This window comes from Myxine glutinosa, chromosome 9 (assembly GCF_964187855.1).
Source record: "Myxine glutinosa chromosome 9, kmMyxGlut1.1, whole genome shotgun sequence".
Lineage (NCBI taxonomy): Eukaryota > Metazoa > Chordata > Myxini > Myxiniformes > Myxinidae > Myxine > Myxine glutinosa.
Window position 1 is genome coordinate 68478334 of NC_136269.1, and position 72089 is coordinate 68550422.

At 45.5% G+C, this 72089-nt stretch overlaps 2 protein-coding genes and 1 long non-coding RNA gene across 4 annotated transcripts in view; 1 reads left to right on the plus strand and 2 right to left on the minus strand.

Moving 5' to 3' along the window:
• The first annotated feature begins 5046 nt into the window (after window positions 1-5046).
• On the plus strand, window positions 5047-25693 carry LOC137435339 (transcription factor Dp-1). Its single transcript, XM_078784421.1, has 7 exons — window positions 5047-5229; window positions 9945-10088; window positions 11831-11899; window positions 12671-12822; window positions 21299-21465; window positions 21984-22053; window positions 22347-25693. The coding sequence occupies exons 1-7, from the start codon at window positions 5116-5118 to the stop codon at window positions 22498-22500; spliced, it is 870 nt and encodes a 289-aa protein (XP_078640547.1). The 5' UTR covers window positions 5047-5115; the 3' UTR covers window positions 22501-25693.
• A 25293-nt stretch (window positions 25694-50986) lies between these two features.
• Window positions 50987-51313, minus strand: LOC144893558 (uncharacterized). The gene is made up of 2 exons (XR_013624464.1): window positions 51139-51313; window positions 50987-51031 (listed from the first exon to the last, which is right to left on the minus strand). It is a non-coding gene; the product is annotated as an uncharacterized LOC144893558 (long non-coding RNA).
• A 7752-nt stretch (window positions 51314-59065) lies between these two features.
• LOC137434781 (sodium/potassium-transporting ATPase subunit beta-3-like) overlaps window positions 59066-72089 on the minus strand; it is an 84753-nt gene continuing 71729 nt past the window's right edge. For both annotated transcript variants that reach the window (XM_078784425.1, XM_078784426.1), the window contains 2 exons: window positions 65050-65921; window positions 59066-59914 (listed from right to left, as the gene is read on the minus strand). In XM_078784425.1, the coding sequence (XP_078640551.1) occupies window positions 65757-65921 (165 nt within the window). In that variant the 3' untranslated portion in view covers window positions 59066-59914; window positions 65050-65756. The remainder of the gene's footprint in view (window positions 59915-65049; window positions 65922-72089) is intronic.

The following is a 72089-nucleotide window of genomic DNA, read 5'->3' on the forward strand; positions in this document are numbered from 1 at the left end:
TCTCTCCAGATCAAGGGTGTGTATTTCGCACCTCTGACCGCATTTCACACCATGACATAATTTCACACCAGCAAACTGTAATCTTTCTCATTACACGACCCATTGACTCCCAAGGTCACATCGGCCTCAGGGATATACTCATACAATCCACAAGTCATCAATACACAATATAATCGTTAATCGCATAATTCCTGCAGGCAATTCAAGAAACCCTTTGCCAACCATTCACGGACCTCCCACCGTGCGGGGCACATCCTTTTTGAGTAGGCAGGTTATCACCTGCACTCTGAGCAAACTCCGTATTCTAAATTCAACTTCTGAATTCAGTTGAATTGACTGAATTCTTCAATCTGCCATTGAATGAACTCTTCAATTCAAGTCAAACACACATTTCGATTCAAATTCTGAATTTAATTCAACAAATTCCAAATTTCTGCCCGACTGCCGCTCGAAAGACAAAGGCAGCCCATCTTGTAACCATCTCCAAGAAACCACTTCATATCAACGTTCCTCCGAGTGCTCTCCTGACCCGATTTATATCAAATCGCTCCCAAACACTCCCAAACAAATGAAAATCCGGACTCAGTTAAGGACCTCACCTGGTCCCTCGGATAGACGCTAAAATCGACATTCCCGGCCTGGATTTCCCGCACGTCAAGCAGACCACTTACAAAGCTTCACACCGAAACCCTCTGCTTTGCATATGTCATACAGACAAATACATTGGCCAGATACACACGTCAATTAATATCCCAATATACATTCATTCCTCATTCGTATACCAGTGAGTCTCCCAGACGTCGCGCGAACACCAGATCGACTCAAATCATGCCCCTCCTCCAGCCACTCCCATGTACAATCTTTGTTCATTCATATTACGTCTCTCATTCAAGGAAAAAGGATTTTTGGGACGGGTTGGACGGGGTGGGTTGAGGTGGAAAGGGTATGGCAGGGCGGGGGTGTTGGGGTGTTGCCTAGAGCCCCGGGACTGAGCTCAGGTCTTGGGGGGGGGGGGGGGGGGTGGTTTGCACGGCCCAATTCTGCGGCTGTGGAGGGGGCCCCTGCATGTTCCAGTTTTGGGGAGGGGGCCCTTGTGGGTTCCAATTTTGGGGAGGGGGCCCTTTTTTCCTGGACAAGCATTTGCAACATGTCGTCCTTTACATCGGCCTTCTTATCGTCGCCGTCGCCACATTGCTCGGCCGCTTCAACTAGTTGGTCGGTTGGGGGTGTTCCTCCATCCTATCATAGCCGTTTGAACGTGCTTCCTAACTGCCGGTCTCATCCCTTCTACCATAAAATTGTTCACTACAGCGCGAGGGAGATCTTGTGCCCGCACCTGGCCCAGTCCTCCCCACTTTAACACTGCTCTTTCTACCCTCTCTCTCCAATCGATTGCTGCTTCGCCATGTTTCTGTTTTAGGCCGTATATTTTATTCCAATCTGGCCCCGCGGCTGGCATCAGTGCGGTGTATACCCCGGTCAACAATAGGTCGACAAGGGCATTCCAATCGACGAGGGTCTGGGCCGCGGTTTGGGCCGGGGTTGGTGCTACATTTGGCCAGCGTGCGTGTATTTTGGCCTGGTCCCACACCCGCGCGGGCAATACAGCCTTCCCCATATGGCAGACGTCCCGCCAATCTGCGCCTGTATCGTGTATCCACAAACGCATAAATTCCGGTATCTGACCGGGCTCTTCAGCCAGCAAGGTTCTCACCCGCTCCTGCATAGACGCCAAATCTGATTCTCTCCAGGGTACCCTGATGTTAATGGGTCCCGCCGCTCTCAGTCCTATGGTTTTTAAGGGACACATCCCGATTGTAGGCTGTGGGTTCTCCGATTCCGTGAACCCTTCCAATGAGGGGTACAGTTCTCCTAGCCCTACTGGAGGAGGCGCGAACCCGCTGTCCGCCCCACTAACCTCTTGTCCTCTAAATGGATTACCCGGGCTAAGGTGAACCTGAGGGGCGGCTGGTCTAGTTCTCTGGGGGTCTAACCCCTGGGGAAACAGGGGTGGGAGAGGTGGCGCCTGTGGCCCGGGGACAGGGCTCAGGGCTTGGGGGGGTAGAGGCATGGTAGCTACCTCCCCTACCGCGGGGTCTTGGTCCGGATTTTGGACGAGCGGCATTAGCCGCTGATTTGCTTGCTTAACTACCTCCCTAATTGTTTTGTCCTGAACCTTGTCTGCTTGTTTCTTTTGGCCCTGAAGCTTCAGTACTTCCCCTGCCAAGCTAGCCTGTCTTGAGGCCGCCAGTCGCTTCATCCCTTCCCTTTCCCACCACCCATACACCTTCCAATAATCGGGTGGGAAGTGTTTCCTTTCTTTCTCTAGCTTATCCAAAGCTCCGTACAGCACTTCCAATTTGTCAAGTGCAAACGATCCCTCCTCTGGCCAGGGATTACTCAAATCTTTAGTTAAAACAGCCCAGTCCTTTCCTGGTCTTACCGCGGCAAAATGATGCCTCTTAAACATGAAAGATGCCGGGGTTCCCTTGAGGGGCTCCCCCTCTTTCGTTAGCTTGTTTCCCATCTTATTGCTCTGGGCTGATCCTTCCTGGAAAGTTCTTGGCCACCGGCGCAGCCTTATGGCTGTCCGACCTCACATTTCCCCCTCCTCCTTGCTAACTGTAACGTTATCCTTACTGTTATCCTGCGCAAATTCTACCTTAACGTTATTCTTGGTGAATTTAACAAAGGCTTGTCATTCTGAGGCTTGAAAATAGCCTTTACTTACAATTTTCGTTCGGAGAGCAGGCAGTGGCAGATGGCAAGGGAGCGGACTGAGCCCGCTCGAGGGAGGGAGGTTCGAATTTGGAAAAGTAGCCCTTTAATACAAGACAATGCTCACCTTAAAACAAATCAGCGTGCCGGCGCCGGCCTCAGGCAGCCTCCCTCCGGTCGTTCTGGGTCCGCTCCTCTTGTCCTCTTGCTGCTGCAATCCGAGTCACGGCACCATAAAATGTCGGGAGGGACTCCTTGATCGTAACAGAATTCCACCAACAGATTGAGAATGATGAACTTTTATTAAATACCAATTACACAGCTGGGAGGAAAACGAAGACGTCTACAGCACGAAGGACCATCATGCCATGTCAACCTTCCTAAAAGCACATCGATTCACAGTTCATTTATATAGGGACACGCTTTATCAGAGAATCTCCGCTAGAGTCCGGGAGGACAAAGGAACTGGCAAAGGGTCCTCCCACCGTCATCCCCAGTGGGCCATGTTCCCCACCGTCATCCGTCCTTTCGTCTTGGAGGAGTGAAGCACGCACCGTTAGGATCCGGACCAGATGTGTTTTCAAGGCTCCGAGGTGACAGAAAATATAACTCACTGAAGGGGGATTGCATTCCTGGTTCTGATAAGGCCATAAAATGTATGAGGGCGTTCTGATGAGTTCCAGGTGTTGAATGTACCTTTCAGCTCACTTTCTCATTTAAACTTAAAGCCAGAGCATATTTATCGTAACTCAAGCGTCACTTTGATTATACGAAGTATTAGTTAATGTTTTAACAGTCTATCAAAGAAGGTCTATGTCTACAATTCAAGCATCCTACGTAAGGTTCACATTTCACACATATATAATCCGCCTTCCTGCCCGCGGCTCGAGGCGCCGTCTGCGGATCAAGGAGAGAGTTTACGACTAGGCTATCTAGCCTGTAAAGAACGCACGTATACAACGAAGCCATCTGTTCTGCACAGATGAAGCGAGTATTTTCTCATTTTAAACTATGGCAAAGCGAAAACCTTTTTATTAACTATGAAATAACATTTTCAAACAGCATTTATAACAGAGCTTATGCAGTAACAAATCAGCTACCTGACATATATATATATATACATACATACATACATACATACATACATACATACATACATACATACATACATACATACATACATACACTGAAGGAGTACAGCAACGATAACAATAATTATTGTTATCAAAAATTTTCACATGTTTTACCACCTCATCAAGAATCACAGATAGACCTGTAATCGTTATGAAGTACGACATGCTGTCTTTTGATTAAACCTGTTGGGCAAAGCGACGGGTAGGCACACCAAGTGTATAATAAACAATACATTGTTTGTCAACTTTTAGGCATACAAGCATTAACCTCGCATTATATCAATACACCACGGAACAGGCATTAACCTCAAATTGTATTGATACAATGTGAGGTTAATGTCTGAAGTTGAATCCTCGAGGTTTCTCATTTACTTATGCCACCGAAGATTGACTGACATTTTTTTCACTCCTGTTGTCTGTTTGTCTGCCTGTCTGTCTCTGAACAGGATATCTCAAAAAGTTGTGGGAGGATTTTGATGAAATTTGGTGGACATTTAGAGCGACAAGGAAGAATGTGTTCCATTTTGGTGAAGATCTGAATCCGGATTCGATAATTTTTAAAGTTATTCTTCACCATTGAGTGATATGGCCAAAAACGATATGTAGCATAGCGTCTCAAAAAGTTGTGGACGTTTTCGGATGAAACTTGGTGGATATGTTCGGTAGGTGATAAGAACAAGCCGATACAATTTTGGTTAAGTCCGGATCCAGATCCAGCTCATCAGTGGGAAACAAAACGAAACTGTTCAGCCTGGCGGAGGTATGCGCTACGAGTGCCGTTCTAGTTTTCAACGCTATTGCATGCAGTGTAATTCGACCCACCCCTTTCAAATGCTCCTGCTTCATGTTCAATCCAATTTTATTTTCATCTCGAGGTGGAAGTGTGAATTTTTATTTTGAATGGGGAGCAGGGCATACACTCGAGAAACTTGACAAGCCACCATGATATATCGATGAAGCAGTCCTGTTGGAGAGGAGAGATGAAGATTGGTTTCTATCCTGCCTAGGAATGAACATGTACTCGATGTGCATCTTTATTATGTGATATAATTACTCAAATTTTACTCTGTTTGCATTTTTAATATGATACCAAAATTAATGAATAAAAAAATGACATTGTGATCTAAGCATTTTAGTTCCTGAAATGTTGTTGTTGTTGTTGTTGTTTTTTGCCATTTTAAAAACTTTAAATAATACTGTACTTCCAAACTTCAGCAGGGGCCGCAAAGGGGAGAAGAATGGCAAGGGTCTGCGCCATTTCTCTATGAAGGTGTGTGAGAAGGTGCAGCAGAAGGGCACGACGACGTACAATGAGGTGGCCGATGAGCTTGTTGCAGAGATCAGCAGCAATGCGAGTCGGCTTCCTGCGTCTGATGGGGTAAGTTGTCCCAAACTAGCAGACATGACAAGGTTTTGCAAATATTTTTGCGTACTAAAACAGTGGCGTTAATGTGCCATGAAAATCTTGTTATGCCTCCGCTCCTGAAGGTGGCCGGGGGCATTGTTTTCAGATTGTCCGTACGTCCGCACGGGTTAAACCTCATTTTTCTCAAAAATCACGTCCGATTGAGACAAAATTTTCAGGGTAAGAGTGACACCCATGCAGAATGTTTTTATGATAATTGTGACGTCGTAGGTCATGTGGTATGACGGGCATCTTGGATTAAACGCATATAATTGAAAATTGATTTCTCAGAAACCGTGGAATGGAAAAATTTGAAACTTGGCACTTTGTCAAGTACTCCCAATGGGGAACAAAAGCATGATAATTATGACCTCATAGGTGAAGTGGTATACCAGCCAAAAATGTTTTAATCGCATTCCTTATCCTAAAAATCTGTATTTGTATTGAAATATTAAATTTATGATGACATAGGTCACACGGTTTTAGTCCCTGGTGTTGGTCTAGCGGCTAGGGTGCCAGCTTAGGATCCAAGGATCCTGGGTTCGAATCCCGGTCTGAATTAACGCCGGGGGGGGGGGGGGTGGGGGGGGGGGTTGACTCAGCCTGTCATCCTTCCGAGGTCGGCAAATTGAGTACCTGTACACTGGTAATTCCCTGTTTATCGTAAAAAGGCGACAAACAGGGTTGGCGTCAGGAAGGGCACCCGGCCGTAAAACATTGCTTCAAAAAGGGGACCAAAAAACCAACAACAACCACGGTCCCCAAAAAGGCCAACCCCCGCTTTGCGGGGAAAAATGGCCTCTAAACGTTGGGGTTTTTTTTTTTTTTTTAATTATAGGTCACACGGTTTGGCAGCCGCATTGAATTTAACCTAAAACCCTAAAATAAAGTCTTCCAAACCACCAAATCGATTGACTTGAAACTTTACGTGTGTCATTGACTAGGCATGTCGATTAAAAGATGATCACAAAAACATCATTGGTCACATGGTGTGGCAGCCATATTGGATTGAAGGAAAATATTAAATAATTATATCTCTGAAACCGCTTACCCTACCGGTGCGAAATCTTCCAAATATCATCTAACACCATTGTTGCATATAGTTTGAAAATGATGATGTCGTAGGTCACGTGCTTTGGCAGCCATCTTGGATAGAAAAACAAACTTTATTCGATCAATACGAAACTTCACAAACGTGATCCCCTACCCATACATATGCAGAGTGCACATTTTTAAGGTCATATGTCACTTGGTGTAGCAGCCATATTAGCTTGAAAGCCGATATTTAAAAAAAAATCCCTTCTCTGAAACTGCTTCACCGATCGATGTGGAACCTGTCATGGCTGGTGAAACTGTAATGCTTGAAAACAGCTGAAGGGATTTAAATTAAACTTGTTAATTTTTATGACAGTGAAAGAGGAATCTACCCATTGTGGGACTATGGGGAGGCATATTGGCAACAGTCGCATTGCTCTAGTTTTTAGCTCTCCTGGAATGAAGTCAGTGGAGCTTATGTGATCGTGCGTCGTCGGTCCGTCAGTCGGTTCGTCAGTCCGTCCGTCCGTCCGTAAACACTTAACTTCTTCTCCGAAACCTCTGTTGGGATTGCGACCAAATTTGGCACAAATGATATTTGTTGTGTTGTGACTAAAGTGTGTTCATGGCATTTAAAAAAAATCAGGGTCTATCGGGGGTCAAAGTGGATCCAGGTTTGCCCCCACAAAATAGGTATTTGCTTTTTCCTCTGAAACTACACACACTATTTTGATGAAACTTCACCACGACCTTCACCACCGGTGATGTACCAAAGTTTGTTCATGGCATTAAAAAAATCTGCCCTTTTGGGGGTTTACGGTGGGGGTTGCCCCCCCAAAATCGGTGTTTGCTTTCTTTTCAGAAACTACACACAATTTTGATGAAACCTGACCACAACCTTCATCATCCGTGTTCTACCAATGTTTGGTCAAGGCATTGGAAAAATTGGGGTCTGAGGAGGTACACAGGGTGGGAGGGGGAGGGAGTGAGTTGCCCCCAAAATAGGTATTTTTTTGTTTGTTTAAAGTCTTATGATTATGTTAGTATGATTCTACATGCTGTGCTGTCTTCTATATAGCAAGCATTGAAATTGGTTTAAAATACCTTTATTCAGTGCAGTATACTGTTTGTTCTTCCAGGTGAGTGCCAGGGGTATTGCCTCTATGTTTAATTAATAGATCTTGAAGATTTTTGTTGTTGTTGTTGTTGTTGTTGTTGTTGTCCTTTCCATAGGTTTTTGTTTTGTTTCCTGTATTATTGCTGTGTATACAGGCCCTTGCCATGACCATTAATTTGTGTGTGAAGCTGTAAAATGCTGAAGCAGTAACTTTGCAAATGGCCACATCTGCTCACGAATGCACCCGGACAATGAATGCACTAACATACCCAATGAGATCTAAACCTTGTCAGTGATTAATATGGGTAATTAACCCAATTAGGACACCCAAATAAAATTATATTGGACTTAATTGGTTTCATTGAAGCATGACGCCTTGTGTTGGCTTAACGGTTAAGTTGGCTGGTTTGAGATCTTAGGGTACTGAGTTCAGCCCCTGTCACGTCGTTGAGTCAACATCAGATTGGTTGACTTAGCCTGTCATCCTTCCGATGTAGGTAAAATAAGTAAGTGGACTGGTAATAGAAGGCATTGCATCAGCGGCACAGCTGCACCCCCAGAAAATGATGTAACCAGCAGCCATAGGCTGCAGACAAACAGACATCAAATCATGGCAGGATGCAGATGACCATGCCCATTGCCCATCGGGGGTGCAGAAGAGGTCATTGTTTTGCATGGGGGAATGGTCTGAGATGGTGGTGAACAGCTGTCTTGAAGACTTGAGGGGAAGAGTGCGATTGAAAAGAATGTGGAAGTTGGTTTCCCAGGCAGAAAAGGAGGGGGAGGACGAGGGTGGGGGTGAAGAGCCCCTTGCAAAAGGGAACAAAACACGGAAAGAGCAGAAGATGCAAGACCAGAAAGGAGGCGGTATAAGACAGAGACCGCTGATGTGTCTGTGATTGGAATTGTCAGGATTGAAAGACATTCCAAGTGTTTCACCTGCTCGTAAAATGGGGTGACCTACATATATACAGTGCATTCAGAAAGTATTCAGACCCCTTCACTTTTTTCACATTTTGTTATGTTGCAGCCTTGTGCTGAAATCGTTTAAATTCTTTTTTTTTTCCCCTCATCAATCTGCACTCAATACCCCATAATGACAAAGAGAAAACAGGATTTTAGAAAGTTTTGCAAATTTATTAAAAAGAAAAAACTGAAATATCATATTGACAAAAGTATTCAGACCCTTTGCTATGACACTTGAAATTTAGCTGAGGTGCCTCCCATTTCTCTTGATAATCTTTGAGATGTTTCTCCACCTTGATTGGAGTCAACCTGTGGTAAATTCAATTGATTGGACATGATTTGGAAAGGCACACACCTGTCTATACAAGGTCTCACAGCTGACAATGCATATCAGAGCAACAACCAAGCCATGAGGTCGAAGGAACTGTCTGCAGAACTCAGAGACCGGATTGTGTCGAGGCACAGATTTGGGGAAGCCTACAAAAACATTCTGCTGCATTGAAGGTTCCCAAGAGCACAGTGGCCTCCATAATTCTTAAATGGAAGAAGTTTGGAACAATCAGGACTCTTCCTAGAGCTGGCCGCCCGGCCAAACTGAGCAATCGGGGGAGAAGGGCCTTGGTAAGAGAGGTGACAAAGAACCCCGATGGTCACTCTGGCTGAGCTCCAGAGATCCTGTGTGGAGATGGGAGAAACTTACAGAAGGATGACCATCACTGCAACACTCCACCGATCTGGGCTTTATGGCAGAGTGGCCAGACGGAAGCCAAGCAGTTCAATCCTGGTTTCCTCAGACCACAGAATCTTGTTTCTCACAGTCTGAGAGTCCTTTCGGTGCTTTTTTTGCAAACGCCAAGCGGGCTTTCATGTGTCTTTCACTGAGGAGAGGCTTCCGTCTGGCGTCAGGAGAGACATTTCAAGGGACATTTCACTGAAATGTGAGGAGAGACATTTCACAAGTACATTCTTGTATTGGTGGGGGTGAGTAAAAAGGTGAGATGCTAGAGTATTAAATGGTGGGTGGAAGAGGTGCACCATGGAGAAGAAAGCAACTTGCTGACTTTCCCAGTTATTTTTGTTGAAGCAACTTTGTCCTTTTCTTTGTCGTCTTTTTTTTTTTTTTTGAGGGTTAAAAAATCATTTTTGGTGCTTTGAAGATTCTTGCAAGGTGTCACTTGTCTGATTTTGATTGGACCATTCTCTTGTCGTTGGGTGTTAAGGTCAGCAATTCCTCTGTTGGCAACCTAAGTGCATCATTCTGTTAAAATGGTAATCGTTGGAAGAAATGAGATGTGAACACAAGACAATGCATTATTGAAACTAACAAGTGCATAGAAGTTTGGATACCTGTAGCAAGCTTGGTCAGAGTTTTATCTAAATCTTCATTTGATATGATGTAATGTTACTTCCATTATCTTCAGTTGTTTAATTCCCCTTATGGCACATAATGTATATATTTTTAATTCCGTTTCTTTTGATTCCAGCTCGTTTTTATTGACCAGTATTTAAGTTATTTTCCTGGCCTCCATCACACCATCCATCTTCTCTCTCTTCCTCTTTTTCCCCGAAGCCATATGATCAAAAGAACATCAGGCGACGAGTTTATGATGCACTTAATGTCCTCATGGCCATGAACATAATCTCCAAAGAAAAGAAGGAAATAAAGTGGATTGGCCTTCCCACCAACTCTGCTCAGGAATGCCAGAACTTGGAGGTGAATTAATATGATGTTTTACAGCTGCAAAGCATTGTGGTATAATCTTTGGATTTTTGTTTTTGATTCGATGAACATTGTCTGCATGTCAATAGCAGCTGTAATGGCTCTACCAAGTAAAGCTGAAATGATTGACAATTTTGTCTTTATTCTCTGCTTTCTTCCCACACAGTGCCTTCAGAAAGTATTCACACCCCTTGACTTTTTCACATTTTGTTGTAACAGCCTGAATTTAAATTGGATTAAACTTAAATTTTTTGTCACCGATCTGCACAAAATACACCATAATGACAAAGTGAAAAAAATGTTTTTAGAAAGTTTTACAAATTTATTGAAATTGAAACACAGAAATATCTAATTTAAATAAGTATCCCCCCCTGCCCCGGAGTCAATATTTTGGAGAAGTGTCTCTGGTAGCCATTACGGCTTTGAGTCTTGGGTATGTCTTTAGCAGATTTGCACATCTGGATTTGGGGAGGTTCTCACATTCTTCCTTGCAGATTTGCTCAATCAAGTTGGATGGTGAGTCGTGCTCTATTCATTGGTGAACAGCAATCTTCAAATCTTTGCACAGATTCTCAATGGGATTCAAGTCTGGGCTTTGGCTAGGCCAATGAAGGACTTTCACGTTCTTGTTCTGAAGCCATTCTAGTGATGCTTTGGCTCTGTTTGGTGATTATCCTGTTGGAATGTAAATCTTTGCCACAGTCTGAGGTATTTTGCACTCTGAAGCAGGTTCTCCCAATGATTTGCCTGTATTTGGCTCTATTCATTGTTCCCTCTAAACATACAAGTCTCCCTGCCACTGAAAAGCATCCCCGTAGCATGATGCTGCCACCACCATGCTTCATGGTAGGAATGGTGTTAGATGGGCGATGAGCTGTGCTCGGTTTCTGCCAGACGTAGCACGATGCATTCAGGCCAGAGTTCATTTTTTCATCTCATCAGTCCACAGAATCTCTTTCCTCATGAATCCTTCACATGCCCTTTTGCAAACTCCAGGCATGCTGTCGTATGCCTTTTTCTCAGGAGTGGCTTCTGTCTGGCCACTCTCTCATAAAGCCTAACACCTCCTTTGACTTTGTGGTGGAATTTCTGCTCTGCCTTGCACTGTCAACTGTCGGACCTTATATAGAAAGGTGTTTCTTTTTCAACTAGATGGTATTCATAGAATACTTACCCTGTGCAATCAACTTGGTGCGAGCCAACTTTTGTTTTTGAAGGTTTTTTTTTCTGCTTTGATCCAAGATGGCCGCCAGACTACATGAGCAATGACAAAATAAATTTATATTCTCCAATATATTTGTTGCGTAGATCACGCTCAATAAATTTCAAGCTGATCAGGCTAAGCGTTGTCCCTGTTGAATTATGACATAATTAAGGTAATAATCCCTGCAACTTAGTCCTCCCGCAATCCCTGGAAAATAACCCCACCCACTCCCCACTCCCCACTCCCCACTCCCCACTCCCCTACTCCCCTACTCCCCTACTCCCCTTTTACCTGTGTCTGTCAATGCATGATTATTCTTAAGTACTTACTCTTGTATTTCACCTTTTTTCATTAGAATTTATTGACAATAATTGTATTGTCAGGACAGATGGCAAAATGTTAGTTTATGTTGATTTAATTTAATTCTAATAATAATCGTATGAAATGGAATAAAATAAATCCTTGTCCAAATTTAAACTTGTGCTTTCACATGCATTTCTTTTTAACTGCTTGTCCTGTTCCATTATTGCAGAGAGAGCGCCAACGACGGCTTGAACGCATTAAGCAGAAGCAATCTCAGCTTCATGAGCTCATCCTGCAGGTGGGAATGTTTATAGGAAATCTTCAGATACTCCAACTTTCATTTGTGGCTTGATTTGTCACCCCATCTTTCACAGCATATTTCAAATTTGTTTGCTAAAGTTCTTCAATTACCTTTTACTTCATCTTATTTGGATAAAAGTGCAGAAAGACTTTGGAGGTTTAAAAAAATGATATCTTGTCTTCAGAAAGGTGGTTGCAATTCCTGTGATTTATTTTCATGGGATGTAAAATAACTTCTCATTTTAAAAAGATGGTGGTGAGTTTTATTGCCAAATGAAAACTTTTATTTTCCATGTTTGTCTTTTTCTTTCACCGTTTAAAACATTTTTCATCCTTGATCTTGTCCTCACAATTCAGTTTTCGAAATCGGCTTCAGTTTGCATTCAAATCTCAACCCAGTTAGAAACTCACCCACGTGTTTCACATGCAGGTTAATTAATCATTGTGTGCACTGCCATTGAAAGGACATTAGGCCAGGGACCCATCTTCCGGCACTGGTCCTTTGCGGATGTTAAATATCCCATGGCGCCTTTTGTGAAGAGTAGGCGAGGTATCACCGACACCCTGAATAGATTTCAAATTATTGCACTGACTGGCTGACTGCTGGTAAGGCAATCATAGTAGTGACTGCTGGGAGGGTAATGGCAACTCACCCAGCCTAACCATTGCCAATGAACTGCTTTGGCTGTAAAGAGTATGGTACATTGATGGGTGATGCTTGCATCCAGGGTTTTGAAATGTGCTTAGCTGTCTGTGCCCCTTTTTGCAGCAAATTGCCTTCAAAAATCTGGTGCAGCGGAACCGTGAAATGGAGGCGAATAGCCAGCAACCTCCTGCTCCCAATGCAGCCATTCACCTCCCATTTATAATTGTCAACACGAGCAAGCGCACCGTCATAGACTGCAGTATATCCAGTGACAAGTAAGGAAGGAGAAAATATAGCAGGTTATAATGTTTTTAGTTGAGAAAAGCATAATGTTTTTAGTTTTTTTCTGCTTTTTAATTTAATAAGACTTCCAAAAAATAATGTTCTTAACTGTTTGAGTGCTGAATCCTTCCAGTATGCAATATGAAAAAAAATAAAATTCAAACCAAACAGAATAAAACTTCTGTGTTTGGAAGGCAACCATAGGACCAAACGCTTAAATAGGAACAAACAATCGATTAATTGAACAATGATGTGGGCCACGATTGTGGCAAACAGCACCCAAGTAGTTAACTATCTTAATTTATTATTTTAAATATATATATTTTTGCTGTTAGTTTCATAATTATTAGGAACTCATAAAGATTTCTTTATTGTCAGGTCTGGTGGTTTAATGTCAAATAAAACGACGACTCCACAGGAAAAAGCTCAGTGTGTTGAATGATTCATCGAGACGAGATCCGAGACGCAAGTTCAGTGTAATTTCCTTACAAGGTATGAAAGGAATCCTCCATCGTGGACTAGTATCAGAGTTTGGTACAAGTGGTTTAAGGAGACTGGAAGTTGTCAAAAACAGAAAAGTACCGGTCGACCAAGCACAAGTGTAGCAGACGTTGAAGGAGTGCGTGAATCATTTCAACAATCCCAGAAAATCAATCTGACACGCATCCAGAGAACTAGGGCCACCAACCACCACTGTACACAGGATTTTGCATGAAAGACTAAAGCTTTATGCCTACAAGGTGCAGATTCTGCAGGAACTCAAACCAAATGATGGACCCAAACACAAAGCGAATAAATAATTAGCCTTGGAAATGCTCAGTCGCATAGAGGATGACGAAGATTACCTGAAAAGGGTCATGTTCACAGACGAAGCTTGCTTTCATGTATCTGGGAAGGTCAACTGGCACAATGTGAGGATCTGGGCCTCTGAAAACCCCATGTGGTCATTGAACATAGATGTGACAGTCCAAAGGTCAATGTGTGGTGTGCCTTTCTCATTGACCTCTCGGTGGGTCCGTCTTTCTTTGCAGAGGACACAATTTATATGAACATGTTGGAAGGATTCGCCTTCCCACAGATTGAAATCAGATCGTTTTTCAACAGGACTGCACTCCCCCTCAATGGGCCTTAGTCGTTCAAGCCATCCTGAATGAAAGAATTCCAGGTCGCTGGATTGGCCAAGACTGACCAGCTGCCTGACCTCCACTATCACCAGACATAACGCCCCCTTGATTTTTTTTTTTTTGAGGTTTGTCCAAGATGTCACCAAGGTGGCAAACCTGCATGATCTTCGTTCTTTGGTCACAGCTGCATGCACACTGATGGACACAAACAAGGCAAGAAATCGTGTACTGGCTTGATGTCCTGCGAACGACAGAGCTCACATTGAAGTGTATTGATGGTGTGCACAAAACTTTGAGTTTCTGTTTCATATAAACCGAAGGATGTCGTATTATTTGTGGTTCTAAATATATTAACAACCAAAGTTGTACGGGTCTATTTGGAACACCCTGTACATCCCTTTCCCCTCTTCAATGGTCCCAAATCCGACTCTGCTCTTGAGATGGCTGAATGCCTCAATTCTGAGCTTGCTCCCAAATCTTGTGTCCCAAACCCATCACTCTCTGTACACATCCTTCCCTGTCATACTCAACTGCTCCTGCTGCACTCCATGTCTTTTGCATCTGAAAAGGTTCTTTCAACCCTTGATGCTGAATCTGCTACTGGACTGGATGCCATCAGCTCACCTGTCCTAAAAACGTGCTCTGCTGCTCTTTCACATCCTCTGCTCTTTTTTTTCCCTCTATCATTTGCCCTTTCATCTTCATCTTCCATCTACTTGGAAATACACCAACATCACGACGCAACATAAAACAACAACAACAACAACAACATGCATTTTAAGGCCATTTTCCCTGCTAGAGCGGGGGTTAGCCTTGCGGTCCCCATGACAATCTTCTCCATTTTGCCCTATTTTCTGCATCTCTCCTTGTTAACCCCCTTGCCCGCATTTCTTCTTCCACCATCTTTAGCCAAGTCTTTCTCGGTCTTCCCGTCCTCTACTTCCTTCTACATTCATTTCCATCACTCTTCTCAACCAGTCACTTTCATCCTTCCTCAACACATGACCAAACCATCTCAACCTGTTCCTCTTCACAGCATCAATCACAGGCTCTATTCCCGTCATCTTTCGCAATTCATCATTTGTCTTCCTCTCTCTCAACGACACTCCGCACATCCACCAAACCATTCGCATTTCCACCCTTTCCAGCCTTCGTTGCTGCTCTACGTTCATTACCCATGTCTCGCTCCCATAAATCATAACACTTCTCACACATGCAGCATACACCTTTCCCTTCAGCTTCAACGACACCCCTCCTCATCAGCACGCCACTCAGTTCCCAAAACTTCTTCCATGCACATCTCACTCGAGCAACCGTTGCCGAGTCTGATCCACCTTCTCCATTCAGCATGTCTCCGAGATAGCAAAATCTTTTCACACCTTCCAGCTTCACGCCGTTTCCAAGATCCAACTCGACATTTCCTCCATCTGCAGCTCCCTCTGTGCACACCTTACATTTGAATGTAGCTGCCACACTGGTTAATGACCCTCTCAGGCCACTACATTTTTGATGAACCCACTCAGCGCACATTGTACATTGAATGGAGTTCACTCCGACACCCTTCCTGCACACAGCACATGGCAAACTTCCCAGTTCTTTCCACCTCACCACATGCTTTACCACTTGCCATCACCTTCAGACCTTTTGTCTCCATACATTCCTTCCACTTGTTCATCTTTTCCTTCAGTCCATCCATACTTTCCGCAATCAATACCAGATCATCTGCATACAACAACTCCCACGGTAAACTCTCCTTTACGTTCTGAGCCAGCACCTCCATCACAGCTACACATAGTAGTGGACTTAGTACCGACCCCTGATGCACTCCCACCTTCACCTCAAACTCACCACTGTTCCCGGCCTTCGTCCTTACAGCTGTGCGTGCTCTTTTGTACATTGCCATCACTACTCTGATCAACCATTCCTCCACTCCTAACTTCCTCAATGCCCATGTCAATACTTTGCGTGGAACCCTATCGAATGCTTTCTCCAGATCAACAAACCCAAAAAACAACTTCTTCCTCTTATCCATGTACTTCTCCTGCAACTGCCTCACAATGAAAAGCGCATCTGTCGTTCCTCTTCCTGGCATAAATCCAAACTGCATTTCGTCGATCTTCACTTTCTTCCTTATCCTCCTCTCCAACACCCTTTCCAATACCTTCATTCCATGCTCCAATAACTTTATCGCTCGGTTCGAGCCACACTCCAGGGGATCACCTTTCCCCTTGTATAGAGGGACGAGGGTACTCAGTTCCCAATCCACTGGAATGCGGCCTTCTTTCACCACCAGATTACAGATCTCTGTCATTCTCTTCACACCCCAACTTCCTGCTGCCTTCAACATATCTCCCACAACTCCCGTCGGCCCTCCCGCTTTTCCACTCTTCATTGCTTTTATCCCTGGTGTTGGGCTGGCGGCTAGGGTGCCGGCTTAGGATCCTAGGATCCTGGGTTCGAATCTCGGTCGATCGCCGAATTAATGCCAGGGGGGTTGACTCAGCCTGTCATCCTTCCGAGGTCGGCTAATTGAGTACCACTTCACTGGTAATTCCCTGTTTGTCGTTGAAGGCGGCAAAAAGGGTTGGCGTCAGGAAGGGCATCCGGCCGTAAAACATTGCTTCAAAAAGGGGACCAAAAAACAACAACTACCACGGTCCCCGAAAAGGCCAACCCCCGCTTTGCGGGGAAAAATGGCCTCTAAACGGTGGTTTTATTGCTTTTATCGCTTCCTCAACTTCCTTCTCAGTTATCTTCTCTGCCGGTCCTAAAACTGGGTTACTCTCTATGTTGCCATCCCATTCATTCTCTGTATTCAACAGCATTTCCATATATCTTTTCCATCTTCCTTTAATTCCATCTGGGTCGACAACGATTTGTCCCACTTCATCCTTCAAGCAACTCACCCCCATCACATCACACCTCTCTTTCGCTATCTGCTTTGCAATCCTGAATACTGCTTTCTGACCCTCTTCCGAATCCAAGCGTTCTCCGAACATTTTCCTACATGCCTCCTGCGCCTTTGCTACCTCTTTCTTTGCAGCCTTCATGGCTGCCTTATAACTTTCATGCTCTGCTGTTTCTGCTCCCGTACCCTTCGCCTTCTGCCACTCTTTGAACTTCTTCCTCTTCTCGTCAATCCTCTTTCCAACCTCAACATCCCACCACCATGTTTCCGAGTGCCTCGGTGGTCCTTTTGTCCATCCACATACCTCACCAACGGCTCCCAACAGACTAGCTTTCATTGACATCCAACCACTTTCAAGCTCAACCACATCATCCTCTACCCTACTCAGCCTCTCTTTTAATGCCTCCCTTACTGTCACCTCTTTCAACCTCCACACCTTCATTCTCGGTTGGTGCTTCACCCGCCGAGCTCTCCTCGCACCTTTCACCCTTATGTCGTAGACAACCAAGTGGTGCTGTGGAACAGCCTCCTCCCCCGGGATCACCTTTGTGTCCCGGAGGTGCCCCCTATCTCGCCGACGCACCATCACGTAGTCAACGGTTGTCGTCGACCCACCTGACGTGTATGTAACAAGCTTATTGTCCTCTTTCTGGAACTGAGTATTACAAATCAACAAATCAGCTCCATCAGCAAACTCCAAAATCCTTGTGAGAAGAATCCTTCCTTCGCAAACTCCAAAGAATCCTTCGCAAACTCCAAAAAAAAAATTTCGCTATGTGCTTTGCAATCCTGAATCCCGCTATCTGACCCTCTTCCGAATCCAAGCGTTCTCAGAACACTTTCCTACATGCCTCCTGCGCCTTTGCTACCTCTTTCTTTGCAGCCTTCTTGGCTGCCTTATAACTTTCATGCTCTGCTTTTTCTGCTCCTGTACCCTTCGCCTTCTGCCACTACACTACACTACATAAAAAGGTGCAAAAACTGATCCCCTCAATTACGTATTTATTGTCTTCCAATCATCAGCAAGGTCAAGTAATCCATCATCCCATTTGATATGGTATCCTTCCCTTTCTCCAATAACCTCATCTCAGATTACCAACTTGGTTTCAGACCAGGTCATTCCACCTTGGACATGCTGCTTCTACTCACCCAACAATAGGCGGATGCCCTCAATGTCAGAGATGAGATCAGAGCCGTCTCTCTGGACATATACTGTGCTTTTGATAGTTTGGCATCCCACCTTGCTCTCCAAACTCTCTGCTTATAGCGTCCAAGGCCAACTCCACACATGGCTTACTGACTTAGTTTACTCTTGTAGCCAATGTGTGGTTCTCAACGGAATACTTTTATATCCTCTCCCTATCAAGGATGGAGTGCCCCTTAGGCGGAAGCTCTGGGTCTAGTCCTATTCATGATCTTCATTAATGATCTCTCTGACTCTGGAAAATTCTCTTTATCTATTTGCTGATGACTCTACCGTCTGTTGTGATATCCCTCATCCTTCAGACAGGAAGAGGCTGTGACAGCTGGAGCCTCTTCCCTCTCTTCAGACCTTGAAAAAAATCACTTGCTGGTCAAACACTTGGAATATCTGACACTTTCATTTCTGACAAATCTCACACTCTTACTATCTCTCTCTCCATAAGTACCATCTGGCAAACCCTCCTGTCTACTTTCTTCACAATTCTCTTGAGGAAGTTCAGTCATTCAAACTCCTGGATCTCGCTATCAGCCATGCTCTTTATTTGGGCAAACCACATTTCATAGTTTGCCTCCAAAGCTAGCAGCCACTAGGCATTCTTCGTTGCACAAAGTCCTTCCTTGGCACACCTGAACTCATCCACCTGCAAGGCCTTCATCTGCAGCTTGATCGAGTACTGCTCTTCCCTCAGGGCTGGCTCCCATGCCTCGCATCTTGCTGAGCTTGACGCTATGGAAACCAAGGCCTTTAAGATTATTGGAATCTCTCGTGAGGAAGCAGAGTCTATGGGCGACAGGTCGGTGGTTCCTCCATCTTCTACCACCTCCTTTCTGGGCTTGCAGTGCTTTGCCCACCCTCCCCCCCATGTTTCTGCAGGGTTCACACAGTCCACCATCAACCCTCTTCTGTTGAACCTATCTATATCCAGGATCACTGCTCACCACAACTGATTTGGTCCTCTTCTTTTTGCTGTGGAATCAACTTGCTGTGTTTTGCTGTGGAAGCTGTGGAATCAACTTGCTGTGTTTTGCTGTGGAAGCTGTGGAATCTTTTTGCTGTGGAATCAACTTCCACATCCTCTTCAATCTCGTTCCTCCCTCCAGGTCTTTAAGACGACTGTTCACCACCATCTGAGATCGTCCCCAATCCAAAACCAGGATCTTTTCTAGCCTCGTTAACCCCACCCAAATGCCGTCTCCTTCCAAATTTCTGGTTTCCCACCTTGGGGGGTTTTTTCGGTATTCAACTTGTCCACCACATGTTTTGCGTACAGTTTTTTTTTTTTGTCTGTTACGTCCTGATCCATTCAGTGTACTAGCTCTTCCATGAGCCTCAACTACAAAAAAAAAAAAAAACTGAGAAAGGTGAGGGAGTGCCGGTAAACCCAATTGTTTGCATGTTCTGATGACTCCAAGAGCTACCACCAGCCATATTGGTGCGAAAGGTCACCAATGCTGGAAGAGTCAAGGAATAGTCACCAGGCTATTTACCTTTTGCAGTTTTTATCCCGTACATGCGAAGCGAAGAGCGGGGTTAAACAATTGGTTCATGTCCGTCCGTCTTTCTGTCCACAAACATCAGTTTATGATTGAGGAACAACTTGATTTAAATTGGTTATGTTTTCAACATAAATCAGAAAACAAACCTGCCGTTTAACAGTACTTTGTCTCTGAATTTGTCCCGATTGCAAATGTGCATAGTGAGATAATTTTGTTTACTCTTTCTGCATTCTTGGCAGTCAAACAACATTGAAAATCAATCCGAACAGAAAAGTTACTGTTGTAAGGACGCTATAAAGGACACAAATAACGGCACGATGAACTAATGTAATGTGATAAATATGGTGGTGTATAAAAGCCACTGCGGCAACGCGATACATTTCTGGAATTAATTTTTTATACGACCTTTAAATCTTTATTTTATTGAAATTTAATTATACACATTAACACTGTAGAGAGCGCACTGTCTTCCAAGAACCTCTAGTTTGCAGTACACCTCAATCCTGCTATTCACGGGGGATACGTTCCTAGAAAGTGCTGCGAATTGTGAAACCACGGAATGGCGGGGCATCGTTTCAATGGAAAAGGGGGGGATTGGTTCCCGAATCGCTAATGTCGAAAATCTGTCAATGCATGCCGTGCCATTGTTTCAATGGGGAAAAGGAAGACATCTAATTGTATTAAAAGATACTGTGGAGTGTTTTCATTCTTTACAGTAACTCGCAGTGATTGTGTTTTGCAGCTGGTGGAATATCCCGCGAAGCTATTCACAGTGCGAATGGTGGGATATCCCACAAAGCTATTCACAGTGTAAATGGTGGGATATCCCGTGAAGCAAAGTTTACCGTCTGTGGGATATCCTGCGAAGCATGCCGTGAAACATTGTGTGTGAACAGCGGGATATCACGTGAAGCTATTCACGGTGTGAATGGCGGGATATCCCGTGAAAACGCGAAGCACAGTGCTGCGAATGTAGAAGCAGGTCATGATCGTGACTCGTGGGGAAAAAAAAACTAAAAAAAACTTTGCACCCGCGATTACATGGGGCCATGAAGAGAGAAGCAGGTCGCAATTTATCAACCGCAAATAACAGAACAGCGAATAGCGGGGTCAGACTCTACTTGGAGATGTTAAATAAGGGTGGTGTATAAGACTGCTTTGATAGCACTAAACTTTCGGAATATATTTTTAAACAAACTTTTATTTTTTTCTTTCAATCATTTCAATCAAATTTTTGTTCAAATCATTTCAAACTCAATCTTTCAATCATTTTCAAAATCATTATTTTATTTCAATTGAGGTATAGACTTGAACACTGCATGGGGTAACGTGTTCTATTGGCTTTCTAAAAAAAAAAAACTTTTATATTTTTTATTTTTCGATTACTTATTAAAACCTCTGCCTACTGGCATTCTTCAATTTGAATGTTCTCACAATAATCTCCAGCCCTTAATATGCATAATCTTGCAAGTGGTGTATCAAAATAACCATTGTAGAGCAACTTATAACATTTATTGTGTGTAAGCCTGACATGTCCCACTTCATTTCCTGACCTGGCTTTTCTATGATATTCCTTTTAATGTCTAAAAGGACGATTGAATGAAAATCTTTGAATTGAATTGAATGGGAAAAAAAAAAACCATAGCAGAAAAAAACGTACCTTCCGTATCCATGAGTATTGGTCTGCAGTCTCACTTGTGTGTTTTAACCCAACTTGCTCTACTCCCACCCGACCAGGTTTGAATACGTGTTTAACTTCGATAATACGTTTGAAATCCATGACGACATTGAAGTGCTCAAGCGCATGGGCATGACCTATGGCCTTGAGGTGGGCACCTGCAGTGAGGAAAACCTTGGAAAGGCCCAGGCTCTACTCCCACCTGCCCTTAAGCCTTTTCTGCGTGGTGCGTACACATTGTTTGGTGAAATCCAAACTTGGTGCATACCGATTGGATGATATTTCAAATTTGGGTTTTAAAGATGTGGGAATTTTTTTTTTCTTCACATTCTCGTATGTGCAATTACCTGCTTTTTACAATTTACTATTTTAATATCCTCATGAGCACAGTTATCTGCTTTCTTGCTCTTCCATGAGACGTATTCATATAAAAAGGGAAAGAGTAAATAAAAGTAATTCTGCTTTCATTGATGAAGTTATTTTCGTTTTGATTTGAAATGCTGTCATCCTTGCACAGTGTTGTTGCTGGGCTCAAAGCGAGTGATTATTTTGCCAGTCATTCCACACAGTTAATGACTGCCCATCAGTAGTTTGAAGTCTTGTAAATCGTGTACACTCGTGTATATACACACTCTCGTTTGAGCTGTCTAGCCTGGTACGTTGTCCCCTCCCTCCTCTTTCCCCCTACTCCCCCCGCCGCCCCAAACACCTTGCTGTCCTAATGCTCTGGTACGCTGTGTGCAGAGATGGCGCAAAGCCAGGCACAGGTGGGGCTTGCACCATCTGGAACTGCAGAGCAGCAAACACCCAGTGGGTAAGTGCTGAATTTCCATTGTGCTCGACTTAAAAAAAATAATTAATCGAGAGTTTTGCGCCTGTTCGTTGTTACCTTAGATCTCCATCAGTGTTTGCATGAAGCGTTGGACGTGTTTTATACTCTAATGGATGATTCTGTTTGTCCACCTGATGTGCAAGAAAATTAATACTTAAAAATATATATGTTTTGCATCTTGTTTTCAGGAATTGTAGATGTCGCTTGTTAACGGTAATGTGGCATCATTTTACTCTTGTCGTATTGAAGTAATAATGGCAGCTTGGTGTTTGCAGGCCTCTGGATGCTGAGGTGGAGAGTGCTGTTGGGAATGTATTGCCAAGTGGGGCAAGGGAAGGGCGGGATGAGACGCCTTACTCATTCATAGGCGACGATGACGATGAGGACGACGATGAGGAAAGTGATGTTGATGAAGATTCTTCAGACTAAAGCACCATGTACAGAGTCGAGTGACAACTTTTTTGTTGGATGTCGAGAGATGACGTGGTTGTGGTGTTTCACACACGCTCTCAATCTTTGGCATTAGGCTTTTGATATTGCCTTTGATTTGGCTGATGATTTGTTTACGTCAATTGAATCTTCTTCCTCTTTTGTAAATAATCTTTGTGTGATGTCTTGGTTAAACCCATTTGGTTTAAATATTTTAATCCAAAGCAGCATTTTGACAAATTGGAATGTTTATTGGGGGCTGCCATTACCCAACACTGTCTTCTGCCAACCCCCTGCGCCCCCCAACCCACAACACCACTTCATAATCTCCTTTTTCTCTGCGCTTGAGTTCAACTCTTTTGTTTCCGTCTTTTATCTTGCATTTTTTAACCATAATAAATTCTGCCTCTGTTTCGAGTATCATAGTGGCGAGATAGTTTGGCAGTGGGAATGTAAGTGAGAATGGGATGGTGTTTTTGTTAAATACGTCTGCAGGCATCAGGGAAAAAAATTTTCTCACGGTGTTTTAAGCGCACCCATGCCTTGGGGGTTTGGATGAGGGGAGGAGAGATCAATAATGCTTCGTTATTATTATTATTATTATTATTATTTTTGTGATTAATCCTTGAGAAAATAACTATTTCGGTGCTCAATAAGCCACCTAGCTCGTGTTGCCCATGTACCACATTTGATCTAATAAGCCTTCAGTGATCAACTTCAGTAATATATTGGCAAATAAATCGAATTTGTGCTCGCTATTTATTTTGATGTTGGTTACTTCCTATGTGCTCACATATTCAAGTTTTTTATGGTTGTGACTGCCTTATCGGGGTGGTGGTTGAAATGATTGGCTGCACCGCAACCCTGAGGAAACTAAGTAGATTGGGGGTGTTGTCCGCAATGCCATCGTGCTCTTCCCACAACGGAACCATGCAAATAATTTTTTAACCAGCAATTGTTTGGTAATGCCTCGTTCATCACATGAAAATTCACGTTTTCCCCGACAATATTAGCATAATTATCACATCTGGACCTTTGTGGAAATGCAGGTGTTTCTGCCTGTCATTTACAGGTGTGATTTATTATTATTATTTTTTGATTTTGATATTGAGAGGTGGCCTTAAATCAGACCTTTTTGAAAATCTGAACTAATTTTGCAGACTTTCCCCCATTTCCCCCTTTACCCACCTCACACCATACAACCCCCACCCCATACCTTCTTCCTTTAAACTCTAAGGCAACCTCTGCTGCTGTAACTTAAAATACCTCTGCTTGTTGCGTCCATGTATTAAAATGACTTTAACATTTTCTATTTATATATATTATCTATGTATACTTTTTCTTTTTTTTGGGCTGGATACTCGGTTAACTTAAACACATGGTATACATAGATATGTTGGTGCATTGCTACTGCCAGCATCTCTGTGATGCATAAGACTTATGCAATCGTTGTGACTTCCCAACCAAATGACTTCCCAATTTTCTGGGTATTCCTATTCTGAAATCTGTCATTTATTTGTCAAGTCTAAGGAAAGGGGGTTTTTTTTTTTGGTTTTTTTTGAAATACAACGTTTGTGAAATGCCAGAAGGTGCTTGCATTTTGCTATTCTGGTTACTGCACACTGTCGTTTCTAATTTTTGGTGGTCTAAGTATCTATTTTCACCCAAACACCTGGTAAAACATTGCAAAGCCATTTTGGTGTTCTTGATTTTGGAGAGACTGGATCGAGCAAGGGAACTGGTGTGAAAAATTAGGCTTTGCTGGATTACTGGTGCTGTTGAAGACCTCCCTTTGGCAGCTTCCTGCCTCTTGTTGCACCATCAGCTGTCCCTGTTGTTGAAGTCCTGTCATTTGCATAATGCTCGTGGCACTATATTACCATTTTTGAGTTCAAGTTTTTTAATCACCTCTGTTGTTTCTTGTTTGAACTTCATGGACATTCTAGTGAAATTGACTGCATCAGCAGCAGGTGCTTTGCCAATCGAGATGTCATTGATTATCGATTTATTCATGGTGAACAAGCCTCGCATACCTTGTTTCCATGCACCACTCAAGCCAGTTTGGAAATCGTGCTGGCCACGATACTGCATTTCCCTGTAATGTAGCCATCTTTGTTTTAACCGTAAAAGCAACCTCACCCGCATTTTATACTTGCCCTTTATCAAAGCGAGCGGTGAGTGCTGGCCAATCAGATGATGAGTAGTTGTGTTGGTTTTGTCAGACCAAAAGGAAAGGCACCATTGTTTTGCTTGTGATAATCCTGCTTTTAAATAGGCATCAAAGAAAGAAAAATCAATTAGTTGGCAGAAGAGATTAGATGCTTCAGGGGATTAAAGGTGAGAATTTAGTTTATTTCTAGGTGACAATACAGATATTTAAGGCCTGAGATTTTGCGTATATGCAGCATTTTTCTCATGCATAGCAGCCCACCTCAGACCACAGATTCAACTCGTGACACCAGGTGGTCTACTACAGTCTATCAAGGCTTGCTGATAAAGAACTACTTGCATCGATCATAAACGTACCTTGGAAACGTGAGTTTTTAACTCTGCTTGGATACAGCATCATATGGGCTCTTAAACCCCGGTTGAGCGGTGCATGGAAACGAAGGAAAGGGATACCTGTGTTGATGTTACTGCTGTAAAGAGGTGTCCTTTGTGTGATTGGTTTCAAATTGTACTGAAATTGCACTTGCATTCTTTTCTCCATTTTATACACAACCTTTTTTCTGGGTTGCTGCCGAGCTTCGAAGATCTGCGATCCTGGTGACATGTTCACAGTTTGGGAATCTTGGTTGTTGGTTTCCTTGGTGTCAGTGTGATGTTTATGGCTTTTTAATTTGCTTGTTTATTCCAAAACCTCAGCATCTGCTAGTTGTCCATGCAGCTCCATTTTAAGTTGTTTGTGTGTTTAAAAAAAAAAGTGATGTGTTTTGTGCTCTTAAATGCTTGTACTTTTCATTCTAATGGCATATTCCTGCCTGGTAGGTAGTACTGAGCCTCCATGCTGCCTTCTGCTGCATTAAATTGTTTGACTTGGCTCTGGAGGCGTGATATATATTTTTATATTATTTACCTTTTCATGGCCCCTTGTTCATTTAATTATCTTTGGTTTAAGTGAATTGCCTTTGCTTGGAATTTGTACCAGTTTCTAACACAATGTACATTTGAAATAAAGCGCAACATTTTCATAGCCCTTGTATTTTTGCCTTTAATATATATATATATATATATATATATATATATATATATATATATATATATGAATGAATGAATGAATGATCGTTTTGGGGGGGGGGGGGGGGGGATTAATCCCCTTGTCTTTTTATCTGGCCGACCCGAGTCCTTAGAAGTTATGACGTCACTTCTGGACGACGTTAACTAGGGTTGTAAGCCGTCGTCTTATTACCTACTTATTAACGCCGCCCAATAAGCAAGGAAATAACTCCCACCCGAGCCGCAGCGTTAGTGGATACGCCGAGCGAAGCGAGCCGCGACTCGGGCCGTTAACAATGACTCTAAACCCGATTCTAGCGGTTTCAATCGTGCCACGTTTACCCAATGGAAGAAGGGACGGATGCGATCGGACAGAGGAAACCAGAGTATAGGAAGAACAAAGATGGGGTTATTAACAAATATACAAGAGAAGAGGAAACGAAAGGGATGTAGAAGAGGAAGAAGAAGAAGCAGCACACAGGGCAGTCTTATAACAGTCTTATTCTTATACCCCAGACAAACACACACTCACACGGGGATTGTAGCTGGTAGAGGGTCCGGTGATGGGGTCCAGGCTCCAGTCGACTCCGGTCCAGCGGGCGAAACCCGGCAAGCCGCCCCGCGCGTAGTTGGATGCGAGCGGACCTTATATATAAGCGGGGGGGGGGGGGCTGGTGTCCCGCAGTGTACGTAATAAATGCATGCGAGTGACAAACGCACCCTCTCCAAGGTTCTCTTAAACAAGCGCGCCCTTCTTTTGTATAACGCGAGCAAAGATCGCTCCGCGCGCCAAAAAGCCATGCCCGCCAGCGATGTTACCTCAGCCCTGGCTGGCTGGTGAGGGCTTACCGGCCACGCCTTTGATGACTGGATGACGTGGCCACACCTTCTTCTTGCCGTTCCACCCCCTTTCTCGGGCCTAACCGCGTGTCTTATGGCGGCGTTTGAGCGAGCTATGAGGCACCGACTGTAGGGGCGCGTAATGGCGTCGCTTGGAGAGGGAGGTCGCAAAATGAACGGAATTGGGACCTACTCTTATTTGATCGACGCAACTCAGATTCAACTATTGGAAACACGGCCTTATCTAAAACACATAGTAATGAAATAACTGAGTTCCTATGGTGGCCTACGTGTTGCTTGTGGACTAAAGAGGGGTGCTAGCTTCAACCTTTTAATGATGTATATAAACTCTTGTAAATATCTCAAGTGTGGGTTCTAAAACCGCAACAATATATATACATATATACACACACACACACACACACACACACACACACACACACACACACACACACACACACACACACACACACACACACACACACACACACACACACACACACACACACACACACACACACATATATATATATACATATATATATATATATATATATATATATATATATATACATATATATGTATAGTAACGGATTTGGGAAACCGTTCACTTTGTGTAATTTATTGTAAATATACCCCATTTGTGTAATGTAATGATTCGTGTAAATACCTCCATTCGTTGTAAGATCAAAGGTCGTCCCCTAGTTAGTCCATCGCACCACGTAGCAAATCATAGGACGTCTCCATAGTTATATCGTTATTCTGTGTTTCAGTTAAGGCCATGTGTCCAATAGTCGATCTTACGTTGCACCAAATCAAATAAGATAGAGCCCCTTTTCCATAGCGTTTGCCTCCATTACCAACTGCATTCGCCTACATCTCCAACAGCATTCACCGCCATTGTCCATGTGCTCCAACTCTGAGAAGAAGGGCGTGGCCCGCCCATCATCATCAAGAGGTGGAGCCAAGAAGTCCTTACGACCAACCAGGAATCGGTGGGCATGGCTTGGTAGGGCGTGGCTATATAACCCGTCACGGGAAGCCCCCACCGCCAGATGAGCGAGGGGGCCAGATGAGAGAGAGTTCTGAGGAGTCCTGTGGAGAGGTGAGCTGGAGTTTTGAGGGAGGTGCTTGCGCAAGTGGCGGTTCTGTTGAGAGAGATTCGGAGACGCATGAGAAAGAGAGCGCAGGCGGCGGAGGACGCCTGAGAGAGCTGCCGGTGTGAAGCCGCATACGTCGAGCTGCCGCCCTGCTCGCTTCCAGCCCAGAGCGGACCTGTTTGCTGTGCCCTGCCAAACCTTCCAGCCCTGTGGTCCCACCTTCTCATCCCTCCAGTCATTCCTGCCTACAATTCCCCATTCGTGAGTCTGCCGTCGTCTGTCCTTTGTGTTGTCTGGGATATAAGTAAGCCTGTATAAGCTAAGGATTGCCCTGTGTATCTGCTTCTTCCTCTTCCCTGTAAATTACTTCGTTCTTCTTTTCTTCTTTGGGTTTTGTGTAAATAATAATAAATATCTGTTTTCCCTTTACTTTGGTTTTCATTCACATCCGATCGCTTTCGTGATTTCTTAATTGAGTACCTGTGGCACGATTTTTGGCCAACCGCTTCGCAATCGGGTTAGTCATTGCTAACGGCCCGTGCCGCAGTTCGCTCGCTCGGCGCAATCAATCAATTACGCTGCGGCACGGGCGGGGGTATTTCCTCGCTGACGGCCGGTGGTAAAACTTAGGTATTAAGACTAATTGGGCTTACGACCCTACGTACCATCGGCCATCAGTGACGTCATACTTCTAGGACCGGCGGAGGCGGCCAGCTTGACAGGACAAGGGGATTAACCCCCCCCCCTTGCTGCTAACGGGAGTGCCGTCCCCCGGATTCCGTAACTATATATATACACACATACACATACACATACGCGCACACATACACGCACGCGCACACATACACGCACGCGCACACATACACGCACGCGCACACATACACGCACGCGCACACATACACGCACGCGCACACATACATGCACGCGCACATATACACACACACACACGCACACACACACACACACATGTTTATATATATATATATTGTTACGGTTCTCCGCCGCCCTTCTTCCCCTCACCAAGGGGGGATTAATCCCCTTGTTCTTTCTGGGCTTGACGGAACCGAGACTTGAAACGTCCCTTCCGGGCAAACGCAAAGTGGGGTTTCGGGACCAACCCTCGCTCGTACCTAATTCCCTGCGCCGCCACGGAAGTGAGGAAGCAAGCCTCGCACGAGCCACGTGTGGTTTGGGTACGCCAAGCGGATTGAGTACCACGTGGTCCGTGCAGTTTAGTAGTGGACCCCGATTCGAGCGGTTCTATTCGTACCACGCTTAGCCAATGAGGAATCCACAGGAACGATCGAAAGGAAAAAGGAAGAACACAGGTATAATTATTCCCACACGTATATACAGTGATCGGGACACAGAGACACAGAGCAGCACTTAGTCAGTCTTATCTTATCCCCCAGACTCGGGCCCGTCACACTCTCACAGGGAATTGCAGATGGATTGATGTCCCAGCCAGACGCGTCGACGTGGTCGTCCAGGAACGGCCCCGTCCGGCTCTCCACGGTCCCAGCACGTCCCGCGAAGATGGCAGCACTTTTTGGCAGCACTTACTTTTTCCACATGCGAAATTTGCATTTATGTTTATTTAAATTATACAATAGACTACAAAATGTAAATGTTTCATGATATTTGTTATATTATATCACCTTTATCTGTCAATATTGTTGAAATGAAGATCAAATAGCTGTATGTTGAAACATGTTGAAAAAGTCAAAACTTTACATGGGGTGTACTTACTTTTTCACGTGACTGTATATATATAATTATATATGTATATACAACTACAACAACATGCATTTTAAGGCCATTTTCCCTGCTAGAGCGGGGTTTAGCCTTGCGGTCCCCATGACAATCTTCTCCATTTTGCCCTATTTTCTGCATCTCTCCTTGTTAACCCCCTTGCCTGCATTTCTTCTTCCACCAGCTTTAGCCAAGTCTTTTTGGGTCTTCCCCGTCCTCTACTTCCTTCTACATTCATTTCCATCACTCTTTCCAACCAGTCACTTTCATCCTTCCTCAACACATGACCAAACCAGCTCAACCTGGTCCTCTTCACAGCATCAATCACAGGCTCTATTCCCATCATCTTTCGCAATTCATCATTTGTCTTCCTCTCTCTCAACGATACTCCGCACATCCACTGAACCATTCGCATTTCCACCCTTTCCAGCCTTTGTTGCTGCTCTCCGTTCACGTCACGGGAAAAATCACGGGGCAACCCGGGTTACCGAGTGATTTTGAATCATTTTACATAATTAATTAATCTATTTTAGGGGGAGTGTAACTTGGGGTTCGTGTGACAGGAAAATCCTTTGTGACACACGTAATAAAACTTCTCTTGGCTTTTGGGATTTTGCTGCGCTACGACCTCCTGTTCTGAACTCTTGCCTTGGATTTTTGCCTCGTGGACGACACGATTCTCTTGCTTTGGATTTCGCCACGTGGACGACACCCTGCTCTGGACTCTTGTTTTGGCTCCACCAGACGACACGTGTTTTGGCCTTTGTGTTTCGTCGACCACCAATCGCTTCTGCGCCGATCTTTTGCGCCATCCGGCTGACCTGCAAGCGTTGGCTTTCGACACGACTCACCTGAGCTGAAGTTGTCTGCCTGCGTGGCAGCTCGTCCCACCTGCGTTGAATCTAGCTCAACCTGCGCTGGAGTTCGTCCTTCGGACCTGACCTCATCGAGCCGCGAGCTGCGCACACCAGACCACGTGGTCACCAGCGAGGCAATTCCAGCACGTACATCGGTACGCCAATAACCAGTGTGTTTAATTCCCTGTGTGAGTGTGTCAGAGTGTGAAGGCGCCAGTGGGGTTTATTATGACAGGTAAGAATAGTTAAGCTGAATCTCGTCTGTTTCTCTGTGCCTTCCAAATCAAAGGCTATACATTTGAATCCTTTCCAACCTGTTCGGTAAGTCCTTTCACCAATTGGCCTAGCATCATCCGAGACCGAATTTGGCTCGATTCAGGTCCGTAAATGTCGTGGGGGTAACGCCGCTTTCCACACCGTGCAAATCTGCTCGGCATCCATAAAGTTTGGGAAAGTGAGGGTTCGATCGCGCGGTTCTTTCGCACACGCGTGCACCTTGATCCGTGCACCTTGAAGGTATTCGTGATTCTCTGGTATTAACCGAGGGGAAGAGCGCAACGAAAATTGTTAAGGAGTGGGGATTTTTGAACCCGGCTCCCGACCGCAACAATATATATATATATATATAAATACATTCATACAGTGTGTGTATATATATATATATATATATATATATATATATATATATATATATATATATATACAGTATATATATATATATATATATTTATATATTTATATATTTATTTATATACATTTATATATATTTATATATTTATTTATATACATATATATATATTTATATATTTATTTATATACATATATATATATTTATATATTTATTTATATACATATATATATTTATTTATATACATATACTGTATATATATATTTATATATTTATTTATATACATATATATATATATATATATATATATTTATTTATTTATATATATTAATATATAGATGAAATGAATGAATGATCGTTTTAAGGCCATTTTCCCCACTAGAGCAGGGGTCAGCCTTGCGGGCCCCATGACAATCATGGTTCCCTGTTTGAGGCAATGTTTTACGGCCGGATGCCCTTCCTGACGCCAACCCTTGGTCGCCTCTTTCGATGCGCAGGGATACAGTGTACCTATTCTAACCGGGGTACACACCGGGATCATTCATCCCAGCAAGCTGGTACTCAATTTGCCGACCTCGGAAGGATGACAGGCTGAGTCAACCCCCCTGGCGTTAATTCAGCGATCAACCGGGATTCGAACCCAGGATCCTAGGATCCCAAGCCGGCATCCTAACCGCTAAGCCAACACCAGGACTATAATATATATTTGGGAAAGGAAGATGTGTGTGTGTGTGTATGTATATACACAGCGTGAGAAGGGTGGGGGGGGGGGGGGGGAAGTATAAAACACAAGGACACCAAGGACTTCCAGGAAAGAAGTTGGTATTTCAAAAAAGTGGATTTGGGGTGAAATTAGCGGGGGTAGAAAAGATCAAGGTTTTGGATGGGGGAAGAGAAGAGATGGTGGTGAACAGCTGTTTTAAAGACCTGGGGGGAGGAGTGGGATTGAAGAGAGTGAGGGAGTTTGTTCCAGAGGTGGGAGGAATGAAGGAGTGAAGGTGAGCAGAGTCTTGATTTTGGCAGTTTAACCATAAGAGGGTTGCAGGCAGATCTGCAAGATTGTTAAGGTGTGTATATATATATATATATATATATATATATATATATATATATATATATATTGTTATGAATTTGGTAGAGCAATATCTAGAGCTAGGTAGATCTGAATAGGTAGGTATTCGGCTGTCGTGACAGGGACTCTACATGTAATAAGTTCTTGATGTTTAGGCGTTTGTCGGGGTAAGATGTATGATTGTGGATCTACCTGGAGGTCCGAGTGTTAAATAGTGAGGGATTAAAGGTAACGCCCCTGTGAGTCTCACCTGGTAGTCAAACCTCTGTCCATTATGGCACTGCAAACCACATAAACATTAGTTAGGTCCTTAGCGCAACATTAAATAATTCCCTCTCCCTGACATTGACTTCGTAATAAATAGACAGGAAACCAGGCCAAAAACACCGCCACGGTTGGCCGCCGCCGTTCGCACCTCAAAGGCCCACCAACCTCGCGTGTTACGTGTTACAAAACGACCGCGGGGGGGGGGGGGTCGCGGACGGGAGATGTCAGGAGTCGCATGCCGCAGAGGGCGTGACCTGGGCGAGTTGGGAGGCTGTGATTGGCTGAGGAGTGCGCCAATGTGACGTCATCGGCCACCAATATATGCGACGGTCGGACGCCATTTCAGTTGAGTTGAGTTCGTGGCAGACGCAGGCAGACACCAGAGAGTTCGTAGGAGTTGGTTGGAGCACACAGTCGACGCAGAGACACAGTTGGTGGAAAAGCTCCCCGAAGGCAGTTGGTGGAAAAGCTCCCCGAAGGCAGTTGGTGGAGAGTTCGTTCACACACCGAGCACACCAAGCCCACAGAGCACGCGGCAGTTCGCAGCAGTTCGTTGCAAGTCGAGCCCTCCGTTGAACCATTGGTGCACGGGCCTTGTGGAGATCGTCCTCGTGTGAAGCTGCTGGCCACGCGTCGGACGCGTGGTGCTTGGAGCGGGGCCTCGTGGAGCTTGGAGCGAAGGACCTGGTGGTGTGCGATCGGGCCAAAAGGAGCGGTGTTGGACGGCCGCCACGCCAGACGACGAAAGACAGATAAGCCGCATCCACGTACATTTGAACGACGTGACGTGTTATTTTTGTATTCATAATCTCCCTCGTATCGTGTTTGCTGTCAGTCGTGTGGGGACGTCCCGATTTAGAGTTATTAGATTTACCGGCGCGGCTTTTTCACTGTATTACTATTCGATAATAAATCCTTATATTATTTTCTGTATATATATCTGAACGCAGTTTTCCTGGGTGTTTGATTTTAATAGGTAAGGTTGCGGAGCCTTCGCTGTGTCCCGCCATTCCGCGCGTTTGTGTTGAACTTGAGTCCGCCATTGAGTGTTCGCCTCGGGAGTTAAAGTCTCGCAAATCGGCCATCCGTAACTGTGGTGTTAATCACAGTTGCGTAACAATATATATATATATATATTAGGGTGGTCCTCAAATGTAAACATTAACTTTTCGAAAGTGCTTTTCCATTTTTTTATTACACCTGTAGAGAAAACGAATTGGGTAAAATTTCATTTCATTTTGAAAACTTTTACCACTGTCACATGGCCCCTGCTAATCTGCTAATCAGCACTATACAGAAATTATTTCGGTTTGTTTCACTTATGATGGCGAGTGCAAGTACTTCAAGAAGAGCAACCAGAAAAAAGAACCATGTGTGGCTGATAGGCTGCCATATTGAAAAACTACCAGAAACTCGGCTCCCATATTGGCAAGAGATTTTGCAGCGATATTTTAAGCTACATCATGCTGAGAAATTGGACATAAGCAGTGCCGCAACAACTGTTGTTCGTGAGACTATGCATCTGGGAGAAAGCACGGATCCCCACTGCAGATGAGCGGAATATCATTGCAAAACTAGAGAGAAAAGTAGAACAATACAGATCCATCCTGAAAGGAAAGAGCCGGCGATCTGTCCCTCAGATAAAGAAAGAAGGGCAGTTTCAAACCGGTCTACGTGACTTATTTGACATTGCTCATGTTGATGTCCTTGATTTGATCAAAATACCAGAGGACCGTTAATTCCTTAAGGCACAACGGGAGCCAGGTCGACGGGGCTTTATGGTTGGTGTTGACAAGGTGCTAGCAGGAAAAGAGGAGCGGACACATCAACGCGACAAGGTGTTGACTGAAAGAGAGCAGCATGAAAAAGAGAAGCAAGCAGCCTGAGAGGAGACTCTTGAGCTAGCATCATCAACAGACAGCAGTGCTGAAGCCAGTGATCATGACGACTCTGCTGTTCTATCTGCTTCAAAGAGGCAGAGCCGAAAGCGTGCAAGTAGCATTGTTACACCGGACCTAACAGCAGCTCTCGACCGCACCAAGGTTAGCGATCGATCAGCTGTTCACATCTTGTCAGCAGCAGCCTCTGCTCTGGGACATGACCCTTCAGAGTTGGCCATCAACCGCACATCGATCAGGAAATCCAGGCGGATCCAACGGAAGACAATTGCAGGTGACATCCAGGCATCCTATGCTCCAAACACAAGTCTGGTGGTTCATTGGGATGGCAAGCTCATTCCAGACGATGGGACTAAAAAAGTTGATCGCCTTCCTGTCATTGTCAGTGACCCACAAGGAACTGGAAAGCTTCTGGGTGTGCCAAAGCTGCCAGCAGGAACTGGACTAGCAACAGCTGCTGCTGTTATGCAATGCCTCGAAGAATGGCATTTGCAAGACATGGTGGCAGGTATGAGCTTTGACACGACAGCCAGCAACACTGGTTCAGCACTTGGTGCGTACACTATTTTGCAGCAAAAGCTTGGACGACCACTATTACATTTTGCATGCCAGCATCACATTCTGGAACTAGTGGTAGAGGCAGCAATGGCAGCATTCAAACCATTTCTTGGTCCATCAAAAGGACCTGAGATAGCCGTCTTCAAGCGTTTCCAGTCAAACTGGAATTCCATTGACCAAAGCAAGTTTAAGACAATGATGCCTGATGACCTGGAGTCCTGGACTCTGTAGTTTCAGGTGTATTTTTAAGTTGCAAAGAAGATGTCGTTTCATTCTGCATCCAGAAACTGGAATCGGGCCAACTATGATATGACTACCGTGAACTTCTTGAGTTGACTATTATTCTGTTTGGTGAGCGTCCTCCGAGAGGATTCAGGTTCATGCAGCCAGGAGCCATGCATCGGGCAAGATGGATGGCCTGTGTGATTTATGGAATCAAGATCTACTTGTTCCGTGATCAGTTTCGACTGACCCCAAAGGAACTCGCTGGCATAAAGCGTTTTACAGCATTTGTTGGAGCAGTGTATACCAAAGCCTGGTTCAGCGCTCCATCTGCCATTGGTGCTCCCGCTGGAGACCTAGCTCTCTTAAAAGCACTCATTTTCTGTCCTGATTCAGTGATTGCCGAAGCCACCAGCAAAAAGCTTTCCAATCACTTGTGGTACCTCAGCGAAGAACTGGCAGGACTTGCTCTGTTTGACGATAGTGTTGAGCTTGATGTCAAGCAAATGATAGTAGCTGCTCTTAAAGAAGAATGCCAAGAGAATCCTCAACCACGGGTACATATGGATCTTACAGCAAAAGAAGCCATCGCTGCCAAGACTGTTGCAGATTTTGTTACTTCTGCCTCACTGCGAATTTTTACTGCATTCAAAGTCAATACTGACTTCCTAGAAAAGGACCTTGGTGAGTGGGCCGATGACCCATCATTTCAGTCATCACAGCAAGTCTTGCGTGGTATTGCCACTGTCAACGACTTTGCAGAACGTGGTGTAGCATTAATACAGGACTACAATCAGGTCTTGACAAAGGATGAACAGCAGCACCAGTACCTGTTGCAAGTTGTTGAGTGGCATCGCCATCAGTTCCCCGACGCAAAGAAGATAAGGAGGAAATAATTTACCACAGAACTTATTAATGAGGAATCAATGGTCTGGAGGACTCTTACTCTGTGTGTTTATGATGATTGTCATACATTCTTACTGATTTGGGATTACATCTGAGTGTTAGTTTATTAAAAACAATTTTGTGTGTCGATACTGAAACATTGTAATTTTCAACCCATGTATGACAGTAGTAAATAAAGTCATATAGAAACCATCTTTGGCACATTTCATTTTTTCACAATAAGGAACAATTTTAGCAACAAGCACCTGAAAAAAGTCCAATTTTATTTTTTGGTGTACATTTGAGGACCACCCTAATATATATATATATATCTTTATATATATATATATATCTTTATATATATATATATATATATATATATATATATATATATATATATATATATATATATATATATATATATATATACATATATATATACATATATATATATATATCTTTATATATATATATATATATCTTTATATATATATATATCTTTATATATATATTTATCTATCTTTATATATTTATCTATCTTTATATATTTATCTATCTTTATATATTTATCTATCTTTATATATTTATCTATCTTTATATATTTATCTATCTTTATATATTTATCTATCTTTATATATTTATCTATCTTTATATATTTATCTATCTTTATATATTTATCTATCTTTATATATTTATCTATCTTTATATATTTATCTATCTTTATATATTTATCTATCTTTATATATTTATCTATCTTTATATATTTATCTATCTTTATATATTTATCTATCTTTATATATTTATCTATCTTTATATATTTATCTATCTTTATATATTTATCTATCTTTATATATATATATATATATATATATATGCCCATAGGGCAAAGCCGTCTGGAACAGTGTTTGTCCGTCTATGTATGTATGTTTGTCCACTCCAACATATACCAACATATGATGATGATATATATATATACACATACACACGTAAGCCTCTCCTCAGTGAAAGACACATGAAAGCCCGCTTGAAGTTTGCAAAAAAGCACTTAAGAGACTGTGAGAAACAAGATTCTGTGGTCTGATGAAACCAAGATTGAACTGTTTGGCTTCCGTCTGGCCACTCTGCCATAAAGCCCAGATCGGTGGGGTGTTGCAGTGATGGTTGTCCTTCTGGAAGTTTCTCCCATCTCCACACAGGATCTCTGGAGCTCAGCGAGAGTGACCATCGGGTTCTTCGTCACCTCTCTTACCAAGGCCCTTCTCCCCCGATTGCTCAGTTTGGCCGGGCGGCCAGCTCGAGGAAGAGTCCTGGTTGTTCCAAACTTCTTCCATTTAAGAATTATGGAGGCCACTGTGCTCTTGGGAACCTTCAACGCAGCAGAATTTTTTTTTGTCGTCCCCTCCAGATCTGTGCCTCGACACAATCCTGTCTCTGAGCTCTACAGGCAGTTCCTTCGACCTCATGGCTTGGTTTTTGCTCTGATATGCATTGTCAGCTGTGAGGCCTTATATGGACAGGTGTGTGCCTTTCCAAATCATGTGCAGTCAATTGAATTTACCACAGGTGGACTCCAATCAAGGTGGCGAAACATCTCAAAGATGATCAAGAGAAATGGGAGGCACCTCAGCTAAATTTCATGTGTCATTGCAAAGGGTATGAATACTTATGTCAATGTGACACTTCAGTTTTTTCTTTTTAATAAATTTGCAAAACTTTCTAAAATCCTGTTTTCTCTTTGTCATTATGGAGTATTGAGTCTAGATTGATGAGGGAAAAATCAATTTAAACGATTTCAGCAAAAGGCTACAACATAACAAAATGTGAAAAAAGTGAAAGGGTCTGAATACTTTCTGAATGCACTGTATATATTGTTACGGACGCGGATTAGATGTTATTTACCGAGCGGTGGTATTGCCGCGACCTAACGGTTCCCCCGATTCTTCCCCGACTCACCCGATTCACCCAGACGTTGGCCAAATCGCGCTATGCTAAATCAATGATGGAAAGGACACGACGACTGGGATAGATGAAACGAAGCAAGGGGTACAGTTCTCAAGACGTCCGGAGGAGGGTATAATTACAGTGGTGGAGAAAAGGGGGTAGATTACAAGGCAGAGTGAGGTAAAGACACAGAAGAGATGGGCACTTAATTACCGTCTTATCTTTTCCCAGACAGACCACAGACAAACGGAACAAGGCAGACTTACACAGGGATTGATGGCAGGAAGGGACAGGTAGTCGATAGCTCAAGGTGCACCTTGGCTCGGGGACAGGATAAAGCACGGTCCAGAAGATGCGGGGAGGCCTCACAGCGCTCGGAGGGGACGTCTTTCTTGCTTCAAGCTCAGCGCGCATCTGACGTCACCCTCCCTCTCACTGCGCATGCTCAGCGGGGAGTGACACGCCCTCGGCTGGTTGGTTCCGCCCCACTGGGGCCGGTCCGCCGCTTCCATTGGGTGCGGGGGTTACCGGGCTCCGCCCTTGACGAGGACCTGACAGGGAGCCCCTATTTGGTAACCCCGTCGAGCACATGTTCGATGGCGGCTCGTTGGGAAGGCCTGGTGCCCTCCCAACACCCCCTACCAACCAAGCCGGATTGAGGACGCGCACTTCCTGCGCTCGTTGTTGTTGTTGTTGTTGTTGTTGAACTGTGAGGAAGAGTTGCAGGGAGGTATTGGGAGGTCCTAAACTTCCTAACGGTGCCATACAATCACATTCTGGTGCAACGAAGGGTCAGAATTAATGGAAACGAGTCCTTAACTGACATAGACTAAGAATAACTAGCAAGATGTCCTATAGTTGTCTACGTGAGATGCGGTGAACCTGGGCACGACATTTAATGGGGGAAATAGGGGGAGGTCGGGTCTACAGAGTGTTGTTTACAGAAAATGGGACGAGGGAATGGGGGATTGGGGATAGTTGGGAAGTATTGAGGAAATAGGGGAATATTTACAAGCAGATACGGATGGATGCAAATCCCATATCCGCAACACTGCACCCTTCTCGACCTCGGGGTGACCCGACCCGATAAATTTTTACCTACTTTAGTGTGGCACTCAGATGTAGTTCCCTCTACTATTAACTCAACCCTGAGTGCGACAGTTTTACAGATGTTCACAAATGAGTAAATATGTCCCCCTGCGACGTTGCACCCTTCTCCTAACAGAAACACACCCACAGGATTACCGAATCGCGGAAAGCATCCTCAAACTAAACATACAGCCGGTAGGGAGCATTATTTATACAACACTGATATTTACACTACGATCCAGGACCTGTTCTTTGAGGAACCCATGCAGATGTTATGCATAGGGAGAGCACGCATGCCAGCATCGATACACCAACCCACGAGTGCCCTGTGGCCCTACGGCCTTTAATAATGTGCAGAGCACCCCTTCCAAGCACCAAAAGCACCACCCCATTACGCACAGTCAGCACCATTCGGTGCACCAATAAAGTGTTCATAAAAATGCACAATTAAGTGTCCATGGTCACCGGTGGTGTCGCAGCCGGCCGATGTTCTGCCGCTGGTCTTGCCTTCATGGAGTGCACTTGGCCTTCTGGCTTCTTTAGAAATAAAGAAAGGCGCCAACCGCGTCCATTTCTGAATTGTGGCCGTCAGGGGGGCCAACTAAAAGTGGTTCACCTGTATGGCATAGGTGCCACGTTGACCCAGAGGTCCATCCACGGGTGGTGCTTGACCGCAAAAGAACTGCGGTCCATTGTGGGCGGCCACAAAAATTGCGGTCCATATGGTGTATCGATCCAGGCAGCAAGCAGCGTAAGTACAGGCCCACAACTGCGGAGCCAGCACCTCTCTCTCCTCTCTCTCTGCCCCAAAGCCAGATCCTCGGAGGTGGGAGACAAAAGAAGACAAGTGAGTAAGGTGGTAAGGGTGCAAAAGTGCACGCAATACAAGGTAATGCACACTGGGGGCACATGGGAACCAGGTGAGACAGGTACGTTCCTACCGTACGCCCCCCCCCCCCCCACCAGGTAACCTACATTGCCCCTCCCTTACCCCTTACTGTATCCACAAAACACAACACTACCCATAAACATCTACTTTACACATCAACAACGTCCCTACTGTCTTCCCCGTTCCTCCCATAAACCAAATTCGTCTTCTCTCCCTCCTAACCAATCAAATTTGCCATTTCCAACTCTCATCAAAATCTGCCATCTCCAACTCAACATCAAAATCTGCCATCACCAATTCATCATCAGTCCCTCCTAAGGAGGGAGAGATGGAATCACCCCAATGTCTTATCCACGTCGTGATGCGTCTCACAAATCCAAACAGCAATTCTCATTTCCTGCAACACAAAACAAAGAAAACACAGGTGTGGAGTCATCATCATCACCTCAGGTAAGTGGCTGCGTATGGTGCGACAGGTTCATCAATCCTAACTATTTCCTAAATGACTTTAACAACTTTACATTACCCGGGGTCTTTCTCCTGCCAAACCATTGGCCCTCATTACTCTATGTGGTTCGAAGAACCAAAATCCCATTGACCATCTGTGGTGCACACCATCAATTTGGGTCTCACTCCCCGATTCAACACTCGGTGCCCCGCACAATTTCGGTGGCTGGGTCGTGTGACGCTCCCAGCTGGTCCGCCCACCTGCACACCTCCACCACTGTTGTTGCCTACCGAGCTCACCTGCTCCTCACCCTAACCTAACTAACTGGGGAAGGCCCTCTTGCACTCTCACCCCCTCAGTGCCCTCTCTGGCACGGGCTGCCCGATCCACACCCGGGATCCTCAGGCACCCACTGACACTAACGGCTCCCAGAGCCCACCTGCGGCCTCACCTGGCCGACATCTAACAGTGGCGGAGTGCCCAACCATTCACACTCATACTAACAGGCCACACGACCAGCCAATTTCACCACACCAATGCACCCATCCACAATACCATTCTGCAACCGCACCACAAATGCCAATATCCAACCACAATTTACCTATACCTTCTAACTATTCTTTAAACTACCCTCCCCGGGTACTCGTGAAAAGGGGTCCACTCTTCCCCCATCCACACCTTCGCACCATGCACACCACTCCGTACCACTTACTCCAACTCTCTCCACACCACTCATTCTCTGCTCCATATATTCCACACACCTGTACTTGCACACCTGTGCTCTCATACTTGGTGCCGCCTGCACCCTTCTCTCCCCCAAGCGCATTCGCGCTGATCCACAACACTCACTACTCACCATGACACTCATCCGCAATGCTCTCTCATTCATCACTTGTTCACTCACACACACCTCGGAGCATTGCCTCACCGATGCCTCATTTGAAGCTGCTCACCAGCACTTCCATTCACACTGCATCATCTGCTCTGTCTACTCCCTTCTAAAACTCGCGCTCCTCCGTCTTCCCTTACACTCAGCGCTCCCACGTCATTATCAAACACTAAGCTACTACGTCCCCACTATAGGTACCAAGTCTCTTACTTAAATCTTGTCACCCATAGTCACCTCTAGTCCCTATCAATATAACCTAACCCACCCGGGCTAGTTTTCACTGCCATACACCCCATAATCTATAGCGCATTTGCCCCAATCTGTGAGGGATGGTGGATTGGCCATCCCATCACATGGGGCATCTCCCACTACCAATTTTGCACATCAAATTTCAACAAATCAAAAATTTGCCAATCACTACCCATCATCTGCCAATCATTACTGCCAATCCTTTGCCAATCATCAAATTTTGTTTTTCTAATTTCGGGGCCAAAACACTATCCTCGTCATTACAGTCTACTTACTAATGCCTCTCGGTGCACCAATTCACTTCTAAAGCTCGGCTTCGTACAGCCAAGCCATGAATGCGGGTTGTTTGGGGCCGGCGGCTGGATACGTCCCGCATTCGGTGCAGGGAAGGAGGTTTACCCGGGCCGAGATCCCACGCACCATCTCGGCACGGAGCCATCCCATGGCCCGATCTCGACCTGCCGGAATGCCTCAACAAAAAGTGGTCGCCATGACGACCCTTCCTATCGGGCTGCCCGCTCCGCTTAGTGGAGCACGGACGCGGCCGTTCAAAGCGCGGCCCGGCGTGGATCGCGTACGGCGGTTCTTTCGAAACCGCCGTGGTTCGGATCCCCGCTGGTCCTCGCGGCACGCGAAGCTGCTCGGCGCGTACCGAGGGCCCGATTCGGCTATAAGTCGCTCTAGCCGCTAACCCGGTTCCCGTCGATGCCTCACCTGCATGCTTACACGCATACGCTACCCCTTTCTTGCTCATACATCCAGCTGTTTCCATGCTCCTCGTCGTACCTTCTCTAACACACCCAGGTACACTCATTCCGCTCACAGACTTGGTCACACACCTGACCACCGAACACCTTGGCACACATTCGTCGCTCGCACACCTCACCAACACACCTCTTCGCGCCCCCTCCTCGGTCACCTCCTCTGTGACAATCACAGGTGTGCTCTCACTCGCACACCCAACCACGTGCCTCACGACCAACTCAAGTGTGCATTCCCACACACGCTCTACCATTCCAGGTGTGCATCCTCGCTCACCTGTCACAACCAACTCACACTCCGTGTCACTCTCACTACTTTCACCTCCATTCTTGACAGCGCACTCACCCTTACTCTCGACAGCGCACTCTTTCCTCATGCACCCGTCCGTTACACACCTTTCTTGCGCACACTCTTTCGTTACTTCCTCCGTAACACTCACCACAGGTGTACACTCTTCCTTACTTTTGACAGCGCACTCTTTCCTCATGCACCCCAGAGTCGGGCTTTCTCGCACACCTCCTTTTTCGCACACCAGACCTGTCGCACACTTCACCAACGGCCTCTCACGAACACCCGGGTCCATCTCGACCCCCAAGCTTATTAAATCACCTGGCGCATCATACGCACGACCATATTGGTCACCACTTACACCGGGTCCTCTTTCTCTTCGCTTCTCCTCCATCACCTGCGAATTCCTCATCCAGTTAATGAGCACATCATCACGATCCGAACACAGATTTTGGACCAATTCTTTTACTTCCTCTTTTATCTCTTTCTTATCCCCTCTCCGTCGCTTCTTAATTTAGCTTACCCCTTCTTCCACTTCTTCTAATTTCTGCTTCACCTCTTTTATTTCCCGGTGCGTCTCCTCAAGCTCGTCCTCTAAGGCCACCTTGACCGTTTCTATGTGCGTCCTCACCTGCCGGTCCTTCGTCTCCATTACCTCTGTCACCTCGTCCAACCTCGTTGTCAGTCCCTCACGTACCATCTGACATTGCCTCTGTGTCGCTATCAAGTCATTTTTTATGTCGTTTTGTGTCGCTTTTAACCCTCCTAATACCGCAGTGTTCCTTTGAACCTGCTCCGTTAGTTCTTTTTGTCCCTCCGTCAGCTGTTCCACTCCCAGCGTCAACTCCTCTATACCACCTTGCAATTTTACAGTCCCCTTTCTCACCTCCTTCTCCATGCGCTCCTTACAGTGCCTCACCTCCTCGCGCACTCCGACCTCCTCACTCACACCTCTTCTGATCTCCTCTCCCATCACTTGCATCTCCTGCCCAGACGCCACCCTCATCTGCTCCATTTCCTCCCTGTGAGCATCCAATTTAGTTTCTACCCCCATTCTGACCCCCTCTATCTGCTGCCCCATTTGTTTAACTTCCCTTTCCGCTTGGTCCCTCATGTCCCTCAATTTGCCTTCCATACTGTTTTCTAACCCCTCTAACCCCTTTTTCATCCCTTCCATTTGATTCTCTTGAGCGGCCATTCTGTTTTCTACCCCCGTTAACCCATGTTTCACCCCTTCTATTTGATTCTCTTGAGCGGCCATTCTGTTTTCTACCCCCTTTAACCCATGTTTCACCCCTTCTATCCCATTGTCTAACCCCTCAAATTTAGCTTCTAGCCGTTCCCCCATTTCTCCCATTTTGCCCCCCATTTCGCCCCCCATTACCCCCAATTGCTCACTCTGAGCCCTTATTTGCTCACTCTGAGCATCCATCCGGTTCCCCATTTCGCTCCCCAATCGCTCACTATCAGCCCTCATTACCCCCATTTGCTCACTCTGAGCCTCTATACTGTTTTTCAAACCTCCAATTTGGTCTCCCATTTGTCCCATAAGGGCCCTCATTTGCAGGAAAAAAAGGTTCGAATCCACCAGCGGCGCTGCTACGGTCGCGGGCGCGGTCGCCGTAGCCATGTGCGAGGCGCCATTTTGCGCGCCCGTAACCTCGTGCGCGAGGACGCCATTTTGCGAACCTGCCGCCCTCACTGCTTCGCTCTCCTCATGTCCCTCAATTTGGTCCTGGATCGACCCTGCCTCACTCTCCTCTACCGGAACCCAGCCGTTTTGATCTCCCATAGCGCGACTTTCAAAATTCGGGTTTTTTGTAAAACAAAATCAAATTTCGGTGACTTGTAATTTTGAGCACGTTAAGCGCGCTTTGGGCCCGTATCTCACTCCCAGACACCAATTGTTACGGACGCGGTTTAGATGTTATTTACCGAGCGGTGGTATTGCCGCGACCTAACAGTTCCCCCGATTCTTCCCCAACTCACCCGATTCACCCAGACGTTGGCCAAATCGCGCGATGCTAAATCAATGATGGAAAGGACACGACGACTGGGATAGATGAAACGACGCAAGGGGTACAGTTCTCAAGACCTCCGGAGGAGGGTATAATTACAGTGGTGGAGAAAAGGGGGTAGATTACAAGGCAGAGTGAGGTAAAGACACAGAAGAGATGGGCACTTAATTACCGTCTTATCTTTTCCCAGACAGACCACAGACAAACGGAACAAGGCAGACTTACACAGGGATTGATGGCAGGAAGGGACAGGTAGTCGATAGCTCAAGGTGCACCTTGGCTCGGGGACAGGATAAAGCACGGTCCAGAAGATGCGGGGAGGCCTCACAGCGCTCGGAGGGGACGTCTTTCTTGCTTCAAGCTCAGCGCGCATCTGACGTCACCCTCCCTCTCACTGCGCATGCTCAGCGGGGAGTGACACGCCCTCGGCTGGTTGGTTCCGCCCCACTGGGGCCGGTCCGCCGCTTCCATTGGGTGCGGGGGTTACCGGGCTCCGCCCTTGACGAGGACCTGACAGGGAGCCCCTATTTGGTAACCCCGTCGAGCACATGTTCGATGGCGGCTCGTTGGGAAGGCCTGGTGCCCTCCCAACACCCCCTACCAACCAAGCCGGATTGAGGACGCGCACTTCCTGCGCTCGTTGTTGTTGTTGTTGTTGTTGAACTGTGAGGAAGAGCTGCGGGGAGGTATTGGGAGGTCCTAAACTTCCTAACGGTGCCATACAATCACATTCTGGTGCAACGAAGGGTCAGAATTAATGGAAACGAGTCCTTAACTGACATAGACTAAGAATAACTAGCAAGATGTCCTATAGTTGTCTTACATGAGATGCGGTGAACCTGGGCACGACATTTAATGGGGGAAATAGGGGGAGGTCGGGTCTACAGAGTGTTGTTTACAGAAAATGGGACTAGGGAATGGGGGATTGGGGATAGTTGGGAAGTATTGAGGAAATAGGGGAATATTTACAAGCGGATATGGATGGATGCAAATCCCATATCCGCAACAATATATTCTCTCTTTCCGATGTACCATACTGTTTCAGAGCATCGATGCTGCCAAAGCAATTTCTTGGCAAGGGTCACACTCGGTGATTTGTCAGTCTTCACAGAAGTAGTTGGGACATGAATTTGTAATTTTTTTTTCTTTTTCTTTTGTATACAGAATCGAGGCTCGTGAAAGAGCTAACATTTATCACAAAAAGAAAGCAAAGAGACAAACAAACAAAGTATGTAAAAGGGGGAGCGTTAGACAAGATGGGGAGAGAAGGGAAAGCACATAAACACAACATTTGAGAGCAGGGACATCGGGAATGTGTGGGAGGGAAAGGGTTTGGGGGAAGGCAGCGTGAGAAGGGGGGGGGGGGGATTGGGAGAAGTATAAAACACAAGGACACCAAGGACTTCCAGGAAAGAAGTTGGTATTTCAAAAAAGTGGATTTGGGGTGAAATTAGCGGGGGTAGAAAAGATCAAGGTTTTGGATGGGGGAAGAGAAGAGATGGTGGTGAACAGCTGTTTTAAAGACCTGGGGGGAGGAGTGGGATTGAAGAGAGTGAGGGAGTTTGTTCCAGAGGCGGGAGAAAAGAGGAATGAAGGAGTGAAGGTGAGCAGAGAGTCTTAATTTTGGCAGTTTAACCATAAGAGGGTTGCAGGCAGATCTTGTGTGACCTGTAGGAATATTTGGGGGACAGAGCCCAGAGAGAGAGCTGGAGGAGAAAGGCCGGAGAGGAGTGGGTAGCAGACAGAAAGCCCACCAACCTGCCTGCGGTGAGTAAGTGAAAGGCCCTCGGAGGTAGCTTCATCGCGGGAGATTCCAATGATTCTGAACGCTTTGGTTTCAACAGTGTGAAGACGAGCTAGGTGTGAGGCAGGAGCACCAGCCCAGAGGGGGGAACAGTATTCCATTGAGCTGCAGATGAAGGCCTTATATATGGTGAGGAGCTCAGGTGTGCCAAGGAAGGACTTCGCACGACGGAGGATGCCCAGTCGGCGACTGGCTTTGGAGGCCAGATTTGAAATGTGGTTTTGCCAGGAAAGATCATGGCAGATAGTGAGACCCAAAAGCTTGAGTGACAGAACTTCTTGGAGAGGATTATTCAGAAAGTGGATGGGAGGGTTGTCCAGTCGGTCTTTTCGGAGAGACATCGTAAGAGTGTGAGATTTGTCAGGATTGAAAGACATGTTCCACTTGTTTGCCCAGTCTGTGATTTTGTCCAGGTCTGCAGAGAGTGAGGAGGCTGCAGACTGCCGATCTGAGGGATGAGGAATGGAGCAGCAGAGAGTGGAGTCATCAGCAACGAGATAGAGAGGATTTTCAAGAGAGTCGGAGAGATCATTGATGAAGACCAGAAAAAGCACAGGGCCCAGAACACTGCCTTGGGGAACTCCAGCCTGAACAGGAAGAGGAGATGAGAGAAACCCATTCAGGGCCACACGTTGACTACGACTAGAGAGGAAGTCCGCCAGCCATGCGTGGAGATTTCCATGGATACCAAAGTAGGAGAGTTTGGTGAGCAGAGTGGGGTGCCAGGCGGTATCGAAGGCACGTGATATGTCAAGGGAGACGGCTCTAATTTCCTGTTTGGCATTGAGGACCTCCATCCATTGTTGAGACAGCAGAAGCAGCACGTCCAGAGCAGAGTGACCAGGTCTGAAACCAAATTGATGATCAGAGATCAAGCCATTGGAAAAGAGGAAAGATTTCATATCCGAAGCAATGATGGATTCCATGACTTTGCTGATAATTGGGAGAAGGCTGATTGGTCTGTAGTTGCTAGGATCTGTTTTTGCACCTTTTTTTGTAACGCGGTGATGTTGGCAGATTTCCAAGCACATGGCAGATGACCGTGAGCAAAAGAGAGGGTGAAGCGAACACAGAGAGGGAGTGAAAGAGCGGAAGAACAGGATTTTAGGACCCATGGGCTGATGCCGTCAGGTCCAGTTGCAGAATCAGAGTCGAGGGTTGACAGAAGCTTTTCCACCTTGTCAGGAGGAAAGGACACTGAGTCCAGGAGCAGGTGGGTACAGAGAGGGATGGGTTTGGGACACAAGATTTAGAGGCAAACACAGAGTTGAGGCATTCAGCTTTTTCACGTGCGGAGTCAGCTGTGTAGCCATTTGAGATGAGGGAGTGGATGGAGGGGGAACAAACACCAGAAACAGATTTGACCAGATGCCACCAGGATTTGGAAGAGGGAGACAGACAGGAGAGTTCGGTCTTGAGAACGGAGAGATATTGTTTCCTGGCTCTCCTGATGGTGGAGACACACTTGTTTCGGGCTTTGTGAAAGGAAATGAGATTTCCTTCTGTTGGATTAGCTTTCCAGAAGACGAAGGCAAGTTGTTTCTGGGCAACAGCCTCACCACAAGATTCCGTGTACCATGGACGGGAGGAAGGGTATGACAACTGAAGACGAGATGGGATACATCTGTGCATGAGAGAGAGCAATTTACTTTGGAAGAATTCCCAGGATGAGTTGATGTCAGAGGCGGTCGAGATGGGAGACCAGTCCAGATGATTGATGGCTTCTTGAAGACCGTGCCAGTTTGCCTGAGTGAAATGCCAGACTCGTCGACGCTGAGGAGGCTCCCTGAGAATGGTCAGAGAGATGGCCACTTTAACGAGCACATGATCAGATGAGCCGATTGGAGCAGAAGAAGAGCAGCAGACATTTTCAGGGAAGTTGGTCATAACCAAGTCCAGAAGAGAAGATGCTCCGTTGACTGAGATCAGGGTCGGGAAATTGACAGATTGAGTCAGTCCCAGTGAGTCGCAGAAGTCCTTTGCTGAGGAGCCATGGCTGGTGAGAGAGGTACCCACACCTAGCCAACTGGCATGGTGACAATTGAAATCACCACATATGAGGAAGAGAGAGTTTGGATGAGTAGATAGAAGTTGGTCCATATTATCAGACAGCGAGATGTAGATGGAGTCATCACTGTTTGGTGGATGGTACAACACACATGAACAAGAGGTGGGAGCGAAGGGGAAGCCGTAGCCAGAGGTATTCCTGGGGGTGAGGTGGAGAGAGGGCAGTGCAGGGCGAGTGAGAAAGAGAGTTTTTGATAAAGATAGCGACCCCACCTCCAGGACGAGGCTCAGGTCTATCATACCGGAGGAGGGAGTAACCCAGGAGAGATACTAAGGAATCAGAGACATCTTGAAGGATGAAAGATTCTGTTAAGCAGATCACGTCTGGTTTGTCAGAAGCAACCTGTATGGAGAGATCAGTTAAGTTTGAACGAAGGCCCCGGATGTTTGAGGTCCATACCGTTAATGAAGATGAAGGGGGAGCATCGGACACAGAACGGGGTGGGGGGGGGGGGGTAGGGTAAGATGTGGAAGAGGAGGAAGAGGTTTGGGAGAGCTCTTGGAGGTGTGTCAGATTTCAGAATAGCTCGGAGAAAGGGAAGGATGGGGCGGACAAAAGGTTTGATGGTGATTGGGTGAGGCACAGTGAGGTGTTAGTTGAGGAGGGGGAGAGCAAGGCAGAAGGTTGGGGGAGATGGAGGTGAGAGTTGGAAGGGGGAAGAAGCGGGGAGGACGCTTTGAGGAGGAGGGCTGAGAGGGGGGAAATGGAGAAGAAATGAGGGTGGGGAGATTTGAAGGGGAGGTGTTGGGGGGAGTTTAGGAGGGAAGGGACAAGGGGAGGGATTTGAAAGGGATGGGGGAGATTTGGAGGTGAAGGGGGGAGTCTAGGAGGGGAGGGGCAAGGGAGGAGATTTGAAAGGGATGGGTGATGGGGAGGATTTGGAGGGAAGGGGAAATATTTGAAAGGGATGGGTGATGGGGAAGATTTGGAGGGGAGGGGTGATGGGGAAAATTTGGAGAGGAGGGGAAATGGGGAGGATTTGGAGTGGAGGGGTGAGATTGGATTTTGGAAAGTGTACGATTAATGGGAAACGAACATTTATTGCAAAATGAGTTTCTTGTGACCTTCGAGTCAAAAATACGTTTGAGGACGCTGGAGGGGGGGTGGAGAGCAGGAGAGTTTAGGGAATGTATGAAAGAGGCACTGTGAGAGATGGAATTTTTTTTTTAAATTAATAGATTTGGTGAGCAAGTCGAAAGCAACCTTTTAAAGAAGAAGAAGAAAAAGGTGTTATAATACACGACAGAATACAGTACTTCAGGGGAAAGCTTAAACATTTTAATGTTTAACCATGAAAACTATCTGGGGAAATGTGGGTGAAACACGTGGTCGAAGAACGAACGAACGAATAAGAACAACGAATAAACGAATTAGAACAGAGAAGGAAATGTTTTTTTTGTTTTTGAGTTGAGATTTTAAACAAGGACGTATGGGGTGAAAAGACTGGGAAAAAACAGAGAACGAAAGTAGTTGGAGCACAATAGATGGACCGCTGAGAGAAAAACAAAGCCTCAAGGTCGGACACGGTACAAGGCCTCAAAAGACACGACACGAATTAACCGACGATATTTCGTGCAGGTATGAAAGATTAACCCTGAGAATCTTCCTCGGGACACACTATATGTACACACACCATAAAATAAATAGTTTTGACGAAAATACAAATGGAAACAATTACTTAACTTCGATAGTGTGGAGAGCGTGGACAGCTTCGAAAAAACGGAAACCTCGCCGGCAAGACCGGAAGCGGAGGTCAATTTGTTCAGGGTGCCGGCAATGACTCACCTCATCTTCACGAAAGACACCGTGGGATCTTTAACATGCACCAACTAATGCCGGCGGATCCGAGGGATGGCACACACATTTATGAACAACCCTGCCTGTGAAACTCTGGGATGACAGTATATGGCTGGGCTGGAATTCAAAACCGGGCTGGACAGTTTAGAAGAGAGTGTGTGCACCTCTCAGCTAACCTGCCAGCCCGATGTTTCCCTATTGGAGAATTGAGGTTAAAAGTGGTATTTTTGTACAGCTTGTGGGTGAAACTGATGGACAGATTCTTGGTATTTCTCTTCTTGAAGTATCCTGTGACTGAAAAAGCCGAGATTTATTGAGTGGGACAATTTGCTCCCACAGAGGACGAAGCGCAACCGATTCCGATGAGAGAAACGGTGATGAACTAGCAAGAGTTACTTTACCACGAATAAACCGACTAAAACCAGATACCATGGACACAATATTCAACTGAGACATGCTAAATCAAACCACGAACACCAGGATTAGTAATGTCGGTGAAAACCATCGCCCATGAAATCCACTATGATAGGCCACTGACTGACCACCGTGCCTTGTACAAAAAGCCTCATGCCATGAGTTGGGTGTCCATGTGCTTTTACGCTTTCGCCAACGAAGTCGCCAGAGCCATTGTTTTTAGGTTTTCTGTCTGTCTGTCCTTGATGTTTTTGTCACCGTGATAACTTAAATAATGTAAAATATAAACTGATTTGGTGATGCAGTAAAAAGGTCAGAGTCTGTAATTGACTTTTGTTACATGCTGAATGGATGCATGTCAAACTTGGTACAAGTATGTAGGTATAATGAGGTAAAATAAATGGATTAGATTATGTGGTCAAAGGTCCCGTTCAGTTTAAAAAAAGTTGTTGCTGCACTAACTTGTGAACCAGTGATGGGATTTTGACCAAACTTGTTATTAGTACTGTTGTGAAAAATCAACCAGATCCACAACTCGTCCCATAGATAGGTTTAATTTCAATTAGATCGTAACATCATCCTGTAAAATACACCATGCAACATATATGTCAGGATCAAGGCATCATATGAGAAAGATTGGATATATCAGTCAATGCAAGCAAGCCTAGAATATAGGTGGGTACGTACCATTCAATTCTACATGTCATTGTATAAAGTCGCAGGAGTGGCCTCGAGTCGCGGACGTCCCGAGGTTTTATAGACACCGCCCAGTGGTTTAAGTGAGCGTCACACCTGGGTTCAACTTACATTTTCACCACATTCTCCCCGCCGTTAGAACTATGCTGCCACTAGGCAGGAAGCGAGCGCGCGTCAGCATTAATAGGTAGAGGAAGTCATCATATCATTATTAGGGTGTCAAAGAAATATCCCTATTGATTCTTGTCTTTGCGCCATTGTGTTATGTTTCACACACTGTCAAAGCGTCTTTAGGGCTTCCTGGAAAGCGCTATACGAAACAAATCCATTATCAGTAGTACAGGTCAGTCGGTCCATCCGTAGAGGTCAGTGTGGCGAATTACCCTGCCAGCACGGGTTCGGAAACTACCAGGTACGTCGCCCCCAAATCCGGAGTCCCCTGCTTCGGAGTAGCCGCTGGAGGCAGGTGTCGGAGGGGCACCTCATTGCCCTCACCGCTTCAGGCAGGGGTGTATCAGGCGAAGGGAGGGACGGCAGATGTTCTCTAGGCGCACTCATAGCCTGGTTAGCAAACATGTCCGATACTGGCAGACGATGAGCCTGTGGGTCACAATAGGCTAGTCTCACAGGCCTATGTGCTGGATAAGGTGTACCTTTGCGATATGCAACTCATTACATAAGGTGTACCTTGTCGAAGAGCGAATGTCCATTCGTCGCAATGCAACGCATTTCAGGCAGATGTGGAAGATGTGTAAACCAGTAAGCCATGTCTATTCGTCGCAAGGCAACACATTACAGGAAGATGTGTCGATGTGGAAGATGTGTAAATCAGTAAGCCTCTTTACAGTAAGCTGTAACAGTAAGTAAGATTACATGACAGGAGGCCACTACAGTAAGTCCATTACAGTAAGTCTGTACCTGCCTTGGCTCCCAAGGGTACATGGTCGATCCACATTAGATCCATGTCATGGAATTGCCGAGGGAGAGAACCGACGAGAGCCATAACGAGAGTTACGCGATACCCCGGAGTCCCCCTGTTTTGAAATCACGAGACTCGAGCGCTCTCTGACGGCAGCGCGTACGGATTACAAGCTCCGGCATATAGTTTCAAGCAAAACGTTTGCCACGAGTGCCCTCCGTAGGCTGCCCGAACGACCGGCATGGCAGTTACGACGACGCACAAAACGACCGAAATGCGCCTTCCCAGCGAAGCGCGCAGAATCTCCTGCAGCCATTCCTGCAGCACAGCGCGCAGAGGATCGGTGAAGATCGGCTATACCGGCTACCGTCCCGGAGAGAAAACGTCGAGATCGAGAAATGGAAAACGTCCCGGATGGATCGACATCCAAGAGAATGGCCCGGATGGATGGATCGACATCCAAGAGGATGGCCCGGATAACAGCTGCGCATCGCGCACCGAAGTCGAGCAACCTTCACAGTCTGGGTCAGAGGGAACGCAATCAGGCAGCGGCCGGGCGAGGCGTCTCGCAGTCTCGAAATGTGTGGAGGCGAGCCAGGAGACCTGTCCTAGAAGCAACAAGCCCAGATTCAAGGGCGATCCGGCGGGCCGGTGCCCACGTGGCTTGCTCAGGAGACGAGGGAGTCGGGCGCAACGCTCAATGTCACCGTGTCATGGGGTCACCGTGCACCCCCAATTGTCCTAGAAGCAACAAGCCCAGAGTCAAGGGCGATCCGGCGGGCCGGTGCCCACGTGGCTTGCTCAGGAGACGAGGGAGTCGGGCGCAACGCTCAATGTCACCGTGTCATGGGGTCACCGTGCACCCCCAAATGCCCCATGCCTTATCGATTAACGGCATAAGTCCGCGATGTTGGCTAGTCGCCCTCGAAGGCCGCCACGTTATGACACGCACTTTCGGGCAGGGGCGGTCAGATTGAGTATTTCGATGCTATCGATATCTGCTATCTGTAGAGGTACCCAGGTAGACGAACTCTGATGACGCAAGCGCGGGAAACAGTTAAATCGGGATCGATCGGGCGCGGTGCTGTAAAGCAAACGCGTGATTTAGTCGATGATGTCATCAATTGGTTCGGGCGCGTGCGGGCGGGTTTGACGGCGAGTTCCAGCTGAGCGGTATCCCCAGACGGAGTAAGGTAGCACTCTGAAATCTAAAGTCTCGCGTCCTTTGGGCAGCAGCAATCGAGCGGGCTCGAGATCGGTGTACGGAATACGAACCCGGCCGACGAGCGAAAAGTATTATCGAGGGCGCACCGCGTACGAGGGAAACCGAAAGTCGAGCTCGGCCCGTTGAATCAGTGTGGCTTCGCCGAGTCGAGAGGGCGAGCACGCCGAGTCGAGAGGGCGAGCACGCCGAGTCGAGAGGGCGAGCATGCTTGGCAGCGATTGACTGCACGACCTGAAGTAGCGTCTCGTTTGTTTAGCTGTCGGGTTAGAGGATCGAATACATACCACGCCCTGAAGTAGCGTCTCGTTTGTTAGCTTTTGGGTCAAAGGATCGAATACATATCACGCCCTGAAGTAGCGTCTCGTGTGTTTAGCTTTCGGGTCAAAGGATCGAATACATATCACGCCCTGAAGTAGCGTCTCGTTTGTTAGCTTTCGGGTCAAAGGATCGAATACATATCATGCCCTGAAGTAGCGTCTCGTGTGTTTAGCTTTCGGGTCAAAGGATCGAATACATATCACGCCCTGAAGTAGCGTCTCGTTTGTTTAGCTTTCGGGCCGTGTTTTGTCCGGAGTTTTAGACATAGTTAGTCATATAGAATACACATGGTATACGATACATGCCGGCATGCCGATACATGCCATGCCGATACATGCCATGCCGATACGATAGTCATATAGAATACACATGGTATACGATCATCTATCATAAGCATAAGCCCGAGTGTCGTGAAAGGCTATGAAGGTCCCGCCCGACGTCCATAGAAACTCATCCGTGCTGCGACGAGTCCTCGCATGGTGCCAAGCGAGCCTCCATTGAGGCGATTCCGGGCAGCGGAGTTCGCCGGCCTCGTTGAGTAGCCACATGCAGGTGGGATTTCGACGAGCCGCGATCAGAATCGCCGGCCTCGTAGAGTGGTGCCCGTGAAGGGCGCAGTGCGCGATTTGCGCGTAGGAGGTGATTCCGGGCAGCGGAGTTCGCCGGCCTCGTTGAGTAGCCACATGTAGGTGGGATTTCGACGAGCCGCGATCAGAATCGCCGGCCTCGCAGAGTGGTGCCCACGAAGGGCGCAGTGCGCGATTTGCGCGTAGGAGGTGATTCCACCGTGCAGCGATTGATCGGGTTGTGCCCGCGATGGGGCAGCGCGCGATTCGCGCGTAGGTGGGATTTTGACGAGCCGCGATCAGAATCGCCGGCCTCGCAGAGTGGTGCCCGCGAAGGGCGCAGTGCCCGAGCAGCCGGAGTGAGCCGGCCGTGTGAGGCACGGCGTGATTCCGATGAGCAGTGCGCGATTCGCGCGGAGGAGAAGCGAGTGGTCAGGGTGAGCCGGCCGTGTGAGGCACGGCGTGATTCCGACGAGCAGTGCGCGATTCGCGTGGAGGAGGTGGTTCCACCGAGAAGCGAGTGGTCAGGGTGAGCCGGCCGTGTGAGGCACGGCGTGATTCCGATGAGCAGTGCGCGATTCGCGTGGAGGAGGTGGTTCCACCGAGAAGCGAGTGGTCAGGGTGAGCCGGCCGTGTGAGGCACGGCGTGATCCCGACGAGCAGTGCGCGATCCGCGCGGAGGAGGCGATTCCACCGAGCAGCGAGTGGTCGGAGTGTGCCGGCCCCCGCGGAGGAGGCGATTCCACCGAGTAGCGAGTGGTCGGAGTGTGCCGGCCGTGTGGAGGCATGGCCGACATGGGAGTCGTGATCACTCGCGTGGGAATCTCATCTCGGGCCGAGGCACGCAAATCTAGGATGATTCTCTCGGACGGAGCCGTTAGCGTTTCGAGCAACCGAGGCTAGACTCGTACCTGCGGCGCCAAGCGGGTCCGTCGTTCCGACGGGGTTGCGGCCCAGGACATTTCCCAGTGGCCTCCGTCAGCAGGCGCCTTGCCGGAGTCCGTCATGCCTGCTCCGGCGTTCGGGCCTCAGGAGAGCAGTTTGCGTTTTGACGACGCGGTCCCGCAAAAGGCTTGCGAGGTCCCCATCGCATCCGGTCCTTTTGAGGCAGACCGGCGACGAGAGTAGTCGGAGCTCCGTTGCTGGAGCTAGCTCGACGGGTCCTCCGCCGGTCATTCTTCTCCGAGGTGGGCCTCGCAGGAGCGCAGAGAATGTCGGGAACGCTCGTCTGTGATCTGCGTTCATCCGGCCATCGCAAGACTCGTGTCCCGCCATTTCCGAAGATCATAATTGAAATTAAGTGTCGTGAAAAATCAAGCAGATCCACAACTCATCCCATAGATAGGTTTAATTTCAATTAGATCGTAACATCATCCTGTAAAATACACCATGCAACATATATTTCAGGATCAAGGCATCATATGAGAAAGATTGGATATATCAGTCAATGCAAGCAAGCCTAGAATATAAGTGGGTACGTACCATTCAATTCTACATGTCATTGTATAAAGTCGCAGGAGTGGCCTCGAGTCGCGGACGTCCCAAGGTTTTATAGACACCGCCCAGTGGTTTAAGTGAGCGTCACACCTGGGTTCAACTTACATTTTCACCACAAGTACTGTATACCGTCATGTGAAAAAGTAAGTACACCCCATGTAAAGTTTTGACATTTTCAACATATTTCAACATACAGCTATTTGATCTTCATTTCAACAATATTGATAGATAAAGGTGATATAATATAACAAATATCATGAAACATTTACATTTTGTAGTCCATTGTATAATTTAAATAAACATAAATGCAAATTTCGCATGTGGAAAAAGTAAGTACACCCTTGGCTCTTATAGGTGGTATTGCCCCCTTTGGCAGAAACAACCTCAAGTAGGCATTGCTTATAACTGCCTACCAGTCTCTGACATCGACTGGGAGAAATTTTTGCCCACTCCTCCATGCAGAATTCTTTCAGCTGTGCGATGTTTGAGGGGTTTCTTGCATGCTCCGCTCGTTTCAAATCCCCCCCACAACATCTCAATGGGATTTAGATCCAGGCTTTGACTTGGCCATTCCAGAACCCTTCATTTCTTTCTTTTCAGCCATTCCTTGGTGGATTTACTGGTATGTTCAGGGTCATTGTCATGTTACAAGGTCCACCTTCGGTTGAGCTTCAACTTTCCGACAGATGGCCTCACATTATCCTCAAGCACCCTCTGGTACAATGAAGAATTCATAGTGGATGCTATGATGGTGAGCTGCCCAGGCCCTGATGCAGCAAAGCTGCCCCAAACCATAATATTTCCACCACCATGCTTTACAGTTGGTATCAGGTTATTGTGGTCAAATGCTGTCTTTGGTTTTCGCCAAACATGTCTTCTGTTACTGTGGCCAAATAGCTCTACCTTTGACTCATCTGTCCAGAGCACATTGTTCCAGAAGTGCTGGTCTTTGCCTAGGTGTTCATTGGCAAACTTTAGTCTTGCCCTGATGTTCTTTCTGGACAGCATAGGTTTCCTCCTGGCACACCTCCCATGTAGATCAAATTTGTGCAGCCTCTTTCTAATGGTAGGCTCGTGCACTTTGACATCAACAGTGGCAAGAGCTACCTGTAGGTCCCGTCATGACATTCTGGGGTTCTTAGAGACCTCTTTCAGCATCTTGCGGTCTGCTCTCGGGCTGAACTTGCTGGGGCGGCCTGGCCTGAACAAGTTGGCAGTTGTTTGGAATCTTCTCCACTTGTAGATGATCTTCCGGACAGTCGAATGATTGATTTCAAATTGTTTGGAGATCTTTTTAAATCCCGTTCCAGACTCGTAGGCATCTATAACTTCTTTCTGAAGGCCTCAGAGAGCTCTTTTGATCTCGGCATGGTGACGCCGCACATTTTTTTCTTTTTTTTTTTTGTATGCTGAATCGAGGCTCGTGAAAGAGCTAACATTTACTTCACAAACAAATCAACCAGACAAACAAAATATATAAAAAGAGGGAGTGGAAAAACAAGATGGGGAGAGAAGGGGAAGCACACAAACACAACATTTGAGAGCAGGGAGATGTGTGGAAGGGAGAGGGCTTGGGGGGCGGAGGCGTGGGAAGGGGGGGGGGGGGGGGAGGAGAAGTATAAAACACAAGGACACCAAGGACTTCCAGGACAGAAGTTGGTATTTCAAAAAAGTGGAATTGGGGTGAAATTAGCGGGGGTAGAAAAGATCAAGGTTTTGGATGGGGGAAGATAAGAGATGGTGGTGAACAGCTGTTTTAAAGACCTGGAGGGTGGAGTGGGATTGAAGAGAGTGAGGGAGTTTGTTCCAGAGGCGGGAGAAAAGAGGAATGAAGGAGTGAAGGTGAGCAGAGAGTCTTGATTTTGGCAGTTTGACCATAAGAGGGTTGCAGGCAGATCTTGTGCGACCTGTAGGAATATTTTCGGGACAGAGCCCAGAGAGAGCTGGGGGGGCAAGGCCAGAGAGGAGTCGGTAGAAGACGGAAAGACCACCAACCTGCCTGCGGTGAGTGAGTGAGAGGCCCTTGGAGTTAGCTTCATCGCGGGAGATTCCAATGATTCTGAATGCTTTGGTTTCAACAGCGTGAAGATGAGCTGAGGTTTCAACAACAACAACAACTTCAACAACAAAGAGCAAACCAAACGAAATGTCTGAGGTTTAAATAAGACAGGTTCCTCCAAGATCCTCTCTAACGATGTTCTAATCATTTGCACCTGAGCTGGTGCACCTGATTCTAATTTTAGGTATTTGAAGTAGTGATAAATGTAGGGGTGTACTTACTTTTTCCACATGCAAAATTTGCATTTATGTTTATTTAAATTATACAATGGACTGCAAAATGTAAATGTTTCATGATATTTGTTATATTATATCACCTTTATCTATCAATATTGTTGAAATGAAGATCAAATAGCTGTATGTTGAAAAACTCAAAACTTTACATGGCGTGTACTTACTTTTTCACGTGACTGTATATTATGATGCAAAGATGAACTGATTCGATTTTGGCTTCAAGAGGTGAAAGGTCATGTCAGGTAGAAATGTGATACTTGAGAACAGCTGAAATGATTTTAATCAAATTGGTACAAGTATGTATAATGATGTAATAATGTGGGCAGAGGTACATTGGGTGACGTCGAAGAGTGCCTGCCGGGTCTAGTTTTGTGCAAATGGTATATGTATGCCGTGAGTGACAAAACACAACCAAGTGGATGTGCCATATGTTGTGCATGCCAATAGGAATTAAAATGGCAATTGATGTATAGTTAAAGCAAATTTACAAAATAAAATCTTCCTCTGTACTTATTGGTACAGCTTACCACTCAGTGTGGCTCCGGTGTCGCATTGTGCTGAGGGGGTCCTTGAACTCTGGTGTGAATTTAGCCATCATAACCGCAATGTTGTAACCGCTTGACCATTCTTGCGAGAGTTTTTAGACCACTTAGGTAGTAGTGCTTTTTAGGTAGTAGCTTAGGTAGTAGTTACGTGTATTGTGCTGTTTCAAACACACTCTCACAGACTCTTAACTGTGTACTTCTCATTCTGCATATTCAGATTCTGAAGAATGTTTGGAATATTTAGGAGAAATTGCTGATCTTTCAAGAGAAACTTAAGGAGCTGAAATCGGAATGATTTTTGTCAAGTTAATTCTCTGCACTTCCAAATTCCTTCAAGGCTTGCTCGCACTGTGGGATTGTAACGGAATGACTTGTGGTCACGTGACACAATCCCGACTTTCGGACCCAGGCAACAAAGTATCGATTACTTCTCCCCTAAATTTGAGTTTGCATCTGAATACATTTAAGAAGTGAACAAAGTGCTGGTCGAGTCAAACAATTCAGAAATGATTGTGAATGCTGTAAAATGGAGTAAAGACAAATACTTGAAAAGATAGATTTTCCAAAGACTATCTTTATTCTATTTTCGGACAGCAGAATGGTTGTCCTCATTCGGACAATTGACCAAGCCCTTGTGGTGTACACTTGATATGTTTTGAACCTGTTTTAAAAACAGCATAATATAACAGAGGGAGAATGCTGATCCTGCAAAGTTGAAGCGTATTGGAGCAAAGGTCTGTTGCTCTCACATTGGCCTACAGGTAGTCTGTTGCCTTCCTGTGTTTTACTACCTCTTGTCTAGTCTAGCTTCGTCTACTCTCTCAGCCCAGACTCTCCCCAGAAACTCTATAATGCATGTGTCCTTACAGTAACACCCTCTTGGTTAAACCCCCAAAATCCAGCCTTACTGCCATACCTCAACTTTTGTTCTTCTGTATGCGAAGCTTCCTGATGTTCTATTCAATCTCCCTGAGGCTGCACTCTCCCCCTTTACGCAGGGATTCAAGCACGTGTTGTACTACATAACTACAATGTCATGTTATCCACCATCCTTCCCCATAATTTATATATTTTTACCCTCATTGACCCTACCTGACCTCTCGCTCATCGGTTGCCGTTTCCTCCCCTTTACTCTGTCATCTTTTCTTGTTTGTTCATGATCTCTCTTGTGTCCAACTGTTGCCCCGATGCCGCACTGTCAATTCATACACTGTCACCTTGCTCTTCTATGAGCCTCGACCTTGTAAAAAAAAAAAAATACAAGTTTTTTTGTGAATGCAGTTTGATTGGCAGAGAATTTCCTCCTCAACAGCAGTTTACTTTTGAAAATCCTAAATTACGAAGAACTTTGTCGTATTTGTATTCATCTCATTATCAACAAGATTGACCGCACTATGGTTATGCTCTGGAGGCATATCCCCAAAAGTGGCCTAGAAAAGGTGGTAGGGGTACACTCATGTTACAAGCTGGCAACAATGTTTTTCTGAAAGCCCAGACCTCTAGGAACCCAAAAAGTCTTGTTGCCAGCTTGGGAAATGGTTTGGACCAGATTTGTGGCCATTTTTCAAAATGGCCGCCTACATTTTTGGTGTTTTCTAATATTTGAGCTCTAGAACTTATATCTGGCTGTCTTAAAGGTCTCTAGGGTTATGACCTTATAACATATAGTCATACAACAATCCTCACCCAAATTGGGGTGCATGGCATATGTATAAGTGGTTTTATTGAAGCAAAAAGGCAAAAATATGCCTGAAAAACGCCTTCATTTTGATTTTTCCAAATCACTAAATTGCATACTGTGAAGTTGTTCTTTGGTCAATTTCTTTCAAAATAGTTTTAAAATTTGCCCAGATCCCTCCTCTTCATTAGCAAATCTTCAGGAATATACCCAAGTTCTCAGAAAATATGTTTTATGCATGATCAGCTACCCCTACCCCCTAAATCACAAAACGTGCCAATTTTCAATATTTCCAGATTCCAACCAATATCATTGTTGTATGACTTTTTCTCATCATGATAGGTCCAAATTAACTTACTCTATGTGATTAGGTGTTAATAAAAATTGAATTTCACACTTTAGTGAAAATCCAAGATGGCTGCCAAATGGCCATAGAATATTTGGTGGCGCGAGACCATAAGACTGCAATTTCATTCAGAGGCACTTCTAAAATGTTCCATTTATACTAAATATATGAGGCACTACTATTCTATAGGTCACATGTATGTGAAAGAGTCTTGATGAGTTGAAGATGTATTATTTTAGAGGGGGACTTTATGTAAAATTTATGTTTTATAACATTTGAATTTCAGGAAAGTAGTGTGGATTTGGAAGTGCCTTGTTTGCGGAGTATATTAGTTCCAACATAGCTGACAAACAAGGCACTTACATAAATGAAGACATAGAAGATTGTAAAATATAAGCTATATTATTTAATGTAAAACAAAAATAAACATACATAACTTGTATACATAATGCAAACATTATTATGTTACACTGATCCAAACAATACAAACGTCAATGCAATGCTTGCACCTTTAAACTAAACAAATATTTGGCACTGAATTAACAGTCATACCCAACAAGCTAATCTGGCTATTCATACATAAGTGACAGAATGTGGGATACAGTCATATCATAGACTAGTAATACATTGGTGGAACAGAGCTGAAGCAAGACTAGTTACATTACGTCAAATACAGCCAGCATAGTAACAATATGACATTATGGAATATACTCAAGTTTCCATGCATGTCGTCTAATCACTATCAGAGTCATTGAGGGGGTTCCTGCATAAGTCTGCACATTTGCATGCCAATGTGCACCGCAATCCATTTTTCCTACAGTTGCACCTGCCAGTTAGACATGGACGGGCCTTTGAGGTACATGCACACGTCGCAATTTTGACACATTCTGCTGTGCGCCCTTCCTTGATCATGAGACGGGGCATCAGCTGGTTGTCCTCAAGGTACCAGCCGGATGTTGTTGGATTGGGGATTCCTGGATTTGGCACATTGGCATGAATCGCTGTCCAGATGGTGTCAAACTCATGTGCAGGCTCATTGATTAATCGGCATAGGCCCTACTGTAGTCTTTGCTGGATTCACATCAGACACACGCTGGTTAAATGCTGTCCAGCCTGGAACATGCTGGTCCTCGGTGTGAGATTGACGTGCAAGGAGCCATGACACATCTATGGCCAGAGCCTCAGAGATAACCTGGGCATCCGATTCCATATACCAATCAGCTTTCACAGCTACTGGAAATGTTGCTTCGGGTTTCTGGGTGCCCATGCCTGAAGGTTGAATCTCATTGAAATGCTCTGGCACAGTTACAGATCTGCTACTGCTTGACTTGACATCAGGTGCAATGGTCTTTTCGCCAGGTATGCTTCTTCGAAAGGCAGCAAGACTTACTCTGAAAGTGAGGCATGAAAGGAGCCTTGACCGTCAAGGGTCTCCTCTATGATGTCAATGTTATCATTAGCATATCTGATGTATCCTTGGTAGGTAGCTTGTGCAAAATTCAGGGGTATTATTGTGTTGTTTTGCTCAACATATCTGGCCAAGACAGAGTTTGCAAGGGCAGTGTCAGCTCTTCTTACAGTTTCATAACTAACACCATGTCCTGCAGCATGCATTAGTTGCACCAAGTCCTTGGACCTTGTTGCTTGGTGAACAGTGAGAGCTAGCCCTAGTTGCTTTGGTGTCTGCTTTCTGCCACCAGATGCCAAACATACTATGTCCTGTGCTATGCTCAAAATCCTTTTGCTTTCTCCATCATCATCACCTTCGGAGGTCCCTTCAGAATCTTCAAATATGCTGTCACAATCACACAGCAGGCGTAGGAAAATGTAAAGGCTTTCAGGAACCACCTTCTGTGCACTTTCAGTATTGATGTCTCCAATATCTGAGTGTCCTGGCATTGTCTTGACTAGGGCATGCCCGTACTATATCTATATCTAAAATTATATCCCCCCCTCTATTTACATGAAATGGTTTGGTGCATGAAATGTTTTGGTTCATTCGCAACGCCAAAGCGAACGGCGAACGCTTTACATGAAATGGTTTGGTGCATGAAATGTTTTGGTCCATTCGCAACGCCAAAGCGAACGGCGAACGGCTTGCGAGTACAGTGACAATCCCCCCGGGGTTTTAATTAGTTTTAAAACATAGTTTAACGCCAACATAGCGCCAACATAGTTTGCAAACGTGAAATAAATGAATACGCTCTCAAATGTGCCATCCGAGGCAGAGTGTGTCCGCCACGTTCGGCACACGCGATAGTTCGCTGCTCTCTGATTGGTTGAATCGTTTTTTGGACATAGCTCGGTAAGTAATTGTCCGATTAATATGAAACCTTGAAAAGGCACATCCTCGGGTCCCCAGCAATATACCTGGCAAGTTAAAAGTATATCGGACCCGTGGTTGTCGAGAAACAGCGGTCACAGACAAACAAACAAACGTACAAACGTACAAACGTACAAACAAACACACAGAGATTACTGGAATTATAGATAGATGTCATTTCTCATTTTGACTGCCACTCTGTAAAGCCAACTCAAGAGTTCCTTGTCCTTTGTTTCGGCTGAGAAAGATGGAATGTGCTGGGAGGTTTCATCAGAATCTTGTATCTCACTTTGTTCTAGCTCATCTGCCATCTCTGCTAAGTTCTGAACAACAATACCTGTTTGAATTAGTGGGAAGACTAGAAGTGAATCCTGTTGATTCATGGACTGTACAAAATCTGCCCTATCTCCTAATACCCTTTTGACTTTGTTCTTGAATGCTTTGTAACTCTGTCGGTCACATTGCTCCACACAGACACTGAAGTCTCTTCTCATCATGTAACAGTATTGGTGCCAGATGGTTTTCATGGTATAGATGTCTCCTCCAGACAGCCCAGCATCCACCTCCTCGATCATTTTGTTGAAACAAACATCTGGTGGATATTCTGGGCCTTCTTCTACCACAGTTGACTCAGACTTCCTCCTGAAGGTTACATAACAAGGAAGGTGGTACTTCCCTTCAGCAGCTATTAGGTCACTTATTCCTGCCAACCGGCATCTCATAATCTTGTTCTTTTGAGCATCATTTAGTATTCTGTCTGAGGTCTCTAAAGTGGCTACATTCCTCAATTGCTTTCCTGCCTTATCCTCCTGACAGAAAATACATTTGTCCCAGGACACTGAAGCAACTGATGCTCTAGAAGAGGGGCGAATGCATGTAGATGGTTGGTCACACGAGTCCTTTGCTTCCTTTTCATGCCGATTTTTCAGTCTCTCAATATGGTTGGCATGTGTAAACTTTGAATAACAGCCCCTGTGCCATACTATGTGTTCTTTTTCATCATCAAGGTCAATACTCAGTATTCTGTCAAGTGTTGAGATGTACTCATGGTCATGGTATTTCTGTCTCGTAATCACACAGTCTTTAAAGCGTTCGAGACCAACATCTGTGGGCTTGGTTGTCTTTTCATTTTTTCTGTTGCCTTGGCAAATGAAGCATGTGCTCCAGTCGATGTCCAGTGCAACTGATTCTCTCTTCCGTCTCCCGCCTATCACAGCTACAGGTTCCATCTTCATTCATATCTGGAAAGAGACAAAGACTATGTCTACCACAACACTGAAAGCTATTTACAGCACATGCAACAAGCAATATGTTATAGTACATTGTTAACACAACAATTATGTTAAAATGATGATTCGGGCAGGACCTGAGAAAGGATACAAAGGAAAGCATCATTATTGCAATATATTATGTCTCAAAAATGTGTTGGTATCAAATGGTAGACTGCATTACCTTAACTTAACGTCATAATGTGAAATATTATATTTTATTGGCCATTTGGCAGCCATCTTGGATTTTCACTAAAGTGTGAAATTCAATTTTTATTAACACCTAATCACATAGAGTAAGTTAATTTGGACCTATCATGATGAGAAAAAGTCATACAACAATGATATTGGTTGGAATCTGGAAATATTGAAAATTGGCACGTTTTGTGATTTAGGGGGTAGGGGTAGCTGATCATGCATAAAACATATTTTCTGAGAACTTGGGTATATTCCTGAAGATTTGCTAATGAAGAGGAGGGATCTGGGCAAATTTTAAAACTATTTTGAAAGAAATTGACCAAAGAACAACTTCACAGTATGCAATTTAGTGATTTGGAAAAATCAAAATGAAGGCGTTTTTCAGGCATATTTTTGCCTTTTTGCTTCAATAAAACCACTTATAGATATGCCATGCACCCCAATTTGGGTGAGGATTGTTGTATGACTATATGTTATAAGGTCATAACCCTAGAGACCTTTAAGACAGCCAGATATAAGTTCTAGAGCTCAAATATTAGAAAACACCAAAAATGTAGGCGGCCATTTTGAAAAATGGCCACAAATCTGGTCCAAACCATTTCCCAAGCTGGCAACAAGACTTTTTGGGTTCCTAGAGGTCTGGGCTTTCAGAAAAACATTGTTGCCAGCTTGTAACATGAGTGTACCCCTACTGTCACATTTCCTGGAAGTGCCTCCAGACTATTACAACCTGTGACAAAATCTGTTACGGGCTGATTGGGAAATGCGCGATTAAAAAATTAACTCGACACCTCTCATCCATGTCACCCTCCACCACGATTATATTAGAACAGCTGATTCGTCACGGTCACGGATTGCTAACCCCAATATAGGGCCGTTGAAAAATTACTTAACACTTTTTTTTAGGTAGGTGTGTACAAAGTGTGCTAACGCACTTAAACCTTACTAGTATTTTTTTTTTTTTTGACGTGATTATATTTTTCTGTTCCTCGTCGTCACACTCAACCCAAACAAAGCCTATAGAAATCTGACGCAACAAACCCGGGCAGTGTATAATCAGATGAGGCCTACAAGCTTGATGTCTTAGGTCCACCAAAAAAAAACAAGATGGTGGCCATATTATTTTATGTGGGTAGGATCTGCCAGCTGTCTGAACAGTGGGTGCACATTTCAAAGCCGACCTGTTTTAAACTTTCCGGTGAAACTGTTTTAAACTTGCAGGTGTTTTAAACTTTAAACTTGCCGGTTGTTCCTAACAAGAGCAACAACAACCATGCAGAGCCCTTGCAGACCTGCGACATGTATCAGGTAAAATGTGTTTAAAAGATGAGGAATCTTGTCAGAATGACTAGTTGATGAAAGAGAAGCTTGCTATATTGCCTCAAAATAAACGTGCAATCCTTGTTTGTATGAATATTTTTAAAGAAGCATGTTTCAGTTTTGGGCATTGATCTCCAGGGAGAACGAGACGCGCCCAAGGAAACGATCTCGTTCTCTGGTGCTGATTCCCTCGCCAGTAACGTGGCACTTGATTGCGACCTTTCGTCCTTGCGTCACGTTCCACAGGTGCACTGCCAGACTCGGGCGTATGTATCCTTCCTGAAAAGGGACACGGCAAGGGTAGCACTGTGTACCAATGCTTTTGCAATGCCAAAACCAATGTTTTTTATTTGCTAATTTGGAGCACCAAGATGTTTGGTCACAATCCATCAATTTCTTATCTAGTTCTAAAATATCAGTGCTTTACAAAGAAGGAAGAGGTAAGAAAAGTGTACAGTTTAGATAATAATGGATGGAATCAACAGAATTTGATCAAGGTATGCCAACCACTGTGGGAAGTAAGAAAGCTGACGTTTTGGATTTATACAGTTGCGGTTTTAGAACCCTCACTTGTGTAAATACTTGTAAATAATTCTCATCGTTAAAAGGTCAAAGGTAGCACCCATAGTTAGGCCACAGCAACACGTAGGTCACCTTAGAAATCCCAGTTATTTCATTATTATGTGTTTCAGATAAGGCCGTGTTCCCAATAGTTGAATCTGCGTTGCATCAATTAAATAAGAATAGGTCCCAATCGATTCCGGCCATTTTGCCAACCTCTCTCTCCCAATTCTGTTACGCGCCTTGGTTAGCGTTCGCTCAGGCGCCGCCATTAACCACGCGGTCAAGCTCGAGGAAGAAGGTGGCGGAGCGCCAAGGACGAGGTGTGGCCCTGTCAACCAGCCATCAAAGGCGGAGCTGGTAAGCCCTTACCAGCCAACCAGGGCTGAGGTGAGCTCGCTGGCGGGCATGGTTTCCAAGCGCGCGGATTGATCTGAAAGCGCGTTATATAAGCGCGAGCGCTTGCCGGTTGAAGCCAAACAGTTCAATCTTGGTTTCATCAGACCACAGAATTTTGTTTCTTACAGTCAGAGTCCTTTCGGTGCTTTTTTGCAAACTCCAAGCGGGCTTTCATGTGTCTTTCACTGAGGAGAGGCTTCCGTCTTGCCACTCTGCCATAAAGCCCAGATCGGTGGAGTGTTGCAGTGATGGTTGTCCTTCTGGAAGTTTCTCCCATCTCCACACAGGATCTCTGGAGCTCATCCAGAGTGACCATCGGGTTCTTGGTCACCTCTCTTACCAAGGCCCTTCTCCCCCGATTGCTCAGTTTGGCCGGGCGGCCAGCTCTAGGAAGAGCCCTGGTTATTCCAAATGTCTTCCATTTAAGAATTATGGAGGCCACTGTGCTCTTGGGAACCTTCAATGGAGCAGAAATTTTTTATAGGCTTGCCCAGATCTGTGCCTCGACACAATCTTGTCTCTGAGCTCTGCAGGCAGTTCCTTCGACCTCATGGCTTGGTTTTTGCTCTGATATGCATTGTCAGCTGTGACACCTTATATAGACAGGTGAGTGCCTTTCCAAATCATGTCCAATCAATTGAATTTACCACAGGTGGATTCCAATCAAGGTGTAGAAACATCTCAAAGATGATCAAGCGAAATGGGAGGCACCTGAGCCAAATTTCAAGGGTCATAGCAAAGGGTATGAATACTGTCGCGTGGACCCTTCCAGTTAATAGCAGGGACCGTGGAAGACCAGAACGGCTTTAATGGAGGCGACGACCAAACACGGATTCGGCTATAAAACGCGGGAGGAAGAAGGAAAGTGGAAGCTGCGGTAAAAGCGCATACCTGTGGAAGGCGAACAAACTCAAACGCACAAGATTTGCAGGGAAATTAATGAACGCGACACCGAATTAAAATGTACAAAAATGAAGATTTATTCACGGACCCGATAACAAGGAACGCGACGGAAATCAAATAAAGGGCCTAAATTGGGATCCCACACACCGACTTCAGAAACGAACAAGAGAAAATGAAGGAATAAAAGGAAACGTCATGTACTTGTAAATGTGGGGTGTGGTGCAGCCTTATCCCGTCTGTCGTCTTGTATTGTCTGCCATCCAAACACGGCTCCGTACGGGCCCACTCGCGCGCCACCGGGCCTCGCTCCAAGCTCCAGTCGATCGCACACCACGAGGTCCCTCGCTCCAAAAGCATCGCTCCAAGCACCACGCAGATGGCGAGCCAAGACTACCAGGACCTCTCAAGACCAAGAGGAAAAACGCAGAGAGCACAAGACAGCCAGGGAGGGACGTGCGCAAGAGAGTTTGAGCTGCCAGAGGAAGCTGCGCAAGTCAGAAAAGAGATGTGCAAGACCGCACTGCTGAAATGCAACAGGGAAAATGTCGTTCGGCGCGCCCTGATATAACCTCCCCGGTGACGTCAATCTTGGCGCGCCACCCAATCAGCGCCTTCCACCGAACCTCCTAGCGCCTTCCCTCCAATCACAGGCACCTGTGGCGTGGTCACGCGATGTTGCTCGGCAAGTTCGTGATGCGACCGGCGGCAGCCATCATCGGCAGTGTCCTGGCCTGGTTTCCTGTCCATTTTCTTCCAAAGTCATTGGCAGGGAAGGGAATTTAATTAATGTGTGCACTACAGGGCCTGTCTAAGTGTCTATATGAGTATGCATTGCCATAAGGGACAAAGGTTTGATTACCAGGTGTGACACACAGGGGTTTATTCTTAATCCCTACACTATCTAACACTCGAATGTCCTGGTATGTTCACAAGCAGACATCTTACCCAACAAACCAGACTAACAGAACTTATTACAAGGTAGATTCCCTATTGCGACAGTCGAAGCATGTTATCTATTCAGATCTACCTGGCTCTAGATATTGCTCTACCCTACCGACATAACAATACTTATGTGAATGTGATATTTCAGTTTTTTGTTTTTAATAAATTTGCAAAACTTTCTAAAATTATGTTTTCTCTTTGTCATTATGGGGTATTGAGTGTAGATTGATGAGGGGAAAAAATGAATTTAAACGATTTCAGCATGAGGCTGCAACATAACAAAAAGTGAAGGGGTCTGAATACTTTCTGAATGCACTGTATATATAGCTTTTGGTCGGATCACTTGGTGAAGGATCGCTTGTAAAATAAAAATATATTTTATCCGGATCTTCACCAAAATTGAACGAATTCATCATTGTCACACCACACCCAACTTGTCCACGGAGTTTTGTCTGAATACGACCATAACATTTTGAGATATCCTGCTCACAGACAGCGGTGAAAACGTAACCGCCATCCACCTTTGGTGGTGGAGGTAAATATAGGATTTGTGAAAGATTGGAAAACTGTAAATGAGAAGTGCGCAAATTTTCAGAGGTCCATAGATTAGTATATCTGAAGAATGCTCAATCACTAAAATTCTTCATCCAAACTACTGAGAGCTCGTTATTCGACCGCAAGGGGTGTAAGATGCGATTCGGTCAGAAATGGAAGGAGCAACCCATTTGTGTTTGCCTGAAGGTTATCAGCAATATTTTATAATATATCCTTTGGTGTAATGGGAGACGGTGAACTGTTTTGACAGTGACAGTTCATGTAGGGAAAAATATATATATCTTCAAAAATTTTAGGTCTTTTGCGGCCATTGAATGTTTCTTCAAGATGGGGATTGCTATGGCTGGTTTAAGTGAGGATGAAACTAGACTACACAGAGCAATTGATTGTTTTCACTTTAAGTGGAGAGAGGACAAAAAGTGGGGAAATTACCAAGGATGATGGAACCGCATTCGTTATCGAAGCTGTTTTCTTTGAGTTACTGATATAAGTCAACTACCCGAAGGGGACTATAGGTTAGCTCTCAGTCTGTCCGTCCGTCCCACCTGTGGTTTTCTGCACTTTGTTCCCATACTCTTAAACATATTCAACTGAAAGTTGGTACATGGCTCCCTCTTGTTACTATAACAATCTGCTCCATTGTGTCTGGTGTTTGTCTGTTGATGGGTGTGGCTTCCCCTGTTCAGGGAGTGGCTGCACCCATTCTGGAAGAGGCTTCAAAAACAAATCTCCACCATTTTATTCGAGCCGCATAGCTCTGAGGTCACTTTTATTAGGCTCGTGCTTTCTGACTCTCACAGTTTTATCTAAACTCTAATTCGATATCTGATTTCAATTTTCATAGTCGCTAGGATGGTTTTAGACTGGGGAAGAAAATTCGACGAAAGTTACCGTTTAAAGAACCAAATGCATTTTAAATGAAATGAAGGTCTGTCTGAGTCCCTCCAGAGTCCCTCACAGCTTTATCTCGACTCTAATTTACCATCTGATTTCATTTTTCATCGTCCAAGATTATTTTTTCTCTGTTTCAGCAAAAGTTGAGAAAATCGGTAAAATGTATTCTAATAGCCGTTTTGAATGTGTCTGTTCGGATGCGATATGAAGATGGAGAAAGGAGAGAGGGAAGTGGGTATGGAGAGGAGGGAGGGTAGGCTTGCCCACGAGAGAATTAGTTATTTATATCATTATTACTTAGTAAAAGTACAGCGACTGAAAACTGAAGTTAGGGATCGAACTGTAGTCTCATTATATTTTTTCATAGTTCCTGGGTGTATATAAAGTTTACTTAAGGCGAGTTAACTCTGTTCCAACTATGTAATGAAACAATACTTCAAATAACTTTGTACGGTACATAATAAATTGCATATCTGGACTAACTACGGAATACAATATTTATCAATACCGTTTGGTTTTAAGCAATTTTTTATTTGTAAAGTTAAGTGCATTCGATGCTTTCAAGTTTACAAATGAACAGAAGTAAGTCAGTCAAGGCAGGTTCTCCCCACTCGCTTCTCTCAAGTCAAGGTCGAAGCATCACTCCACCCCCTCTCCCATTCATCCATCCCTTCTCTCTCTACCCTCCCTCCTCTCCCCCTTTCCCCTGTGCGTGATGCGCAGAGAGTGGAATATTTGACGTCTTGAAGCCACATTTTACATTATGTGTAATTACACATTGCAAACTGTAATTCCCATGGGCATGGACATGCATTCACATGTTTAAAAATAAACATATATATATATATATATATATATATATATATATTGTTGCAATTTTTAGAACCTTCACTTTGTCAATTTAGTAGTAAATTTCCTTATAAATAACCCCTGTGTACATTACCCCTTAATTGGCTGTTAAATGAAATAATCGCACCTTAGATAGTCCATCGCACCACGTAGCGAACCATAGGATCTCTCCATAGTTATATCCTTATTATGTGTGTCAGGTAAGGCTATGTTTCCACTAGTTGACCTTATGTTGCATCAATCAAATAAGATAGATCCCCTGCAATATCCCCATGACCTCCTAAAAGTGCCAATGAAGCAGCGTTCGCTGCCCCCTTTGGGTTGGCTCGTTTAATTGCCCCAAGCCGCCATTGCCCATGTGCTCCATCTCGGAGAAGAAGGGCATGACCCTCACTTCGTCATCAAAGGTGGAGCCAGAGAGCCCTCGTCATCTAAGGAGGAGTCAGTCAGCCCCGATCGACCAACCAGGAGTGAGTGGGCATGGCTTGAGAGGGCGTGGAGAGAAACATCGAGCAGGTTCGCGAGGGTTCCAAGGGCGGGGTTATAAAACCCGTTGCAAAAAGCCCCCACCGCAGATGAGTGAGGGAGCACGAATCGAGAGTTCTGTGGAGGGAGGCGCATGAGCAAGGAACACAAGTGGGGAGGATTGTTCATTGATTTCCTTGGCGCGAACGTCCTGCGGCGAAAGAGAATCGGCACGCCCTGCTCGCGATACCAACCGGCACTGACGGCAACTGCCGGAACCAACCTCCAAAAGAACAAGTGCGTGCACGCGAACCCCGACGTCATGCCGCGATCCTCGGCCCTCCCTGTCGCCCGTTCTGTGGACCACCTGGACCTTCTCATCCCTCCATTCGTTCCTGCCTGCAATTCCCTATTCGTGTGAGTCTGTTTGTGTTGTCATGTGGTAATAAGTTAAGCCTGTATAAGCTTGCACTGTCTTCTTTAAATTACCTTTATTCTTCCTCTTCTTTAGTCTTGTATAGTAGTGAATAAATCCCTGTTATTTCTTACCCGTTTGGTTTATTTCTCGTCCGATCGCTTTAGTGATTTCCCGATCGAGTTCCTGTGGCGCAATTTCGGCCAACGCTTATAATCGGGTTTAGTCATTGTTAAACGGCTCTCGCCACAGTTAGCTTCACTCGGCGCAATCCATCAATTACACTGCGGCACGGGCGGGAGTATTTCCTTGCGTGCCGGGAGGCGCTGGTACTTAGGTCATAGGACGGATAGGCGTAATACCCTATTCAGCGCTGACCGGGCATGACGTCATACCCCCAGGATCGGCGACGGCCAGTATAAGGACAAGGGGTTAACCCCCGTTGGTAAGGGGAGCGCCCTCGT

Bases quoted from the DNA above. Each gene is read 5' to 3' on its own strand.
- LOC137435339 (XM_078784421.1), top strand. From the start codon at position 5,116: ATGAAGGTGTGTGAGAAGGTGCAGCAGAAGGGCACGACGACGTACAAT. The intron at 11,900-12,670 runs GTGGGAATGTTT...CCCTTTTTGCAG, and splicing joins TTCATGAGCTCATCCTGCAG to CAAATTGCCTTCAAAAATCT. The intron at 12,823-21,298 runs GTAAGGAAGGAG...CCACCCGACCAG, and splicing joins TGCAGTATATCCAGTGACAA to GTTTGAATACGTGTTTAACT.